The sequence below is a fragment of the Cynocephalus volans genome, chromosome 3 (genome assembly GCF_027409185.1).
Source record: "Cynocephalus volans isolate mCynVol1 chromosome 3, mCynVol1.pri, whole genome shotgun sequence".
NCBI lineage: Eukaryota > Metazoa > Chordata > Mammalia > Dermoptera > Cynocephalidae > Cynocephalus > Cynocephalus volans.
The window spans coordinates 141,391,063-141,463,151 of NC_084462.1; positions in this window are offsets into that span (position 1 = coordinate 141,391,063).

Here is a 72,089-nt window from a genome sequence, read left to right on the forward strand (position 1 = left end):
CTAAAAACTTAACAACAGAGAATGTGGTTAAGTAAATATGGTTTAATCACACATGAGAGACCGTACAACTACCAATACAACACCAAGGGCTGGCTATTAGCTCAGTTAGTTAGAGTGTGGTGCCAATAACACCAATGTCCAGTGTTCGATCCCTGTACCGGCCAGCCACCAAAAAAATAAATAACATCAAAGGTGAATATTATTGATATAAAAAGGTGTTCACAACCTAACAGATGTATAAAAACAGTAGGTGTGGTGTAATGTGTTTTTCTTTAAAAAAATAAAAGAAATTCTGGAAGGACATAAATTGAAATGCTATCTCTGTGGGATGTGGTTATATGTGTTTTAAATTTTCTTTTAGTTTATCTGTTTTCTAATTTTCTACAATAGCCAGGCATAATTTTTTTGTTATAATATTTTAAATTTAAAAACTAAAAAACCCCCAAAATGAACATCAGTTGTTTCTGTCCTGTGTACTTGGTGAGCAACTGCCTCAGTACAACTCACGCTGGCTGATGCTTGGTCATGTTAAGGTGTCTGTCATTAGCAGGAAGAGGAACAGCCCTGAGCTGGAAGGTCTTAGGGGGATGATGAACAACCACTTGTTCTGCTCTCTAGGATATGAAATGAGGCGTTGCAAGCCTGTAGGAGTTACTCAAAGCCTTGTTTGCAAAGGATTGGAACCTTGCCACATACATCTGTATCAGGCAGGTTTTTTTTTTTTTTTTTTTTTTTTTTTAATTTTACAGTTTTTTTTAATCTTGAAAAAAAAATCATTATTCTTCTACAACTGCCCGAGGCTGGTCTATATTGGTTTAAAGAGTCAAACAGCACGCATTTTGGTTGTTCAGTATCATCTGTTACAAAAGGATTTCTAAGATCTGCATTGTGAAGCCAGCAGAGAAAAATAAAGTCTGTGGCAAGTCAGGAACAGAGGAGAGATTTCAGGAACTCAGGCAAGAGAAGTAGGTAGGAAGGCGCTGTTCCAGAGACTCCTGAAACTGCCAAAGGCCAATAGTTCAACACGTTTTCGAAAGTAAAAACTTACCCAATCTGGGATCAAAAGAATTTATTTTCCAATCAGCAAAGATTTCCTGAGCACGGGTCATGTGCCAAGCACTGTGCTGGATTTTATAGAGTAATTAGATTATACTTGTGACCTCCACCCAGGGAGGGAGAAGGGTGGATTTAGTATGTGCTTAAGGGCTCGGAAAATAGCAAATGTCTTGGGATTAGACAAAGGTGGCATTGGGCTTTGGCCTTAGTAAGAGCAGGGTTTTTCTGCCTCTATGTCATATGATTTTGAGAAAGTTACTAAACTTCTTTAAACCTCAGAAGGAGGACAATAATGACATTTACTTAACTTGTGAAATATCTGGGGGGAACAAATGAGAATTAGTAAGTGCAGATTGTATTTTAATAGCACTTGATATGTGCTCAACAAATATTAGCTATAATTATCATTATTTTATCATACATTTTACTTTTGGGGGCCGTGATCGGTCTCATGAGATCTCTGCATCAACGAAGCAGCAAATCCCATGTCAGAGGCCCCCTGGCTGACAGCCGTTAGCCAGAAGGCACCTATTTCTGCTGCTTCTTGCTGTCTCTTCTGTCCACCACGTTTCCGAAGTAGCCAATGAGAGCTTCTCTCCCAAAGGGCAAAGCCAAGATCACGGTTTTGTTTTGGGCACAGAACTGAAAACGATGTTGGTTGTGAAATATCAGAGAAGTTATTTAGGTTTAACATGTAATGTTTGAGCAGGGAGGAAGTGGTCATGACCCTTGGGGAGGCAAGATGGAGAGGTATCAGTGGGCACTTAAGGACCGTATAATTTTAAAAATGTACTTCCTTTCCATTGTTCTTCGTAAAGCTCCCACAGCATGAGGCATGAAAGCAATTTGCTCGCTGGTGAATGAGAACGTTCCCTGAAGAACATTTGGGTTCCAGCTCACATGAAACTTTTAAAAGATATGTATTTATTATTTAAGTAGGATGGCGAATATAGGTCCTCTGTTTTTGCAACAGGCATAATGAAGGACATCATGACATTGAGGTGCTCTAAAATCAGCTGAGATGGTTCCCTTGGCTTTCCTTCAGGAAATGGAATTAAATGATTCTGCTTGCATTCCTTTGTTTCTGCCTGAGAAGCATATGTGTATTCAGACAAATTGAGAAATGCCACCTGTGAGTGATCCTTTAGCAAGCTAGCCACCACAAGGTGAAAAGGTACCTCATTTGTGATTTAAATGGGTGGCAGAGGGGTAAGATGAGAGAGAACAGCCCCACGATCAGCATTTCAGCCTCAGAATGAAGACCGAGTGCCAGGGTGTGAGAAGACAGCTGTGGCCCTTCTCCCTTCATAAGCCCAATGGCAGAGTATCTCTGCCCAGAGCATTTTTGCACCCTGTAGGAACATATCGTGCCTCACACACATGCTTTACATGGCAATGTCCAGAAGAAAGAACATTTAAAATGTTGTCCCTAAGGTGTATCATAATTCTTGAAGTTAAATGTTAACCAGTCCAGTTAAGTTAAAGAATGCTTAAGTTTATGTCAAAGAACCAAGTTAAGGAAGCCTGGTGGAGCAGTATTTTACCACAGTGGAAAGTGCTGGGTTTGTGTAGGCGTTTTTATAGAACTGCCCGTACAGCCTTTATTGGCTGTCACTTAAAAGAGATAGTGTGAATGATCTTCTCTCAGCCTGACCAGCTTCATTGTCATTTTAGCAATTGGATATGGGATGAATGCAGGGACCAGTTGCCACAGCAACAGCATCTTCAGTAAAGGTGATGAGAGAAATCATTTCGCTCTGAATGCTAATAGGTTGTCACTTTCGTCTTAAACCAGCTGTTTCCCACTGTTTTCCTGATTGCCATGAAGCCATAGAGATTATTTACAGATTAAGGGATGCTACTTGACCTGATCATCTCTGTCCTAATTTATGCTGGATCTTTCCGGAGAAGGAAAAAAAAAAATTTGAATTCGAATGTGAAGGGAGTGTTTTCAGAAATTTCAAGTTTGTGACTTTTACTCCGGAGAAGATTTTTCTGTAGTACCTAGAAGGTCATTCTTTAAGCAGAACCATCTAGTGTTGAAACCAATCCTGCCATTGTCTGTAAATTTCCTGCCTCGTAGAAGCAGGTCCTGGTTGCCTGTGCTGAGCTCGGGGCTGGATGTGAGAGGTGGTTCTTTTACTGAAAGGCAGTTTGAGGTTGTGAAGGAGATCATCCAAAAACAAAATCTGCACATGAACCTATTTTTAAATCTTGGAAGTCACTTAGAACAAAGGATTTTAGTTTTTTTCATCATTTGCTCCAAAACACAAGATTAACGACCTTATTCACTGACGGAAGTAAAGGATTATGCAAGTTTCTCTCACGTATGACTTGTTGTTGGGTAAATTGTGATTGTGTGATGGGAAAGGATTTAATTGCCACATGGGTCACCCTTTCATTCCCTAGAGAGTACAAATTACTATGGGAAAAGCATGAGATGAATTCTACACAACACCCAATTTCCTGGATTAATTCAGGTTGAGCTGCAGGTCTGCCACACACTGGCGTGACTTTGACTAAGTTTTATAACCTCTTTAAGCCTCAGTTTCCTTATGGGAAAAATAGGTAAAACAACAGTCCTACATTAAAGGGGGTTGATAAAATTAACTGAGATAATGCATAGGAATTGCTTAGCACAGTGCCTAGCATATGATGGGTACAAAAAAACTTATCCATTATTATTATTACTATTTTCTTGACATGAAAGACCTTTGGTGGCTTAACTTTGGATAAAAATACTTTCTAAAACACAGAATTTGAAGAGATGCTTGCTTATGGTATCTATCCCAAATAGCAAGGCCTAGCAGACTAAAGCAGTGCCTGATCAGCCCGTTTGCTCTGACCCATGAGCGGCTTACAATGGCCTAGATTGATGCAAATAGGTTTTTAAAAGTAAAATTTGCCCTTTAATACTAAGAATCCACTAAAAATTATATTGAAAAAGCTTTAATGATGTGGGAAAATCTCCATGATATACTGTTAAGTAAAAAAAAAAAAAAAAAAAGTAGACTGTAGGACAGTAAAATATGATTCCATTTTAGGATGTTATAGAAGAAAAAAATATATACACACACATGAATGTATGCTCACTGGAAGAATATTCTTGAAAATATTAAGAGTAGATATCTCTGGATATTGTGATCATGCATGATTTTATTTTTTATTTTCATCTTTTATTTACTGCATTTTTCACAGTGAATATACACTGCATTGGTAGTACAAAAAAATAGTCACTTTAAAGATAATACTGGAACTGACCCTGAAATGTGAATCAACCAGAAGCATCTTGTCTTTCCTATTATTAATCCATGCCTGTGACCAGAAAGCAGAAACAGAAATCCCTGTGGGGCTCGCACGCTAGTCCAGTGCCTTATTAGAGTCACCTCTTATTTTCTGGCAATGCTGAAATTAGTCGCTCCTGCTCTTGGGCTCAGGGTCTAGGAAGACCTTATCACAGGTGTCACCTGGTCATCCTGAGGCCTTTCTCAAATGTGTCCTTTTTGGATAGGGCACTGGATGAATTCATACTTGTTGACATCTACACTGACGCAGTCGAATCATGGCTCTTCCTGACTGCTTGCGGTGGCTTTGATTGACCAGCTCTGAGCCCAGGGGACTGTTGCCCTGCATCTGCAGCCAATGAGAATGGAGCCGCTAAGGCAGATGGAAAGGGTCTCCTTTCCTCTCACCCCTGGGGTCTATGCGATTTTCTGTAGAGACCGGATGAGCTCCTTTAAAGGGAAGTAATGCTATTATATTGGGGCACACTTGAACATAACAAGAAGTTATCTTTCCAAAGTGGCACTTTGGGCTCCCTGTGGTGAAATCCAATTACTTTCTACTGGTGACCTACATCTCACTCACCATGGAGTGCCATGAGACTGGAGCCTGGAGCACAGAGGAAATATCTGTGTTGCCTTTGTGAAGGTGAGCAAACCTGGATTTAAGAACTCAGAAGTCTGCTAATGAGACTGAACTATTGGTATTATTGTTTTAGAGAAAATAACCTGCCTCTCTGACTCCAATACAAATGTTTTCCCATGATTGCCAATTACTGCCATTCTTTATCATTTCTTGTATTGAGAAAATATAATCTTAGAAATGGAATTTAATGAGTAGACCCAGTGGAATAGTACTGTTAATTTTAAAATTTAAGAGAAAAATCTATTTACATAGAAAATCTTTTTTTGGTAGTAGACATTTTAGAGGGACACGTATAAAACAGTTCATTCTTCTTCTGAGATTAGAAAATACATTATCCTGTAGTCTTCAATGCCTTATATGTTACACGCAGTAACTAACTAAGAGAAAAGTAGCTCTTGCCCAGGAGAGCTGCAGCTGATGCTTTGGTGAACTGCCACTTGCTTGCTGCTTTGGGAACACCTTAAGATGATGAAATGTGACTTGTCTATCACTGGGTTGGCAACATTGTCAGGACCCTACTGAAAACTGTGGTATTGGGAAGTGGCAGAGTGAAAACTGGACTTTAAGAAATTATTCTGATGAGTATGTGCTACTGGAAGTCCTGGAGATAAGACGAAGTTAGGGACTTAGTAAAGAGCTTTCTGGAGAGATGGAAGGGAGGATGGAGTGAGAGATGACAGAGAAGTTAATGGGGTGTATTCAATAGACTCTAGCAGCAAATTGGCTGTAGAATTGGATCATTGAGAGGTTTATGACTGGGTGAAGAGTATTAATAACAGAAAAGAAAAGACTCGGAGGAAGAGCTGATTTGGTTGGGGGGTAAGGAGAGGACAGTTTCACATCTGGCTGCTAATTTGTCATCATATTGAGACAACCAGCCAGAGATCACTGGCAAGCAAATTAAAAAGGCAGGTCTAATACCATCAGAGATACTGGCTGCAAAAAAAAGAATTAGGCATCATTCATGTGGCAAAGGTTCAACAATGGAAAGGTATAAAAATATCATGTGAATGAGTTTAGAAAATTAAAAGAACTGAAGAGAAAACTTTTGGGGTGGGAGATAGAAGAAGCACTGATAAAACGCCTCTGACTTTTGGCTACTGATATTATTCCACTAGTCTCATAGGTTTAAAACCTAGTTTTTTAAAAATTGTACAGAATTTTCATATTCAATTGTTCAAGTTCCATTGATTGTCGCTGGAATGTATGAGTATTTCTGCATTTTTTTCTGTTCATCCTTAACACCATCTCCAGAATTCTCAATCTAAAACAGCTCGTATGATGTCACTATCTCAATATCTTTCAGTAATTATTTTTAGACTACGAGGTACAATCCAAACTATTAGCATCCTTTAAGACCCCAGCCTACACAATTTGGTCCTGGTTCACATCTCCAATGATATTTTTGACTATCACCAAACTCCTTACATCCCAAACAGATTTTGCTTTTGTGCCGTTGCTTGTGCTGTGCTATCTGCCTGTATGCCATCTCCCTAACCATTTACCACTGCTGACCTGCTCTTCTTTCTTCAAGACTCAGGGCAATGACACTCCTTTAGGCAGCTTTCCTGGACATCCATTTCTGTCCTGTGATGAAGGTAATTTCCCCCCTCCTATGTTTCCATTTCATTCATTCCACTTGGATATAATGAATGTATAATAGTGTCCTCTCCAAGACTGTGAAAAACTTGAAAGAAAGAACCATGTTTCTGGTGTCCTTGGTATCTGTCAAACTGCCTGATTTATAATCAGGGTTCAAGAAATGCTTCGTATATTAAAAAAAAATAGAACAAGCTGTCAGAAATATAGGAGGAAAACCAGGTTAATGTCAGAGTTGCCAAGGAATAGGGATTTAAAAAGTGGCAGTGGGCTATGGGATCAAATGAATTCCAAGGAGGGAAGTGTCTTGAGTGATGATGGCCTCCACTTTCCTGCCACTCACTCCCCCCTTAACCTCCTGCAGCCTGGGTTTTGTTTCTCCATCTTTACTATAGCTGCTGTCTGGAAGGTCGCCATTGATATCCTAACCACAAAATCCAATGGATTCCCCTTCCTCTTTACCTTCTCTTCAGCATGTCCATGCTGACCATTAAACGTGTGGCCATGTCTAAGGTGGAGCAAAGTGAAGAGGTGGTAAGGGTTCCTGGAATTGAAGAGGTTGATTAATGGTTGGTCAGGGTGTTACACAGGTCATATTCCTGGACGATGAGGATGATAGCAAACGTTTGAGTTGGGGAAGCACGTTACCACCAGTAGTAACGTCATTGAAGAAGGTGAGGAAGGGCACTGGCTGTAAGCATGTGGGGGTAACGAGGATTGGTGATGCATGGGTGGTGAAGGTGAGGAGGGGGGCTGTCCAGTGATGGAGAGGGAGCTGTGGGAAGCACGGCGTGTTCATCCGAGGAAATGGCCTGACTGGAGGGAGTCAGGTTTCAGCTATGGGGAGGAGCAAAGGGCAACACGGATTATGGACATAGCATAATAGGAATTTCACAGGGCAACCTGAAAGGGTTAGTGGGGAAAAGGGCAGGGAGGAAAAGCACTTGGAGTAGAGACTGGATGGAGACAACGTTATGGGAGGACAAACCAAGGGGTGGTATTTTCTCCTAAAGTGGAAGGGAGAGTTCAGTGGCCCCTGGATAGAGAATTTTATGGGCCTGTTTAAAGAAATGGTGATTGCTTACCTTCCTTTGACTATTATTTCATAAAAGCTTAGACATTTGAGAATAATCTCAGAACACAGGAGAGTTCTTTAAATTTTATATACTTTATAATTTATATTTTAAAAGTTATTATATTTATCAAAAAGTCACTACATTGGCCTTATTTTTTTTTCACTTCTCCAAATAATACTGAAACATTTGTTGATTTACTACCATTTACCAGCAGTGTGACCTTAGGACAGTTATTTAATTACTCTGTGATGTGGTTTCCTCTTCTATACAATGGGCATACTAATGTTATCTATTATGCAGGTTGTCATGAGTATTAAATGAATTAATATTATGTAGAGTACTTGGAAGAGTTCTTGGCACATAGTGAACCAGCATTTCAGGCAAATGGGTGACATAATTAAGATAAGGGAAGCAGGGAACTCGGTTATAGATTGAAATCATGTGTTAGTGATAAGAAATGGAAATTTGAGAGGCGGAATTTTTCTACTGAAGGACATTTTACAACAAAGCATCTCTAGGTAACCACTGAAATGTTGCCAACATGCCTCCATATGGGATTGGCTAGGCACAATGGGCTCTTGGACCATTAATTAATTAAGTGAAAAATCAAGGCTTCCTCTTTTCCCTACTACAAGTGGCTCTCTGTCCTCTGTAGGCCTTCGCTGTTTCCTCCTCCAAGACACCTACTGCATCCTGCCTTGAATTATAACTTCGATGAAAACATTGACTTCCACCTATACAAGCTTTGTGAGCCCCACAGCACCTAACCCAGTGCTTCTTACTCATTGTTAAATGAATGAGTGAAATACCACCTAAGGCCAATACAGCCCTCAGCCCTTCTAATGTTTCCATTTCTTTACTGGGTGTTCCAACACCAATTAATATACTTTAAGAGTAGAGGCTTATTTGATTTTGCATTTAGCAAAATAAATAAATAAATAAATAATAAAGTTTAACTTTACCCATTTTATCTGACATTAATGGGTAATGCTAAATTTTCAGATAATTGAAGATTACTATTCTTTAAGTACTAAGACTTTTATTATTTTAGCTATTATATCTATATCGATATCCTATACGTATATTTTATTAAATGTATGTATGTCCTTGGCTACTTAGAGTACCTAAAAGAGAATTTATCTTGATAAACTGATAACTCAAGATCATTGTTATCAATACCAATGATTTCCCTTAAGGTCTGTTGAAGTATGCGAAATTGCCCCTATGCTAGATGAGTACTTTGGTCTGATTTTCGTAAGAAGGAAAGAAAATTAAGATTGTTGAGTTGAGAAAATGCCGTTAGTCTAGCTGTTATTAGTGCTTGCTGTAACACACGTGTCTTCTCTAGAAGCTTTTTGTCCTTCCAGTATGCTATATCTAACTACAAGGGAGGCTGAGAAATGTAGCCTTTATTCTGGGTATCTGTGTGTACCCATAAACATTGGGGAATTTATTCGTCATTTATTCATTTGACAAACTTTTACTTAGGACCTGCAATATATGTTGGACACTCTTTTAGGTGCCTGGGATATATCAGCAATCAAAGCAGTATAAGATTCTTGCCCTCATAAAGCTTACATTTTTAGCAGGAAGAGACAAACAGTAAATAAGCATAAAAAATGAGCAAATTATGTAGTATGATAGAAAGTGATAAGAGCTATAGAAAAAAGCAGAACAGGAAAGGGGGGTTGGGAGTGCAAGGACGGGCATAGGATACAGCATTAAACAGGTGGTCAAGGGAAGCTTCATGGACAAGGTGAGATTTGAGCCGGAACCTTGAAGGAGCTGAGGGAGGGAGTTAGCCATGCAGATATCTGGGAGAAGAGCACTGGGCAAAGGGAATATCCAGTGCAAGGGCCCGGAAGCAGGAGCATAACAGGAAGGTTTAAGGAACAGCAAGGGGGCCAGTTTGGCAGAGAAGGGTGAGGAAGGGAGTAAGTTTCAGACGAGGTCAGAGAGGCCAGGGGGCCAAATCACGTAAAGCCTTAGGTCATTGTTGGAACTTTGACTTTAACTTTGAGTGAAACAGGGAGCCACAGAAGGTCTTTGAGAGAGGAGAGAAATGACCCAACTATGGATTTTAAAGGAGCACTTTGGCTGATGTGTTAAAACAGACAAAAGTAGAAGAGGAGAGGCACATTATATTAGTGCAGTAATCTAGGTGAGGAAAAGTAGTTTCTCAGACGAGATAGGTAGCAGTGGGGGGAAGATGTAAGTATTCTGGGTATATTTTGAAGGTGGATTCAATAGAATTTGCTGACAGACAGGGACGTGGAACATGAAAGAATGAGGAGTCAAGAGTGACTGCTAGGTTTGGGGCCTGAACAGTTGGAAGGAATAGAGTTGTCTGAGTGGAGTTGAAAAAGGGGCTAAAATCCAAAATTTGGCTTTGAACATTCAAGTCAGAGATGTGTGTTCGAGAGCCAAGTGGAGATGTTGAGGGGACCATTGGATATGTGGACCCAGATGGAGGTCTGTGCCAGAGAGAGAAATCTGGGAGTTGTCAGCTACAGATAGTGTTTCAGGCCATGAGACTGGACAAGAGATCCCCGAGGGCTGAGTGCAGATAGAGTGGAGAGGACTGAGGTCTGAGCTCTGGCGTGCCCTTACACGAGGATGGGAGGGAGACGTGAAAGGATCTGCCAAGGACACTAAGGAGGGGTGACCACTCACTGTATGCTGGTTAGAAGTGAGTAAGTTCAACAGACCTCAAGAGGCCCGCCTATGGTTAAATTAGTAGTATTAGTCGTAGTAACAACAGTAATAATAAAAATACCAATAAAATTAATAGTAACAAATATTTATTGAGCGTTTTTTACTGGGTGCTTTGTATTTGCACCTCCATTAACAGGCAAGGAAACTGAAGCATGGAGAGGTTATGGGACTTGCCCAAGGTCCTGGTGTGCTGGGTCACACATCTAATTTGGCTGCTTAATGGGGGGTGGCCCTCAATTGTACTCTGAAGAAGGGAGGTTACTGGGTGTGACTCTCAATTAGATGAGGTACTTCTGTACAAATTTTTCCTATTTTTTCTATTCACTCAAGCGATAGATCCACATGCTGAGTGATTAGTGTTTATGTCCAAGAGACTCTGTAGGAGACTTTTTTACTTGTCAGTTGTCCCCAGTTAGGACATATTCAACTCATTCCTACGATGATCTCTTTATGGATGATCTTAATGCATTTGAAACAGCTGATAAATGTTCTTTCATTTGGTGGCAGTTACTAATATTCACCCTAATAATTCCCTTTTGTACTTATCCCTTCCCAGCTATCCCTTGGCAATGCCTATGAAAATACTACTTGAGTATGATTACCATTTTTATTATCATCTCTAACTCCAAAGTAGCAGTTCCTCAGAAGTGGACCCTGGGAGTTTCTGGAGTTTTTAACACATTTCTCATACTTCTACCTTTCCTTGGCCATTTTCATTTAGAAGGTGGCAGGGCCATCCCGACATTTGGAGCCTTAGTGGTTTGATGGAGGACAAAATACGATGCACAAATGAAGAGATTTTTGGAGTGAAAAAATGAAAATTCATTTAAAATGTTATACTGATAGAGTAGAGTTTGCCTTTTAAATTGTTCTGCAGAAATAGGCTTCTCATCTGTCCTAATGTATGATTAAAGGCCATAAGGAAAAATTTAGCATGTGCTATATTAAAAATGGCAAGTTCCACTCACATCTGCTAACAGCTGAAAGGCAGATTCTCGTGGCAACATCTCTGAATTACAAACAATACCATAATAACACTTGTAATTTGCAATATCATCAGCTAAAATAAGAGACAATTATTGCAAATCGTATTGCTAATATTTTGAGAAACAGGTCTAATATTGCTAAATCAAATTCCTATGAATTCCACAGGGCGCTAAGCACATTAGAAGATTACACTGCTCTGAGAATGTCCTCATTAAGGCTGCTGGCTACTGCATTTTTATTGCTCCCCTGGGAGGTTTGTTGAGTTAATGCTGCCAGAAAGAAGTCATGTTTTCCTAGCCTCCCTGTTATACTGACCTTCCAAATAGGTCTGTGGCTTACGTTATGACCGTTTGTGTTTGCCACCTCCATAGAAAGTGAAGGCAATTAGAAGTCAGCATGAAGTATGGTATAGCTACAGGAAAGTGTAAATATCAAAATAACCTTACACAAAAAGGAATGCTATAGTAGGTTCAGGATGAAAGCAACACAAAAAGGAATGCTATAGTAGGTTCGGGATGAAAGCACTGAAGGACAGGAAAGTCAGTAGTATTAATGTTTTAGATTGATAGAGTTTGTGTTTTCATCATTACCATCACTATTATTTACCATAATTATTGCTATAAACGGCTTTTGAGCAGTTACTGTGAGCTAGGCACCGGGAAAATGCTTCATATGCATTATTTAATTATCCTTATAAAACCTTATTAAGCTAGGTGCTATTATCAACCTCGTTTTACAGGTAAGAAAACTGAGGTTCCCAGTTTACAGACTATGTTTATAGTCCCGTGGCTAAGAAGAGGCTGAGCTTGGATTTGAACTTGGATCTACGTAGAACCATTGCTCATACTGCCAACTTTATAGAAAAGTTATACATCTTGGAGGGGAGGGGATATTTAGGATACTTATAAAATCTTTGCTCGTTGGCTTTTATCTAGCAGTTTGTAAGAGTTACTAAATAAGGAAGAGAGTTTAAAAGTATTAGAAGATGACAAAATTTTTGTAATAATTGTATCTATTTGGTTTAGGGAATATTTTTTCTAATAAAAAACAATATTTTTCTCATTAAAAAATTACAGATAATTATTATTCACCAATAAACAGAGAACCAGAGATTTAAATTGCTCAAGGCTATCCAACTAGTAAGTAATGCAGCCAAGATCTAAGCCCCCATCTACATAATTCCAAATCCCCTGGACTCTTTTGGCTACCTCCTACGAATTCCATTGTGTGTGTGTGTGTGTGTGTGTGTGTGTGTGTGTGTGTGTGTGTGTGTGTGTGTGTCTATGTGTGTGGGTGCATGCATTATTTGTGTCTCTGAGAACAGTGAATAATATACGTTTTCTAGGAATATCCTACTAGTCTTGTAAAAATTTTGCTATAAAAAATTCTTGGATTTGGAATAAGCTTCAAAGGTTACCTTTTGGGCCAGCAATTCATTTGATGCTTGAGTGTGTCCTACATCAAGTGAGTCTCCAGTTTTTTAATTTTTGAATATTTCAAATGTTGGAAAATTCATTGCCAAATCGGTCCTCTCATATTCTGACATATTTTACTAAAGAGCTTCCAGCTTCCCTCTTTTTTCGTGGTTCCAAACCTTTAAAATGCACAGAACATGTCTCATGAATCTTTCACAGGGAGACCATAATATAATGTAAATATTTAAAGGTGGCTACTGTGGTCCACCTTGATCTTCTCTAGTCTTCAGGGTTTCCCATATTCTTCAAGCATTCTTCATGAGACATACATTCAGGTTTTTATCAAACTTTCTTGAAATAATTTTGGCTATATCTTTAAAGCTTAATGCTTCAGATTAATCACTTTTCTCTAAGTGAGATCTTGCCAGAATAGACCAATAGAGCATGTCTATAACTTCGTTTTTCTGGATACCACATTAGCATCTTCTAAACTTTTTCTTATATGATGCTACTAAGTCATACTGCCTCTAGCCTATGAATATACAGTTGCTTTTTGGACCTAGGTACCAAACCTCCACATTTATCTTTATTTAACTGTATCAGGTTATATTTTCCTTTCAATTCTGTCATTTAAAATATTTATCAACCCTCCTATGTCAGCATTCAGTGAAGGAGACAGGAGACTCTCTAGGTATTTTCAGCAGGAAGGGATTTCACACATATAATTAGGTTCTTAGAAAATCATTGGAAGAACTGAAAGAATGGATTTTAAGATGGGCCTTCAGAAATAACTCTAAGAACAATACAGAACTGACCCATCGGAGGAGCTACTACCTCCAAGGCTACCTCTGTTGTTACATGTTTGAGAACACAGAGTCCTAGCTATGACCTAGAAGTGAAGATGCTGCCGCAACTAGTGCCATTGCACCTCCTGATCCGTAGAAAGTTGTAGAAGAGACGCAGGAGCACTACTGCAGAAAACCCCTGCATCTTCACAACCTCACTTGGTATAGAAACAGTAAAAAGGGACAGAAAAAAGGGATCTGCCTCACTTCCACATCCCAAATTCCACATGAGGGCTCTTAATAGGTGGAATGCAATTTTGTATCCAGAATCCTTGTTACAAAAGGTTTATTTAAAAAAATTTTTTTAAGCTCTTCATCATCTTCAACAAGAAGGAACTTGAAACGGAGACTGAGAAGCCCAACATGTAATATCTATCACATTTCCCAAATGAATGTGATTTACAAATTCGATATCACATTGCTTCAGGTAAATGAATATATTGTGTACATGGTGTGTGTGTGTACGAGAGAGAGAGAGAGAGAGAGAGAGAGAGAGAGAGAATATAAACTGAGAAGAACCCAAGACTTTGATAAAAATTTTGGCAGGAGCCTTTTGGCACGGCACTAGGATTTTTTCTCTAAATTAATACCCATGGGTGTCCATGGGCATAAAGACGTTGAATTTGTTCAGCTGAGTCTGGTTACCTTGATGAGCATCGTACTTGCCTTGCACTCAAAGAGCTTTCAACAGGAGCTGCACAAACTTGAGGAGAATTTCTTGGCATCGTTGGCTCCTCCTGCTCTAGACTTGAGAGCCTACTGGGCAGGATGTTGAAGACACCTCTGGATGTTGAGTAACCTTTGTGTGCTCTCACTACACCTGTGTGCCACAGGACCAGTGGTATTGCACAACTCCAGGAGGCACTAGTCACACTACATTATGTGTTGTGTTCCAGAAGGCAACTTTCACCCAGAATACTTCCATAAATGTAAATTGTGTTTCTTGAAGTTGTGCAACCTGGAGGCGGAGTAAGCCGTTTGCTAATGTAGGCTTATGGTTGAGCTTTGTCAGTTTCACACTATCCAAAAAACTAGAGCTGTGTACGTCAGGTACATTGGTCTATCACATTTCCTTTTCCTCCCAATTTAGTGGCCCTGTCACAAAAGAAATAGGAATGTTAATCTGATAAGGCTCTTGCTGGGTTCCAATCATTTCTGCTTCCTCTTTTAGTTACTTACAACCACCCTGTAACAATATGTTTATTGCCCCCAGATTAATGTCAAGATCTACAAGATCTCACTCTAAGAACCTCATTCTCTACTTTTGAAAACCAGGTCTACATTGGTTTATCACCAGTTTTTGTCCATTTCCTCCTCTCCACTGTTGGCATCTCACTCATACCCCCTCAGCTCTCACCATTCCTGACATGCCTGAAGAGTCTACCACAAGCACCTAAGACCTCCCATCTGAGGGTTTTCTTTTGAATCAAGTGCTGGGAAAGGTTGGACCAGTGGAAAGTAAGTGATCCAGGAGGAACTTTCAGCCAATGACTGATAGAGTTGGAGGTAATGTCTCAGCATCCTTATGCCTTGGATGGGACCATTCTGAGACATTTTTTACACTGTCTTACAGTGTTCCCTGGCAGGATGGAGCCCCAGTTGCCTGCAGAGCTCACCTGCTTAGTAACTCGTACTGTATTGTCTTCTTTCTCCTTTCTGTCTCTCTTCCTCACTTCCTCACTCATGCTTTCTGGCATCACCTCCCAACTAAACCACTTGTACTCAAATTCTGTTCTTTGCATCTACTTCTGGGGAATCTGCCTTTGGACATTCTGTACTTCAAAAGTCACCAACAATAATTAGATGATTATTCCTAATTATCCAAAATCCCTGGGAAATATTCATTGGAGTTGAGGAATCCCCTTCAATACCGCATCTGCCAAAGTCTTCTTTTCTCTATCTGTATCATCCTTTTCCATCTGAAGATCATCCTTCTCCAAGATGAAAGAGAAGTAAGGTAGATGTCCATCAGTTTCTCCTTTTAACATCCCCTGTAACCATTTTAGTTGTCTTAGGTGTCTTTTGTTCCTTGCTTTCTGATTTACTGTTTGGTTTCTTTGTTTGTTGGTTCCTTAGGTTGTAGATAGTGTTTTTGTTAGCTTGTTTTCTCTTCATGAATGCCATTTTTATTATACTAGTGAGTTTAGATTTTTCTTGGGTTTTTATGGCAGTGGTAGTTATTTTTCAGAAACCAAACCCAGTACTCCCTTGAGGATTTCTTGTAAGGGTGGTCGTGTGGTAGTGAACTCCCGCAGTTTTTGTTTGTCTGAGAAATATACTATTTGCCCCTCATTTCGGAAGGATAGCCTTGCAGGGTAGAGTATTCTTGGCTGGCAATCTTTGTCTTTTAGTATTTTGAAAATATCATCCCATTCCCTTCTAGCTTTTAGGGTTTGTGATGAAAAGTCTGATGTTAACCTGATTGGGGCTCCCTTAAAGGTGATTTGACGCTTCTCTCTTGCAGCTTTTAAGATTCTCTATTTGTCTCTGAGTTTTGCCAATTTGACTATGACATGTCTTGGAGAAGGTCTTTTTGGGTTGAATATATTTGGAGATCGTTGAGCTTCCTGGATCTGAAGATCTGTGATTTTTCCTATACCTGGGAAGTTTTCTGCCACTATTTTGTTGAATATGTTTTCAATGCAATCTCCATTTTCCTCCTCTTCTGGAATACCCATGACTCGGATATTTGATCGCTTAAGGTTGTCTGATATCTCTCTCAGATTTTCTTCAATGTCCTTGATTCTTTTTTCTTTCTTTTTGTCTGCTTGTGTTATTTCAAACAGCCCATCTTCAAGTTCGGAGGTTCTCTCTTCAACTTCGACAAGCCTGCTGGTTAAACTCTCCGTTGTGTTTTTTATTTCGCTGAATAACGTCTTCAGTTCAGCAAGTTCTGCTACATTTTTTTTCAGGACATTGATTTCCTTGTACATTTCCTCTTTCATATCCTGTATACTTTTCCTCATTTCATCATGATGTCTAGCTGAGTTTTCTTGTATCTCATTCAGTTTCCTTAGAATTATCACTCGAAATTCCTTGTCAGTTATTTCAAGGGCTTCTTGTTCTATAGAATCTAGAGTTTGAGATTTATTAACTTTTGGTGGTGTACTTTCTTGATTTTTTGTATTTCTGGTATCTTTTTTTTTTGGTATTTATTCATTGTGGCAGGGGGTTTCACAGTCCACCGGTTTGAGACTAATGACTAACTAGGATGTTGCTGTGGTTGCCAATTTCGTATGGCTCCCTCCGTGACTGCTCAGTTGGCCTCTAGTGCCTTGTGTGTGTGGTTGCCTCAGGTCTTGGGCTTCTCCGGGGAGCCACCTTTCTGGTCAGCTTGGACTCTGCTGGGCTGGTGGATCACGTACCACAGGGTGTGTGATCTCTGTTGAGCTTTCACTTCCTGTGCAGGACTTCTCCCCATTCCGTGTGCTCTGGCCCAGGCTGTTAGATCGTGCAGTGGCGACCCCACCGGGTGCATGGTTTCTGTCGAGTCTCCGCCTCCCTGGCCGCACGTCTCCCCCCTCTGTGCACACTGTGCTGGGCTGGGGCGTGTCTTCTGCACCCCTCGTCTATCAGCTGGGCCTTCAAGACCCTGCTCTGCACCGCCTCGCCCAGGAAGTCTACCAGGTTTCTGCTAGGCACGGACGACTGGTCTCTCTGGGTGCCTTTGTAGCACTATGTAGATCTTTCTCGGGTTTTGTTCACCTTTGTATCCCCCCGGTATAAACTGAGTCTAGCACCCACCTGCAGCCTGCTCTCCAGCAGGTTCAAGTGGACCTGGGAACTCTCCTACCACACTATTCCCAACCAGAAATTGGTTAGGCTTTTTTCCAAACTGGTGGCCGCAGGGATGGTATCTGCCTCCCAGTAACAGGAAGTTTACCGGGGGCCAGAGTCCAGGGTGTGGTGGAGTGACAGTCGGCCCGCCTGTACTTCCTTGCCCTCCCAACACTGGCCGGGGACGCCCCACGCCACCAACCCACCAGAGAACCGCGGAGGGAGTGGGATGGGAGGCCGGCCCGCAGGCTCCAGAAAGCCCTGTGCTGGGCCAAGCAAGTGGGAAGGCTCAGTGATGGCCGAGCCGGGTGGAGCTGCCCGGATCTGGGAAAATGGAGGCAGCACTGGGGCGGTGAGTGGCCTGGTGGTGCAGGCGGGAGCCGGGTGGGCATCCGCCCCCCGAATAGAACTGGGCCAAGGGTCACTCACAGGGTTGTGCCAGGTCGGGTGTTCACTCTCTATCTCTGGTTTGTCGCCTTCCCCGTTCTCGGCCGCTGCCGCCTCAGGCTGTTCAGTCGCGGTGCGGCTCGGGCGTTCCCAGGAGTCTTCTTTAATGCCAGCCTGAAACCTCGAATCCTGAATAGGGCAGCTGGCCGCCTTCAGCGCGGCCCCCTGTAACCATTTTACAGCTGACCTCTCAAGGCGAGTTTGTTGTTTCATTCTTTGTGTTTTGGTATAACAAAATTTTCCATATATCATCTTCAGTGTTTTCCTTAAGTTTCGATTCAGTTAATTCTGAATTTAACCTACTTTTTTGACACTGTTTGTACACGTCTGTGCCTTCCTCTCGTAATTGCTTTTGGTCACATACCCCTCTTACTATCTTTATTTTTTTTAACATGAGTTTACCAGGAAGTTGCCTGTGGTTTAAAAAAGAAGGAAAGGTCTAGAGACTAGTTTTTGAGAATTGGTGATCATTGTACTCTGATGCCAGTTTATTGCTTTAGAGGTAAAGAACTGAAGATTGCTCCAAAAAGTGTGCTCCTGCTGCTTCCTCTCCCCTCCATCAGCCCCAACTAATGGCTAGAGTTGTACGGACTAATCCTACTTGGTCAGAGAAAGGTAGGTGGTTCAAGGATCCCCTCAATCCTGTGAGAAGAATGTGGAAGAATATTATTACAGAGTTTTACATAGAGTTTCAACATCCTTTAGATAGCATTCGTACTCACTTCTGCCCATCAATTAAAGTTCTCCAGCTGAGTCAGATCATCTGCTGCTGCATTCTAAGTACTAATTTTCACACCATTTTAGTGCTTTTTGTCTCCTGCTGGGGTCCTTCTTGTTCTGCACTGCAACTATATTTGGTTTGCTTGTCTCATCCTTGGGTTATGAGATCCTTGAGCTTGGTCACAGTTGTGTGCCCACTGCCCAGTGAAGGGTCAGGGCCATGCTGGGTACCGAGTGCACATTTGTTGGAAAAAGCAGAGTATGCTTGGCACATGCTAACTGGGCAAGGTAGGTCTTTCTGCAGGGTAGGTGACTGGCCGCGGGAAGCAGAATTTTCCATGTAAAACTCTTTAGCCTGCTACTGGTTATTGGGAAACCAACTCTGGCTGGCTTCTTGCCAAACATTGTAATCCTCTGGATATTAAATTTTGTGAATACAACATCTCCTTTGTGACGGTAATTAAATAATACATGTCTGACTGAATATAAATTATACAGGTATTTTGATTTTTTAACAAATGTTAGGAGCACTTTCAATTTCAAAATATTTTTGATGTTCATGATACATTTGTTGTTAGTCAATAGATGTTTCTATTCTTCTTGTCTGTTTCTATTTGTGAACCAGGACTTGAGTAATGGTACTGGTCATATAGGATCTGGTTTCTGTCTTTCTGCTAAGGCAGGGGTGTGAGTAGCAGAGTGGAAATCACATACTATTATCAAAAAGAGGCAATAGTCTTTATTTAAATTCAGTGAGAAAATCTGTGGTCCAAGTATTTGGGTCAAAACTCTTCTGCTTGGAGAAAATATACACTTCTCCTTTAGAGTTCTTTAATGGAATATGAGCTAACGGTGAAAGTGGAATTGAGGGTTTTATTAGCATAACCAGGATCTTCTGTTGTCCGGATCATACCCCTCCCCCATCTGCTTAAACACCATTGCATATTAAACCTGTCACATTTAATGAGATTCTACTCTTCTCTACTGGTATTTCAGGAAATTAGAGTTGGCACTTTCACCTAATAAAGCTCAGAAACCTTCATCCTTACTGAATGACACCTGCCTTTGGGAAGAGCTGAAAGAGTTGTGGACTTAGAAAAGGGCAGGTCATCCAGGGTTTTCCAGACACACTTGGGCACACTAGTACTCTAAGAATGGTACTTTAGCAGAAAACTCTTTGTTGTTGTTGTTGTTTTTTGCTGTTGGGTTATCTATAATACCTGGGTGGCAAGGAAGAAGTCTTTGGCTTTGCTTTTAGTTTCCATCCTCTGTAGATTTTTTGAATTTTGTCTCTATGTCTCCCCAGACCTGACCGCAAGAGAAGTCTCTCATTCAGATTCTTTGTTGTCTGGTTCAGTGGTTTGATGTAAGGGTGGTCTCACTCCACATGGTCAACCACAGTATGCTTCATCCATTGAAGATTTGTACTGTGATTTTCAGAGTAGCCAATCTTTGAATTTTTACTTCATTTATATATGTGCGAGTTCCAAGAGTGCAATTATATCCAAATATATTTTTGAAGCTTTGATTTATGTTTAGATTGTACCAAGAGACAGAAGGCTAGATAATACAGTAAATAAAAAGTGCTAATCTTTTGGTAGCCAATGGAGTTTGAAGACAGCAGAACTACTGATTAAGTTAAAGTCCAAAGGCAAATATCAAGGACACATGACCCAGTGTCGATTTTAACAATAAAACTTTTATGTAGTGTCTATTATGTGCCAAGCAGTGACGTACTTTATATATATTATATTTAATTTTTACTACAGCTTTATGCACTCATTTATTTCATGGCCAATTAACTTAGTGGGGGCATTGATGTTACCATCAAATTCGATCGCCACTTTTACTGGCATCTTCTTACTAGCCATTTATCATGAAGTGGGATCACAGCAATGACTTTTTGGCACAAGTTGGCTAGAATTAGAACCATACTTCTTGTAATTCATTTTCTCTGACTCAGACAAGGAAGGAAGACTGACTTTAATAGGACTTCTGAACTAATTACTTAGGGGAAAGCTGTGATTTCAAAACCACAAAAGAAGAGAAAAGAAATTCTTATAAAAATATGCTTCAACATGGCCTCAGGTCATATGGTGTAAACATTTGTAGGGTCGTTGTTTTGTTTTGCAGCCCAAGTTCCATGCTATAATCAGAAATATGTGGCACATTTTGAACAAAGGAAATATGTACCCAACAAAGTATAGAAGCTGAACTGCCAATCAGACAAACCCTGGAAATATGTAATCACTTACCAGGCAGAACACAACTACATATGTTCCCAATGTAGAAGGCACTCTGGGCATGTATGTGTCCACATTTACAAGAGGTTAGTTTCACAGTCGATGCAGTATCAAAAATGGGAGAAAATGATATGCAAATTATAGCCTTTCAATGAAGGAATGCATGGTCTTAATTTTTTATTGTGGTCATTAAAAGTGAATAAAAATAAACCTCTAATAGAAACTTTTTATTTCAAAGGTGTAGTTTTGACAACTATCCAAAGGCCAGATCCCAGGGATTCTGAAGGTGTTTTATTTCTTTCTAAACCTTAAGTAGCCACCCACCTTTCCTGAGATTCCATTCCTCCAGACAGCTTGGAGTTGTTTGAAGACAATATATTCCATTCAATATCGACATCCTTCAAAATGCACCTTTACTTTACAACACATGTAGAAGCATATTTGCAACCTAATAAGCAAGTTGATAACTTGTTAGGTGGAAATGCAATTCCCGAGAAAAAGAAAGCAGCACTGAATTCTTCCTTTTCTCAGACAAACACCACAAAGAAAACCTTTGAACAAACCCAACAGTGGGTAGGAGTCTAGGATTGATAGAAATGAAGCTTCCTGTCTTTATTTTTCATGTCTCTCATGTTTTGACCTTTCTGATGTCCTGCCTCCTCTTCTTGCCTCCCAGCTCTAGTTGCTGGCACCCATTTCATGGAATCGTGATGTGTCAGTTCAAAATAAACTTGGAGCAAAGGGTCCTCTTTTGATCCTTTTCCCAATCCCCACACTGTGCTGTCTCCTCTATGTCATTCCTGGCAGCTGGTCATGAAGCCTCTGGACAAATACCCAGGTGAGGGTGAAACACAACTGCAATTCCCAACTTGAACAACTTTGTTTGCAGGGTCTCCCCTTTGCTCAACCAATTTTTCTCCCCCCTCTCCCACCCCAACTGAAAATCCATTTCAAAATATTTGTTGATCCTAAGTCACATTCCTGGAGCTAATTGTACTTACACAAAATAGTTGGTCCTCCAAATATTTAGAGCCAGCTCTTGTGCCCCCTCTGTTTTTTGTTTACTTACTTGCTTTGTTCTGCCCTAGGCTGAACTCTCCATTTCCGTGGACTTTGCTCATGTGATATATACTCTAGCTCTTTATGTCCTGGCTCTTTGGGAGTGCTTTGCTATCTTACCAGGCTGTTGATCTCTGGCTTTGCTCCCCAGCTTAGGGCTGTGCACCTCCTCATACCTTCCCCTGTGGCCACACCTTATCTTTGTCTCAGGTTGACTTTATATTTCAGTAACCCTCTTAGGTTCCAGCTTCTCTTCCTACAAACTCATTTTGAGCTCCTTTGAGGATCCAGGTGTTGACTTGCCATCTCTCTGCCATTCTCTTCTTTTTGTGCATCAGCCCAGGCTGTCAGGTTTAATTTTTGTTTCTATTTCTAATCTTGAAGCAGTGGTCACTGTGCCTTATGTATGTTTATCCATGTCCATAAAATTGCTGAACAGGACTGAGTTAAGCACAGAATCCAAAAAAAGCATTGGCTAAGAGGGCAGACTCAGGAGTTTGACAAATTTGGGGTGGAATTCTGGCTCTGCCCCTGTGTGACCATGGCCAAATTACTTAAACTCTCTAAGCTTTGATTTCCTCATCTGTAAAATATTGGCACTAGTTTCTCCTTCATAAAGGGATTGTATGGATTAAATAAGATCAAGTATCTGGCACAACATCTATCTGGCCTACAATACGGACTCATAAAATGTTAGCTGCTATTAGTATTTCAATACTGTTAAAGACCTTTTCATAAGTTAATGTAGATGCAATTGCTCTAATAACCACCTTCTCTGGCCCCTATTATATTGATAGGAGCAAAGAGCAAGCTCTCCTGGGGCTCCAGGGATGATGGAGAAATAAGTGGAGGTTGAGAGCAGAGGGTCTGAAGCCCTAGCACAGCGTTTCAGTGACCAAGTGACCTGGGCAAGGTGCTTAACCTCACAGTGTCTTGGCATCCTCATTTGTAAAGTGGAAATGACAACAGCACTGACTTTGTAAGTGGTTGTGAGGATTAATAAGTAGACTAGTGCCTGACACATTAGAAATACTACATAAATGTTTATTATTGTTGTTGTGGTAAAGTCCTCAGTGTGTTCACATTTCAAGATTCCTACCAACTGCTTATGTTCTGGAGAATTCAATGCTGGAGTGCTAAGGTTTTATACAAGCTAGATCTTCAAGCAGCCTACATTTTGGAAAAGAGGTGGGGAGAGATGAGGATCAACTGAAGATAACTTTTAGCCTCAATATAGATAATATGATACCTGGGGATAATATTACAGTGCTGTTATTACAACAACAATAATTGCTATCAACTGTTTGTTGTCTATTGACCCAGAATCAAAATAAGAATGTAGGATAATGTGAGACTATATACAGCTTTCTTTTTTTAAAAAAAATATTTTTTCTATATTTCCCAAATTTTCTATAATGAACATATATTCATTTTATAATTAGTTAAAAAGTTTTTTAAAAAATAAAGGAAGCAGGCAAGAAAGCAAACCTGGGGTCCCAGGCAAGGGGTCAAGGGCAGCCGCCTCCACCTAGAAGCAGGCAAGAAAGTATGCCCAGGGTCTAGGCAGGAGCTGAGGGCAGCCCCCCTCTGCCTGGAAGCAAACAAGAGCGCATGCCTGGGATCTAAGGCAGGAGCCAAGTGCAGCATTCCCCGCCTGGAAGCAGGCAAGAGAGCATGCTGAAAACACCACTTCTGTGTGGGTGGCCCAGCACAGCCACCACCACATCCATGGCTGCTGCAAAAGTGGCTCAATGCCACAGCAGTAGCCACAGCCACCATGCAGGCAGCCTGCCAGACACTCAACTGTATTGACACGAGGAGAGTCACCAGCAGAGACTGGAAAAAGAAGAAAACATCTCTCTCCTCAAAGCCTACTCCAGAGTAATAGAAGAAGCAACTGCTCTACCAGATGACCAGACATCAATGTAGGGATACTAGAAATACAAAAACCCAAGAAAATATGACACTACCAAAATAATACAATAATTCTCAGATACCAGACCGTATAGAACAGGAAACCTTGAAATAACTGAAAAGGAATTCTGAGCAATAATCTTAAGGAAACTCGCTGAGACAGGAGAAGACTCAGTTAGACAACATAATGAAATGAGAAGGGAAATACAGGATATGAAGGAGAAAATTTACAGAGATTACTACCTTAAAGAGGAATGTAGCACGACTCATGGAACTGAAAGATTCACTCAACAAAATAAAAAAACAACCAATAGCTTAAGCAGCAGCCTAGAACAAGCAGAAGAAAGAATTTCTGATCTTGAAGATAGTCTTTTTGAAATAACGCAGGGAGACAAAAAAAAAATGAAGAAAATCTAAGAGAGCTAGCAGTTAACCTTAAGTGCACAAACATTTGAATCGTGGGTTGTTCCAGAAGGGGAGGAGAAAGGAAAAGGCATGGAAAACCTATTCAGTGAAATAATAATGGAAAACTTCCCAGGTATAGGGAGAGACATGGACCTTCAGATCCAGGAGGCTCAAAGATCCCCAAACAGATTCAACCCAAAAAGATCCTCTCTAAGATGCATTACAGTCAAACTGGCAAAGCTCAAAGACAGAGAGAATCTTAAAAGAAGCAAGAGAAAAGCATTAAGTCACCTATAAGGCAGCCCCTATCAGATTAACAGCAGATTTCTCAACAGAAGCTCTATAGGCCAGAAGAAAATGGGATGATATATTCAAAATATAAAAGAAAAAACTGCCAGCCGATAATACTATACCCAGCCAGGCTATCCTTCAGAAAGGAGGGAAAAACAGTGTATTTTCCAGACAAAAAAAAAACAGTAAGAGTTCACTACCACACAACCAGCCATACAAGAAATCCTCAGGGAAGTTCTGCATCTGGAATATGAGAAATGATAAACATACCACAAATATACAAGAAAGAACAAAACCCAATGGTAGAACAAAAATGCAAATGAGAAAGAGAAAGAAACTAAATCTTACCACCACAAAAACACATAATGACAATGTAATAATGCCTATACTTTATTTCTGATTTTAGTAATTTTGGTCTTCTCTCTTTTTTCTTGGTCAGTCTAGATGAAGGTTTGAAAATTTTGTTGATTTTTTTAAAGAATCAACTTTTCTGTTGTAATCTTTGTTATTTTCCGCTTATATTTGCTTTTGGTTTAGTTTGCTCTTCTTTTTCTGTTTTATTAGGGTAGAAGTTTACATTACTGATTTGAGATTCTTATTTTTAATATAGGTGTTTACAAGTATAAATTTTCCTCTAAGCACTTCATGAGCCCTGCATCCTTTAACTTTTGATATGTTGCACTTTGATTTTTGTCTTAAAGTACTATCTAATTTCTCTGTGATTTCTCTTTTTACCCGCTGTTTATTTCAGAGAGGGTTGTTTAATTTCCACACATTTGTGAGTTTTCCATATTTCCTTCTGTTATTGTGGTCAGAGAACATATTTTCTATGATCTTAGTCTTTTTAAATGTATTGAGACTTGTTTTGTGGCCAAAAATAAATAAACGAATGAATGAATAAACAAATAAATAAATTTGATTATGCCCCTCCTAGCTTCCCAAAACTATGTTTCTCCTGTGCATATGGAATAGAATGCAATTTCTTTAGTCTGGAAACATTCAAAGCTTTCCAGGACCTGAATGAGACTCCTTTTAAATGTCAAAATAAGGCAAATGATTTTAAAGTCAAAAGTGCCAAAAGGCTTATAATGAAATACAGCAGTTACTGGTTCTAGCACTGTCAACAGTTTTAGTCCTGTTCCCCAAGAAAACCATTTTAATCTTTTTGATTTGTTTATTCTAGCAATTACTTTCATATCTCTAAATAATATGTGTTTACGGATATATCTTGATTTATGTACTTTATGCATTAACTATTGATTCCCTGTTAATGATGGTTGAGTGTTTACTTTTCTTATTTCAACCACCAACTCCCCTTCACTCATTTTTTCAATAGTACTATTTTTGGTAAAAATTAATAAATGATGTCTATTGCTTTGCTTATGGGAAAATAAAATAAAACAAAAATAAAGGAAATATTATAACAACAAGGTCAAGAGTTCTGATTCCCTTATGGACCAGCCACCAAAAATAAATAAATAAATTTTAAAAAATAAAAGAAATAATATAAAATCTAGCCCTACCAATCCTCCCAACCCCCACAACCTCTTCAATGTACTGAATCCCTGCTGTGTGCCTGGCTTGTTTCTTCTCTGTTTTAACAGGGAACCATGTATTCAAAGTTATATGTAAGCTCTCTTAACTTATTTTGGTGTAAGCTAAAAAAATGAGAATGCGACTCTCTTTTATGCCATTTAGAAATGTAAATTGCTTCATTGAGAGCCCCAGTTATCAATAGGTAATTTTCATAAAGTTCTTAACCTTTTGGCAAAGTCTTTCTTGCCATGTAAGTTAACATAAGCACAGGTGCTAGGGATTTGTGGATCAACCTCTTTGGAGGCCAAAATCTGATAACTGATTTTGAAGTTCATCAAAGGTTGGTTCCTAAATCAGAATCAGACTTTCACTCTCATTTGTAGGCATCATCTGTACACAGAATGAAATGATGATAATGGATGAGTCTGTTAGGCAGAATAATGGCCCCCAAAGATGTCGATGCCCAAATCCCCAGAACCTGTGCATTTGTTAGCTTACATGGCAAGAAAGACTTTGCCAAAAGGTTACGAACTTTAAGAAGGGGAGAGCATCCTGGATTACACAGGTGGGCCCAATCTAATGATATGAGTCCTTAAAAGCAGAGAACGTTTCTCAGCTGGAAAGAACCAGAGAGAGGGCAGTGTGAGAAGGACTCTACTGTCACTGACTTTAAAGTTAGAGGAAGGGAGACATAAACCAAAGAATGTGGGCAGCATCTAGGAGTTGGAAAAGGCAAGGAAGCAGATTCCCCCCAGAGTGTCCAGAAAGGAATGCAGCCTTGATGTTATTTTGGTTCTAGTCTAGCGAGACCGTATCCACCTTCTGACCTATATAGCTGTAAGATAATAAATGTGCCTTGTTTAAGCTGCTAAGTTTGTGGTAATTTGTTACCGCAGCAATAGAAAACTAATACCATAAGTAAACACTACAAAAGTCTTGCATTATGCCTATGTATTTTCTCAATGAGATGGAGCTTAAGAAAGCCATGATAACAGTTGCATCTAAAGCCCTCTTATTCATTGTTCAGGACACTAAAATCTGAGAGAGTCAGATCTGAAGTTTATTGACTATGTTACAATAGGCAAGTGGAGAAATGACCTTTATCAGTGAGATTCTTAGGCAGGACATCCAAGAGGAACCAGCACAAACATGAGCAAAGGGACCTGCGAACTCAACCTGTGTTGAGCTTTAAGCAGAGGAAAATGATTTGACAGTGGTGAGGCAGCGATTCAATTTTAAGTCCTGAGTAAAAGTGTTATCCAATCTGCTCTTTGATTCTCACCTACTCTTAGAATGTGAATTACAGCTATGTTATATCATAGGTTTACGTATGCGCACATGTGAAATGAAGCATATTTTAAGGAATACCATCACATTTCTTAACTTTATTATTAGAAAGATACAGATTTGATGTATTTTGCAAGTTAATGGTGTGAATGATTTTCTTCATGAGAAGAAATTGCATAATTGGGTTACACAGAAGTTGTGAATTCATAGCAATGTGATCAGAAAAAGGAAAAGAAAAGATGTGAATAAAAAAGGAGAGGAGATGGGTTGGAGAATGGAACTACAACCAAAATTCTATAAAATGTTTAGCCATAAAAAAGACTACAATAAACTACTAAAAACACAAGTGTCCGGTCTTTCACCATTGACATTTCTTCTAGGTGGAGAGCACGTATTTGAAGATTTACGCTCAAGCTCAATGGAAGGTCAATTTAACTGTGGCTCAAGAGCATAATGTTTGAAAGTTAAGAATCTTTGGGAAGAGTTTCCTTTTTAGTTATTATAAAAATAATACATTGATATGGACATCAAAATTTACATACAGAAGGGGTATAACAAGTCTTCCCCTGTTGCGCTACTATTCCCCCTCCCCACCATCCATCCCTCCAAGTTCAGAGATGACCTCTTCCAACTATTTCCATCTCTTTTTCTTTTGATAGTTAACAGCACAATGCTCAAATAGACATTTACCTTCATTACCTGCCTGTTTTGGATTGAGGAATTTAGTTCACTAAGAGTAATCCTAACCCACCCCTAATTTTATTTTTACTTGTGTTTTTATATCCAGATATTCTATTGGTAACTTTCATAATTTCAAATGATATAATCAAATGTCTGTATCTTGATGTATTACATTTAGTCAGCACTTTAAAATAGATCACATCAGGAAATTAGTGTTCCTATGTGCTTTCTGTCCTCCACTTCTCCCCACGTCCTCTTCTTATTCTTTATTTTGTATTGCACAAGTACATTCTCACCTTCTAACATTATTTTTTGAAGAAAAGGTCCATAAGAGGAATGTATACATCTGAAAGTCTGTATTTTAATTTTATACTCAGAATTTTTCTGCATATAGAATTCTAGATTCAAAATCAAACTCCTGAATTTTGGAGGCCAAGGTTTCTCTTTTTCTAAAATCCAGGGTTGCTGATAAGAAGTAGCATGTCAACTGATTCTCTTTCCTTTATCAGTAATCTGGATTTTGTTTCTCAAAATTTGGAGGATCATCTCTTTGTTCTTGATGTTTTGGAGTTTTGTGAGTCTTTTCTTCTTTTCTTCTGTTCACTATTATATGAACTTTTCAGTCTTTTTTAAATTTTATTTTTTTAAATTTTATTGTTTATTCCTTTTTTATTGAAACAATTGATTGTACATGTTTGTGGGGTACTGAATGGATTATCAGTACTTGTATACAATATGTGATGATCAAATCAGGATAGTTGGCAATTTGTCATTACAAGATGTACTCATTCTTTGTGTCCACTAACCAATTTCTCCCTAACTCCCCTCCCCTTCCTGCCCCCTGAAACCACAGTTCTGTTCTCTCTTTCTGAAAGTTCAATGTATTATTGTGTTTGTCCTTCTTTCCTTCCTTCCTTCCATCTTAGCTCCCACTTATGAATGAGGACAGGTGGTATTTCTGTTTCCGTGCCTGGCTTATTTTGCTTTACATAATTTCCTCCAAGTTCATCCATATTGTTGTTTGAGAAATCTCCATACTGTTTTCCATAATGGCTGTATTAATTTACAGTCCCACCAACAGTGTAGGAGGATTCCCCTTTCTCTGCATGCTCACCAGCATTTGTCATTCTCTCTTTGCTGATAGCCAGTCTAACTGGGGTGAGATGATATCTCAGTGTGGTTTTAATTTGTATTTCCCTGATGATTAGTGATGTTGATCATTTTTTCATGTACCTATTGGCCATTTGTATGTCTTCTTTTGATAAATGTCTATTCAACTCCCTTGACCATTTTTAAAATAAGATTATTTGTTTTTTACTGTGTGCTTGTTTGAGTTCCTTGTATATTCTGGATATTAATTCCTTGTTGAATGCATAGATTGCAGATGTTTTCTCCCATTCTGTAGGTCATCTTTTCACTCTGTTGATGGTTTTCTTTTCTCTGCAGAAGCTTTCTATTTTGATATAATCCCATCTGTTCAGTTTTTCTTTTGTTGCCTGTGCTTTTCGGGTCTTATTCATAAAGTCTTTGCCCAGTCCTACTTCCTGAAGTGTTTCCCCAATGTTTTCTTCTAGGAGCTTTATAGTTTCATGTCTTATTTTTAAGTCTTTTATCCATTTTGAGTTGATTTGATATGTGGCAAGAGGTACAAGTCTAATTTCATTCTTCTACATATGGATATCCAGTTTTTGCAGCACCATTTATTACAGAGGCTGTCCTTTCCCCAATGTATGTTCTTGTTGCCTTTCCCAAAGATTGTTTTGCTGGAAGTATGTGGATTGATTTCTGGGTTCTCTATTCTGTTCCATTGTCCCATGTATCTGTTTTTGCTCCAGTACCACCCTATCTTGATTACTACAGCTTTGTAGTATAATTTGAAGTCAGGTAGTGTAATGCCTTGGCTTTATTTTATTTGCTCAGGATTGTCTTGGCTATTTAGGGTCTTTTGTTATTTCATATAAATGTTAGGATTATTTTTTTCTATTTCTGTGAAGAATGTCATTGGTATCAAGATGAGGATTGAATTGAATCTGTTGATCACTTTGGGTAGTATGAACATTTTCACAATGTTAATTCTTCCAATCCATGAACATGGAATGTCTGTCCATCTTTTTGTGTCCTCTTTAACTTCTTTCAGCAGTGATTTGTAGTTCTCATTGTCAAGATTTTTCATTTCCTTGGATAAATTTATTCCTAAATGTTTAATTTTTTTGGTAGCTATTATAAATGGGTTTGCTTTCTTGGTTTCTTTTTCTGCTAGTTCATGTTGGAGTATAAAAACACAACTGATTTTTATATATTGATTTTGTATCCTGCAACATTACTAAATTTGTTTGTCAGCTCTAGGAGTTTTTTGGTAGTGTCTTTTGGCTTTTCTATATATAGGATCATGTCATCTGCGAACAGGGACAGTATGAATCTGTCTTTTCCAATCTGGATGCCCTTTGTTTCTTTCTCTTCTCTGATTGCTCTGGCTAGTACTTCCAATTCTATATTGAACAGAAGTGTAAGAGTGGCCATCCTTGTCTTGTTCCTGTTCTTAAAGGAAAAGCTTTCATCTTTCCCCTCTTTAGAATGACATTGGTGGTTGACACATAGCACCTGTAAATATTTATGGGGTACAGAGTAATATTTTGATGAATTCATATCCTGTGTGATGATCAAATCAGGCTAATTAACATATCTATCACTGAAAATATTATCATTTCTTTGTGATGAGAACATTTGAACTCCTCTCTTCTAGCCATTTGAAAAATATAATAAATTATTGTTAATTGTAAACACATAGCACTGCTATCCAATACTAGAACTTATTCTCCTTATCTAAATGTATATCTGTATCTGTTAACCAACATCTCCCTATACCCTTCCCCCTACCCTTCACACCCTCTAGTAACCACAATTCTGCTCTCTACTTTTATGAGCTCTGTTTTTTTTAGCTCCCACATGTGGATGAGACATGCAGTATTTATCCTTTTATGCCTGCTTTATTTTACTTAACATAGTGTCTTCCAGGTTCATCCATGTTGCCACAAATGCCATGATTTCATTCTTTCTTATGGCCAAGTAGTATTTCATTGTGCATATATGCCATGTTTTCTTTATCCATTCGTCTATTGATGGATCCTTAGGTTGATTCTATATCTTGGCTATTGTAAATAGTGCTGCAATAAACATGGGGGTACTGGTATCTCTTTGGTATACTGATTTCTTTTCCTTTGAATAAATACCCAATCATGCAATTACTGGATCATGTGGTAGTTCTATTTTTAGTTTTTTCGGAAACCTCCATATTGTTTTTCAAAATGGCTGTATTAATTTATATTCCCACTAACAATGCATTAGAGTTCCCTTGCCTTTGTATCCTCATGCACATTTGTTATGTTTTGTCTTTTTGATAATAGCCACTCTAACTGGAGTGAGATGGCATCTCATTGTGGTTTTGATTTGCATTTCCCTGATGATGAGTGATGTTGAGCATTTTTTTATATATCTGTTAGTCATTTATATTTTTTCTTTTTAGAGGTGTGTATTCAGCTACTTTGCCCCCCCCCCTTTTTTTTGGTACAGGGATACGAACCCTTGACCTTGGTATTATCAGCACCATGCTCTAACCAACTGAGCTAATGGGACAGCCCCTTCCTTTGTCCATTTTTTAAAGATTATTTGCTTTTTTGCTATTGAATTGATTGATTTCCTTGTATATTCTGGATATTAATCTTTTGCCACATGAATGGTTTGCAAATATTTTCTCCCATTCTGCAGGTTGCCTCTTCACTCTGTTAATTGCTTCCTTTGCCTTGCAAAAGCTTTCTAGTTTGTTGTAGTCCTGATTGTCTATTTTCACTTTTGCTGCCTGTGCTTTAAAAGTCTTCTTCATAAAATTTTGCCCAGACCAATGTCTTGAAGCATTTTCTCTATGTTTTCTTTTTGTAGTTTTATAGTTGTAGGTCTTACATTTAAGTATTTAATCCATTTTGAGTTTATTTTTGTATGTGATGAGAGATAGTTACCTAGCTTCATTCTTCTGTATATGGATATCCAGTTTTCTCAGCACCATTTATTGAAGATTGTCCTTTACCCAATATATGTTCTTGGTGCCTTTGTTGAACATAAGTTGGCTTGATAAATTTCTGGACACAAATAACCTACCAAGAAAAAATAGAAAACCCAACAAACCAGTAATGAGTAATGAGATTAAATCAGTAATTTGAAGTCTCCCAACAAAGAAAAGCCCACCAGATTGCTGCACTGCTGAATTCTACCAAAATTTTAAAGAAGAACTAATACCAATTTTTCTCAAGCTATTCCAAAAAGTTGAAGAGTAGGGAAATCTTCCAAATTCATTCTATGAGGCCAGAATTATCCTGATACCAAAACCAGACAAGGAAACAACAAGAAAAGTAAACTATGGGACAATATCCCTGGTAAGTATAGATGCAAAAATTCTTAACAAAATACTAGCAAACCAAATTCAACAGCGTATCAAAAAGGTTATATATCATTATCAAGTGGGACTTATCCCAGAGATACAAGTGTGGTTCAACATACCCAAATCAATAAATGTAATATACTACATCAAAAAAATGAAGGACAAAAACCGTATGATCATCTCAATAGATTCAGAAAAAGCATTTGATAAAATTCAACATCCCTTCATGATAAAAACTCTCAACAAATTAGGTACAGAAGGAACATACTTCAACACAGTAAAGGTCATATTTGGCAACCCCACAGCTAACATCATACCGAATGGGAGAAAGCAGAAAGCTTTTCCTCTAAAAATAGAAACAAAACAATAATACCCACTTTCACCATTCCTATTTAACATAGTACTAGAAATTCTAGCCAGCGCAGTTAGGTACAAGAAAGAAGTAAAAGGCATTCAAATTCGAAAAGAGGAAGGCAAATTGTTCCTGTTTGCAAACAACTCATCTTATACATAGAAATACCTGAAGACTGGTCTTCTGGAAAATCTTTCTTTGATTGTTTCTCTAATCATTTCTTCCCTCCATTTTTATTGTCTTTTTTTTTAAGAACCCTTATCAGAACACTATTTACCATCCTGGTTGATTTCTACTTTCTCCCTTTTTTCTTTAAAAAAATTTTTCCTTGATTTTCACTTTTCTTTCTTTCTTTTAGATTTTGTTCCTTTCCCTCCCCCCTGAATTATCACTGAATCCCCTGGAGTTATTTTTTTCTGATAGCTCCTCTTCTCTTGAACTCTTATTTTTCCCCAAATGTCTAATGGCCCTTTCTTACTTATTTGTATTTTAAATGATTAGGATGGTTAATACAGAGAGATGGTGTAGATTTCTTTCACCTTTGTACGTATCTCTTTCACTGATAGATTGCTTTCCTGAAAGGGAGGATCGATGTGAGCTCTGCGTTTGTGGATGCAGTGTGTATCCAAAGACAGCCTTCTCTTTAGACTATGTGGCAAAGGAAGCTCAGGCAGGTTGGAACCCCAGTACCCAGGTGAAGAGGGGCCTACTCTGAGATACCATCCCTATGCTCGATGCCTGAGCTCTATCTATGCTGACAGCCCTGTCTCCTTAAAGCTCAGTATTCTGACTTCAGATGGTAACCTCTCTGCATGAACGGGGCTGGGGCTTAATCAAAACTAGTTGGTCCTTCCTTACTTAGATTGTCAATTACCCCTATCTCTGGCCTTTTTCACACTTGCGCTTTTCATAGCTGACTTTGACTAGGAGCCCCTGAGAGAGCCTCTCTGAAACGTGGTTCGTGGGTCTACCCCAGCCCTCTCCTTTCCCTCTCTGCCTCCTGTCTATCTCCACTTTGGATTATTCATCAGTTGGTTTCCAACTGTCTTTTGTTTTTCAAAAATTTACCTAGATTTTTTCTTTCTTCATATTTGTACTTTCTTTTATGGGCTGAATTTTGTCCTCCCAAAATTCATATGTTGAAATCCTAATTCCTTGTACTTCAGGATGAGACTGTATTTGGAGATAGAATTTTTGAAGAGGTAATTGAGGTTAAATGAGGTCATTAGGGTGGGCCTTAATCTGATTTGACTGGTGCCATATAAGAAGAAAATATTAGGACATAGACTTGTACAGAGCAAAGACCATGTGAAGACACAGCGAGACGATGGCCATCTGCAAGCCTAAAAGACAGAAATCAACCTGCTGATACCTTGATCTTGGACTTCTAGCCTCCAGAATCGTGAGGAAATAAACTTTTGTTATTTAAGTCACCCGGTCTGTGGTACTTTGTCGTGGTAGCCCTAACAAACTGATACACTTCCAATTCTTGGGGATTTTATAAATGAATTTCTTCTTATACTTTACTATGATTCAATGTGATTTTGGAAGAGGAAGTTAATGCACTTTTTCTGTCTTCTATCTTGAACTGGAAGCCCAGAATGACTTCTGAGCTGCTATTCCTGGCTTATTCTTTTTGGTTGCTACAACAGAATACCATAGACTAGGTGGCTTATAACCAACAGCAATTTCTTATAGTTCTGGAGGCTGGGAAGTTCATAATAAAGGCACTAGCAGATTCAGTGTCTGGTGAGGGGTGCTTCCTGCTTCACAGATGGCTGTCCTTTTGCTGTGTCCTCACATGGCAGAAGGGGTGAGGGAGGATTCTGGAGTCTCCTTAATAAGGGCACAAATCCCACTCATGAAGGCTCTGCCCTAATGACCTAATCACCTCCCAAAGGACCCATCTCCAAATACCATCACATTGGAGGTTCGGTTTTAACATATGAATTTTGGGGGAACACATTCAGTCTATAGCAATCCCTATGGATGCTTGGGAATAGGAAGATAGATCAGGAGGCCTGGGTTGTTGTTTTTTTTTTCGTTCTAATGGATAACTATAGCTATAGCTGTCATTTTTTGAATCTCTACTATGTGCTAGTCCATGTGCTAAGGTCTTTACAAATATCATCTCATGTGATCATCCAAACACCCTAGAAGGAGGGTACTATTATGTGAAGACTGAGCCACAGGGAGGATGAGTCAAATAGGCTGGGCACACTGATACTGAGAAAATTCATCTGAGATGCATTTTCTTGATTAAATTTTTGTAAAACTTTACATTTTGAAATCATCTTCATATCTCATGTTTAGCAAAGAGTCATTTACTGGGAGAAATTATTTACATGGAATTTGAGGCAGCCTGTCATTGACATCATCCCTACTCTAAACTAGTTGCTAACCTCCTGTTTTCTTTAACATTTGGCTAGCCTCACTTGGAACGTAAATCGCACAGATTTTCATAGTGTTGCTTTTGATTGACAGTACTGGCTTAATGGTGGGTACGAGCAGAAGGATAAGGAACCCTCCCTTATCTTTCACTCTAGCGCAGTTCCCACCCTCCAGGGAGATAGAAAGTGCACGAATAACCCCGGGAGGAGAAAGGGCCAGCTTAGTTTCTTTTCAGTCTGCTTCATGGTCCTAACACTACAAAAATAATCAAAACTTTCCCTGCTCTACAGTTCCTTGACTTTCAGTTCCATTGATTTTTGTCTCCATTTAAAAAAAAAAAAATTCTCTGTCCTTTGGACGCATTCTATATCCAGTAATAGTTCCACCTTTGAAGCCTTAAAAGCCAGTTGGAGCTCTTGCCTTCTCTTATTCCACTGAATCTTCTTTTTGACTCATGAAATCCCCTGGCCTAGTGAACTATTGCCTCTCTGACAGAGTTTAGCAGTTTTTTGTGGCTTCCCTTCATTTCTAATCCAGTATTTTACTTAACACAATTCCCATAATTTTCTCATATGCTCCTGCAGTTCTTTCCCATCCTAATTAACCTTCTCTTCTGTAAGTCCACAACATAGTAATATTTATGATTTTCCTTTTGCATTCCTACCCATTAATTTATTTGTTCTTTTAACAGCTATTTATTGAACATCTACTATGCATTAATCACTGGATGTAGAAGTGGTGAGCACAATAGACACAATTTCTACTCTTGAGGAACTTACTTTTGGACAAGAGATGGACAGTGCATGGATCAGCCCAGACCATTGAGAGCTGCTGGAGCAAAGCACACAGCCAAGCAGCTGAGGGCACTGCTTATCTAGAGTTTCCAGTTCCAGTGGGGCCTTCAGCAATGCTCATCTACTTAAATTGTCTTTGGTCTCTTGTTCCGTTTAGCAACTTTTCTGTACTATCCATACACCTTATCTTGCCCCATCACATTTACTATCAGCAGATGATCTTCCCTCACACTTTTCTGATAAAAAGAGGTTATCAATCATGGGCTTCACCAGTTTCACAACCCCTCTCCCTTTGGAGGTCACCATTTATGTCACCATTTGTCACTCTCTCCTTCTCTCTTCCTTCCTGGTCAATGCCAGCCTCTCCACCTAGCTAATTAATATCATTTATTCTGGTCACAGGACCTTTCTTTATCATTTTTCTCTTATATCCATTATCTTCTACTCTCCCCATTAGTTTCTTCCTGCCAGCCTGGAAATATACTTAATTTCTCATGCTCATACTTTAACAATAATGGCTATCATTTATAAAGCATATGCCACATACCACATATATTTTATTCCTCATCTAATTTAGCACTCGCAGCAACCCTGCAAGGTAAATACTACCACTGTTATTTAGCAGAATTGGAAACAGGCTCAGAGAAAATATATACCTTTCCCAAGCTCACATGGCTTTTTAAGTGGTAGAACTCAGGTTCTAATTGAGGTCTGTTTGACTATAAGCCTGCATCTTAATCTCTGCTCTCTGAAAGAACCATCCTCTCAGCCCTTTTTTGATGCTGCCTGATTCCATTTTTTCTTTCATAGGTAAGCTTCTTAAAAATGTGTCTCCACTTCTTACCCTTTTAAATCAGGCTTTTGCCCCACTATTCTGTGGAGCTTGGGTCATCACTAATCTTCCAATTCCTAAATCCAGTGGACACTGTAAACTTCGATCTTACGTGAACTCTATGCACCACATGGAATTGCTGTCCACTTGGAATTCTTGCCTCCCTTGCCTTCCATAATATTGCTCTGTCCTGGTTCTCTTATCTTACAACCATGCTTTCTCAGTCTTCTGCCTCTTGCTATGTATTAACATTTTCTGAGGTTCTTTTCTCAGTCTTCTCTCTCTTCTTCTCCCTCTGTCTCTCTTGATATTCAGGAATCCCTCTCCATGATCCTTATTCCCAAATTTTAGTCCTGAAACTATACCTGTAGCTCTGGCACCATTTAAAACAAAGACTGAAAAATATTCGCTAAAATGAACACGATGGAGGTCCATGTTGACCTCAGCAAGTGCTACTTCAGTGCAGGGGTGGGACAGAGCCACAACGCGCAGGCTGAGGAGTGGGAAGGAATGAGCAAGGGAAAATAACTCAACAAACATGACTGTGGAGGGAGGCTGAAGAGCATGGTCGTCAGACAAGAGGGATGCCTCCTTCATCAGAAGGAAGGAAAAGGATGCATATGAAGTTGCATTGGCTGAGGAGGAGGGAGTACCTGTTTATGGGTTATGGTCATGCTAAGAGAGCATGTGAGTGGGGTATTGCTGCAGATGTCTTTAGAAAATGAAACTTCCCGCAGGGATTCAAGGTGAGACATGGCATTGGGGAGCAGAAAGCACACCAACCCTAGGAATTTGGTGTATGAGAGAATAAACAGCCACCATTTAGGAGAACTACTTGGGACTAGGTAACCCTAGGGAGTGCCAACTCTCGATTAATGCAAAGAAATAGAAGAAGCCCTCCACTGCAAGGGGAGGTTGAGGTTGTAGGGCACAATCTGATAATAAAGTGGGGACTCAGGGAGCACAAGAGAGGTGATCAATTTGGAGACAAGGAAGAACAGAGTATAATGGTGATGATAGTGCCCGGAGAATGGATTAAAGGAGCAAGAGACTAACACTTTGGAGTTGACTGATAAGAACAGGGATGAAAAGCCATGTGTGAGTCTAGTCCTGACAGTCTCCTGTTGGAAGGTGGGCACTGGACCCAAAGGGTGGGTATCATGGCTCCATGAGTTTGGGGTGGTTTCAACCTGGTCTTGGCTCCATGAGCTTGGGGTCGTTTCAACCTGGTCTTGGAGGTTTCAAGGTACAAGGCTTGGAGAATATAGGAACTTGTGGGTACAGGTGTCTTGGAGCATCAGCCTGGTCTTGCTGTGCTCTGGTGAGTGAAGCCTCTCCTCCTGGAGGGGAACTTCTGAGATACGGCCTGTGCCTGCTCACCTTGGTATCTAGCATCTAGCACAGTGTCAAATGTACCCAGGCACTTAAAGATGATAAGATAATTTAGAGAATTAATGATAAAGCATGGATCCAAGCTCCAGTTTGCTAAACCAAAAGTTTCCACTTATAGCATGCCACCTTTCAATCCTCTGTTCTTGGACCTGTAACCAGAGAGCTAAAAGGACATTTCCTCTTAGATTATGTGTTAATAGGACAAAATGTTGATAAAATCTTAGTTTCTCAGGGACTTTGATCAACATAAACATTCAAATCCAACATTTCAGGCCAAATTACATTAATTCGATATAGTTACTAGAAATCTACTCCATTCCATGAAGCAAATGGATTCCCTTCAAAATGTAAAAAATCCCACAAATCTTTAGGATAACTGCTACACTGCAGGATTTGTGACAATGTGCTTGATTAACAGCTGCTACCAATTAGATAGATAACTGTGAAAAAGATAACTCTCTGAGAGCCAGCCCATGCACAGAAGACATGCTTAACAATTTAAGGCCGCAGGAACAGATAGGCATGGTCTAAAAGTATGTTTGAGAGATTTTATTTAGGAGTAAAAGGAATATTGCCTTGGTATCTATTGCCACTCCCATACCATTGCCTGCAGTATATACATTCAACTCTTCATACATCTGTCAAAAGTGAACTGTTGCAAAATAATATTTTCCCATTAATTCAAACTTTGGGCATGCCCTGCTATAAGGAAACATAAATGTAGTGAATCTGAGAATATAAAGCCCCCATGAGGGAGTGATTATTCACATTACCAAAAAGGATATGCTTTTACAAATAGTGACTTCCCCTTGGATATTTAAATATCACTTGATTTATATAATTTAAAAAATTCTAGTTATAAAATTTATCAGGGGACACATTAGTATGAAGCAAAATTTACACGCAGATCACAGTGAAAACTGTATTATTTAATTAACAACCCCACAGTAGTTAAATTTATTGGATCCACTTATAAATTTTTTTTATATCTCTTTCAGGGTCCAAAAAATTTTTGGTTTGTTTAAAATCTTCCAAGTTTAACTGGATAATTCTTAGAAATACCTCCATTTGCCACAGTAGCATCCCGCACTGGAAATGTGATTTAGCCCAGTAGGTAAAGCACCAGTCTGGGAACCATAACTAGATTTGCTCACACTTCATTCAGTAACTGCTCAGTTATTTTTGGCAACCCACTCAGCTTCTCTGCATACAAGTTTCTCTTCTGGAGAAGGGATAATAACTATTTGCCAGTTACTTGATTCATAAGGGTATAAGCATTCATGAGATTACAGTTCTCACAGGCCATTACAGATAGTCATCAGCAGCTTTGTTTTTTTGTTCCTTTAGGTTTTTGGAGTGACAAACTGGGACCCAGACAATTTGGGGGAATGTCTCATGGCTTGGAGGGTGTTGATGAAGACTATCCTTTAAGTTGCCTATCTAAGGAAAGGAGAAATGATTGTAACATTCCAAGAAAACAATGTCGTTATAATAATATTTTTTTAAACCCATGAAAAGTAGTATAAATATACTTGTGTTTCATTTGTGATATTGAACAGCATTACTTCTTGCTCAAGGATAATATCATATGACCTTTTCAACTGAAAGGGTAAGGTGACATATGGTTTTTGATAAATATTATGATTTCTGAGTTTACCTCAATATTCTCCAGTGTTCTAGTTCCCTGACTACCATTGCAGATTTCAAATCCACCTTTAAAAAGTTGCTGAATCTGATTTACTTTAAGTCTACAATGTGTCCTTGTATGTGGCTGAATTGCCCTCTGTGAGATGGAAGACGAGTAGCTTAACCACAGTTCCTTTTAATACTTCCCTTACAAGGCTCAGTAGCCAAGAACCCACATTCTCCTTGTAGTTTAAAAGTCTCAGAAAACTTCAGAAAAGTCAGGAATGAAAATATAGAAGATAAAACCCATCAAACAGCAACAAATCATAATGCTATTCTAAGACCAGCTTCCAACAAGAGGCTCTTTGTTCTTTGCCTAAGTCAATGTTTAATGCTTCCTGAACTTTCCTGGAGGATACTCTGCCATACTGCAGCAGAGAGGTAGATTTGAAATAATAACATGAGATGGAGGCTGTGCTCCTTATCTTGGTCTGAGAGAGTGGGAGAGTTGAGAGAATGTCTTACTGGTCAGCCAACGATTGGTCTCACATGGCTTATTTGCTTCCTGGTCTTTCCTACTGTCAGAAACCAGGCAGCTGCTGGTGACTGGGATGGAGAGGGGGTTAGGGAATGGGCTAAGCCTTCCTTCAGCTGAGTAAATACACACACAGGCCCCAAGGAATGCTCACTCAGTTCTTTGCTTGAGGCTCTAGTGACACAATCCAACCAGTGCAGAGAGACTCTCCTCTTTATCTGTGTGTGCTGGCCACAGGTTGGGACCTCCCTCATAGACTCTCTGGATGCCTCAGGTGGCTGCTCCCCGAAGCATTAGTGAGCATCCCCCTTCAACCTTTTCCCTTATTCCTGTCTGTCTCCATGGCTTAGTCCCTTGGCCTTGTGGCCAATTCTCTTCCTCTGAAGTTTCTTTATCCTTCTCTGGACAGTTTTGGCATGGGTGGTTATTCTCTGCTATGAGGCTCGACAGTGCTAAAGAACCCTCATGAACTAAAGTTGTGATGGAACAGGAAAAAGTAGACTATCTAAGGGAAAATCAGATTGCTTGTATAGAAAGGTTAGGTCTTTTCTACTTATATTCTGTCGCTTATTATGCTAAAAGAGGGATTGGCTCTGGCTCAGACTGAGATTTATAATAAAACTTCCCATTCTATCATAGTTGGGTTGCCCAGGATCTAGGAAAAGGCGAGGAGAGAAAACTTGTATCACTCCTACAATAATAACTTATTTTGTAGAGCACTTTCCAAATTATCAATATCCTCCCTAAATATAATAGATGCCTAATAAGTTGAACTGAATTTAAAACTGCTTTCACATACTTCATTTCCTATTACACTGTAAAAAAAACTCATGAAATTGGCAGGGCTGCTTTTGAATCTTCTCTTATAACCTCAGAAAGGTTGTTATTTCCCCAAAGTTGCATAGCTAGAAAGTGGCAAAGCTGGAATTGGAGCTCATACCTTTTAACTCTGTTCAATGTTCTGTTCAATTTTTGTGATTAACTCCATTTTTTTCCAGGTATTTATTAGTGATGAGCTTCCCTTGTTTTGGGAGTCTGGCAGGGAACTCTCAGGTACCAGAAAGCAAACTAGGTTTTTTTCTCCCTTCAACTCTCCTTCCTTCTTCAAAATTTTCTTCCCCAGGTATCAAGTTGGTGTGTTAAACATTTAGTTTTCATCATTTTGTTTTATTCATTCCACCTTTGTGTTCAGGCCTTCACTTCTCCATACGAGGCCTGTTGTCATGATTCCAAACTGTGCCTTAAGCATGATCTTTCTCAGAAATAAATTTGATTATAAAAATCCATGGCTTTAAATTCTTCAGTGCTCCCTTTCACCTATAGCTGTGTCCCCAGGCCCCTGAAGTGACATTCTTGTGGGAATAGGGGCATCATGCTCAGGTTGTCTAGGTATTTCCTTGAACTTTGTGTTTTAATGTCAATTAATAAAATCTTTTTAAAAATAACAAGTATATTCTAGATCATCTAAGTGACTATCTTATCACTGTCATAAAATTTCATTGTGTGTGGCAGATGCCCTTATGATCTTGTTGGTGCCAAGTAATACACCTTTAAATGTCATGAGTTAATAAAAAATGAACAGAAGTGGACTTAATTTGTAATGATGAGTTTGATCCATGTGAAGGCCAAATGCTTGGCCAAAAGCAAATTGAAAGAAAGTTTTCAAACAACCTATTAGTAGGTCTAGCAGAGAGAAGTCTAGGGAGAATTTAGTTACCACATGTCACATCACAAACTAGGCATGCCTAACTAAATTCCAAACATAAACAACAACAACAGAACCAGAGCCTCCACTCTTTGTAATATTTTTGTCATAGCGAGTGGTGTTTTAGTTTCAGTAAAACATTTAGTAAATAAATAACCTAATATTTATTTGAACTTGATTGGTATTACACATTTCTTCTGGAACTAATTGTTATGGCTTTCAATTCACATAAAATCTATAAGCAAAAAGAGTTTAGTCTAATTTTCTGTTTCTCATGTAAGTTTTCTAATTTTTCAAACGTATTTTCTGTTTCTCTCTACCGAGCTCCTTCTTGTGGGAAAATGATATTTTCCACTCTACCGACTTTAGGTTTTTGGCTGTGCCACTTGATTTGCCAGATAAAATGTGAGTGGAAATGATATGTGCCACTTTGAAGTGGAAGCTTTCAGAGCCACTGCATGTTTGGCTCCTTCCCTGTTTTCCTTCTGGCATGAGCCCAGTAACATCCCAGAATGGGGTTACTCCTTCAGTCTGGATCCTGGGAAGGAAGATTAGATAGAATCAAAGAACCAAAAGCTTCAGTCAGCCACGCAGGACACTTAGCACGAGTGTAAAAAATATATGTGTATGTGTGTATAAATGTAAAATATAGGTGTGTATGTAGGTACATATATGTGCATATACACATGTACATATATATATTTATGTATATGTGTGTGCACATGTACATGTATATATGTGTATATTTATACGTATCTATATCTCATAATTTAATCCTCAGGGTCAGGAATAGTAGTTTTCCTTTAGAAGAGGGTTTGTAAATCACTCCAGAAACTGGCTTACGGAAAACATCCACATTCTTCAGCTTCATAAGTCTTTTTGAGATCTGTGTTAGCCTATCTCTCCGGTGTCATCTCCCTTTACCCTATTTCTCTGTCATTTCCGCTGTTCTTAATCATAGCCTGTTCATTTAAGCATTGCTACCTTTGTTTATCCTTTTTCTTTTGGAGGGAACTTGGAAAAATAGCAACAGTCCCATCAATTCTGTGATAACCAAGATTGGGAGACCCTGCACAAGTCCCAGGGTCATTTAAGCATTGCTACCTTTGTTTATTCTTTTTCTTTTCGAGGGAACTTGGAAAAATAGCAACAGTCCCATCAATTCTGTGATAACCGAGATTGGGAGACCCTGCACAAGTCCCAGGGGAAGGCAGAGCTGGTTTCAGTGGCCATGTCCATGGGTCCACGGTTCATGAGAGTTGCTAACAACTGGTAACCATGATGTGTGTGAGTTTCTCCACCTTCTCTAATCCAGCCTGGCCTCACACAGAGGTGCCAGCAGGTAATGAAGTCCCCAGACAAGTGCACCTGCTTCTGAACAATGGAGAGTTTGACTGTGTTCAATTGCACAAGCCCCTTATAAAATGTCTCTGGGTAAACTCTGTCTTTGAATTCCCATCAACTGCATACATAGGAGGTTGTGAGTTATCACATCTGAAGCCTGCTGCTACGCTTCCAAATTATCCTTTTCTTAGATAGCTCAGGGACTGTGGTTAGGCAAATTAATCCTACGAGAAGTTAAGCAGTTGTAATCTCAAAGAAGAGATTCTATGCCCTAAAGGCCCCAGCAGCCACACACATCAAAATCTCACATTTAATTTATATCAAGCATGGAATTAATAAGTCGGTGGTAATAAAGTGTCAGGGTAAGAAATGGAAAATAGGTATCATAAAATATTTATGTAATAAAAAATAATCTCCTTCACTAATATAACACACATTTTTTTTCTTGATAGGACCTAGTAATAAAAGCATTGAAATCAGCATAAAAAGGGATGACTGTACTCCATGTGATACACGTGAAGACCCAAACGCAGTCCACTTATCAAAAGTACAATATCCTGCAGTAAATGATCTCTGAGAGAGAAGGACGTGTGCTGCTGGATACTTCTCAATTTCCAATGGCAAGTTTAATGTCTATTCAATAAATTATCTTTCTCAGAGCATTTCTGAGAAATTTCATAATGAATGCAGCGGGCAGAAAAATTGAAATGTAATTGGGCAGCATCTTTTAATCATATATGCAGGTTGGAGATGGGAAATATGAACAGGAAAGGTGGCTCCGGGATTTCTTTTCTGTCACTCATGTTAAATGGCTGCCTGTATTGTTTTAGCCGCTGAATAAACCCATCAAGGTTTTATATGAGGGTGAGCTGGTTTCATCTTGGTACGATGAGTTGTAAATGACACCATTGAATATTCAACTGTGAGTTTCCTACCTTTCTGCTGGCTTGGTATGTCATTTCGATCTCAAAAAAAATCTTCTCTCGAGAAGATGTAATAAAATCATCTTTGAGTGGAAGACATGTGATTAGGGAATGCAGGATTTTAAGCCCATTTAATTGAGTGAGCTTGGAGATGCTTGCGTGTGTGTGTGTTACAGTCTTCCACGGTCTTTTGAGACATGACCTAGACTAAAATGTTAAAGGCTATTAACAGTATTTGGCATTCTCAAGTGACCCCTTTTGGTGACACTTTCAAATACTCAGTATGTCTATGTGAAAAACACGCTTGCTTTGTTTGTATGATTTTCCTGTTGTAAATTATCTTAATAGGGTTTTTTGTGATAGGAATATGGAAATAGACATGTTGTGATTCTAAAGCTGTCATCCTCCGTGGTCTAAGTTTTTGGACTGCCTTTTCTGTCAGGAAATTACACTTAAGCCATCTTCATAATTCCTTCAGAGTCTGGGCTGCAGACCACATTATAACAAGATGATTTTGATCCTTTGATAATTAAATGCTTTATTGAATGGTGAGAGAGACAGATCTGCCTTGTATTAAAATCTCTTCTAAGGAGGAAGGAGGTTAATGACACCTTCAGATAGTAATAGGTAGTGTTACTATAAGATAATAAGCTAACTGCTGCAGGCTGGGCCTGGTATCTTTATGCCATGAATATAAAATGCCATTTTATCTTTGTGCCACGAATGAGCAAAGTACATCATGGCTCGAATTTTGCTTTTAGAAAGAAAACAAGTATGTATATTTCTGAGAGCCAATTGTCTTAAATAGTTTTATTTGTGGCTTTTAAGTCCATTTGCCATAGACATTTTGCTGTGAAAATAGTATTTTATAAATGCCTAGATCCAAGCCTGCACCTGTAGACATTTACCTGATTGCTGGGACTAGAACTGGTGCACCTTCTCAGAAGCTGTGGTCTCTCAGAGGTCCTTGGGAGGAGGGTAGTGTGACAGTCAGTTTCTGTGTCAACATGGTAGGCTATAGTCTCCAGTTATTCAGTCAAATATTAATTTAGGTGTTGCTGTGAAAGTATTTGTAAATGTAGTTAATATTTATAATCAGTTGACTTTAAGTAAAGAAGATTACCCTCAGTGATGTGGGTGGGGCCTTATATAATCAGTCGAAGGCCTAAAGATCAAAATCTGAGGTTTCCCAGAGAAGAAATTCTGCCTCAAGACTGCAACCTCAACTCCTGCCTGAGTTTCCAGCTTGCCCTGCAATTTGGACTCGCCAGCCCCCACTCACAATCATGTGAGCCATTTCCTTAAAATAACACTCTTGTGCATGTGTGCATGTGTGTGTGTGTGCACGCGTGTGTGTGTGTGTGCACGCGTGTGTGTGTGTGTGCGTGTGCATGTGTGTCCTATTGGTTCTGTTTCTCTGGAGATCCCTGACTGATACAGGCAGCAAAAGGAAGACAGGTGACTTGCAAATCCCAGAAGGGTTTATTGGGCCTTGATGGAAGCACATATAATGGACATAGCGAAACCTAGCTTCCAGGAGTAAGTTTTGATGACAATTTATACAGAAAGAACCCTCCTCAAGGCAGCATGTTTAACAAGTCCCTCCCGATTCAAACCGTCTCTCCGCACACCTTGCCCATCCCCTTATAAGCAGGGAGCAACATGTTGAGAAATAGCAACATGCTGTCAAATACAACCTTCGCTACCAGTTTGGAAGTGCTGGTCTTCAGTGTTCTCATCCCCTGCAGATATATAAACAGTGGCCATTCAGTATGGTAACACACCATTACATATTAGATGCTTCCAAATTCTTGACACCACAGGTCCTTCTTAGAATCAGTGTTCTCTCCAGCAGTGTTTTTGTCCCATCCCTGCACAGCTAAATGTCTTGAGAAACTTGCCTACGCTTGTAGTCTTCATTTCCACATTTGTGGCTCACTCTGTTATCCCTTGCAATATGGCCTCAGCCCTCACCACTTTATTATTTTTTAAAATTTATTTATTTAAAGTTTACTTATTTATTTTTAATTGAAACATAATCGGTTGTACATATCTGTGGGGTACAGAGTTGAATATCAATACCTGTGTGCAATACGTGATCCTCAAATCAGGATAATCACTGTATTTATCATTATACAATGTAATCATTTTGGGGGGCCCTTTACCAATTTCTTGCTAACACCAGAGGTGGGAAAGGGGGAGGTGGAGGGATGTTAGCCCTCACCACTTTATAGACACTGTTTTCATTAATGTAACCTTTCTGTTGTTAAATCTGAGGTGTCTTTATTTTACTTAATGTCTTATTTTGATCAATCCATTACTGGTGGCCACACCCTTCTGCTGACAATCTCTTCCTTTGTCTTCTGTAACCAATTTTCTCTTGGTTTCCATCTTGTTCATCTACCTGCATTCCTTCAGCCTCCTCCAACCAAAGTGATCTGTTGTGGGTTGAACAGTGTCTCCCCAAAGACATATTGAAATCCTATCCCCTGGTACCTGTGAATGTGACCTCACTTGGGAATTGAGTCTTAGCAGATGTAATCAAGTTAGGATAAGGTAATTAGAGTGTGTCCTAATCCAATATGACTGGCAGCCTTATAAGAAAAGGAATGCACTAGTGAAGATACTCCTATACACAGAGATAAGACGGCCATGTGACGATGGAGGCAGAGCTTGGAGTGATGCATCTTCAAGCCAAGGAACACCAAGGATTGCTGGCAACTACCAGAAGCTGGAAGTGAAAGAAGCAAGGAAGGATTCTCTTCTACAGATTTCAGATGGAGCATGGACCTGCCAACATCTCTATTTCAGGCTTCTGGCCTCCAGAACTGTGACACCATAAATTGGTGTTATTTTAAGTCAACTAGTTTATGGCACTTCGTTACATCAGCCCAGGGAAATTAAGACATGGTCCCACAGGATGCCCTGAAAATGAAAGTACTTTTAGTATGTTTTCTATTGGATATTCCTTCCTCAAGCCAATACCATCTAGGCTCAGGTGTGAGCAATTTCCCTTAGTGGAATCAGGGAAAGCATGCCTACTACAAGCTGACAGGTGCACAGACTGTGGTTTTAACTTGCACTGACTCGTGTTGAAGGTCTGTAGTGTGCAGCCACTCAGGCCCCCCAGAGAGGGGCCTTACCCTGCCTGTGTCCGCACTATTCTATCCATGGATTTGCCCTGAATGGGCACCTCAGTCTGCCTCTTGTTTGCTTATGGTTCCTGGGGATTTGACAATGAGGAAAGGCCAATATGTTCTCAGGAAAGATTCTCACAGATACATCCTACTGCACAGTCTTTCTAGCTCCGTCACTGTCTGCAGTTGAATTTCAACTCCTCCTACATTCGGTAAGAAGCATGTCCTTGGGCACCTCTATCCCCAGTGGAATTGTCTGATGAAGTGGCCTCTGTTAACTACTCAGGAGGCTTCATAGGCTTTGATTACTGCTCATGAGTTTCCCATTTCTTCAAGGAGATTAATGAGGTTTGTCTGGGGGCAAAAATCATAAATTTCCATTTTTTAGTAGCTCCGCTGAGAGGAGTACAAATTGTACGTTCCTTTCACAGCCCATAAAACAATGCTCCTCGTTTACTTCTCTCGTGAGGTAGCAATTCAGACATCATCTGGCCCATCACATCTAAGGGATATTGAGAAAAGCATAATTAAATATAAATATTAATTACCTTTTTAAAGGTACATACTTTAAAACATCTAATTTCTCAGGTTTATAAGGTATGTGATGTTCAATGTGCCTTGAGTAGAAATCAATTTCAGTTGCCAAAGGGTTGATTTTGTAGCCTTAAAATATCTGCATTTATTTACTTTTATATGAACATAATTATAGAGAAAAGAGAGTCTTTTTAGTAAATTCTAACGTATTGAAATTATTTTTTTCTCTCCACAAATCTTCCTTCATTTATTTATTTATTTTTGGCTCTTTCATTTAAAAGTACTTTTATAACTTAAATACTTCTAACAGAATTCACGGTTCGCAGCCAAGTGTTTTAATAAGTTTCCGCCTTAGTTTGATGGCAAATGCATTGGTGTGTGCTCGACTGCCTGTCACATCGCTGACAGTGGCATCCATTTCTCTGAGGAAGCTGGCAATATAAAAAATATGCAATCAGAAGCATTCTAAATGAAATGGCAAATTTAGCTGACGGAACGTGCAGAATACTAATGAGCAGTCTGCTGGGCCTGCTGTGAGCTCGTGCCTTGCAGACTGAGAGTAATGACCTTGCTCAAGACTTAAGCAGAGAGAGTCATTGCAGTTGGCAACAAATAGATGCCTCTGATTAGATTTCAGCCACCTAACCTCTCCTGGGACCTCAATATTAGCTGAACACATGAAAACTGCTACCTCAATTCAGGTCATGTATTTGCTCACTTCTGGGGGTAGGGTACAGGTAGAAGAAATATGGAGGGACAACCTTCAAAAGTCCACAACAGTTCAGCTTCCCAAATACCTTATTCTGTTCACTGACAGATTCTTGAAATTAATTTTAAAAATCAAACACCTATTCACTACTTTTCCTTACTGCTCACAACCTTTAAAAATTAAAAAAAAAAAAAGCACCTCTTAAGAAATATCTGCCTTCTATGAAAAACAAAAAGGACTTCATTAAACTGAAAGAAGGGGATGAGTAAGTGGGGTTGTAAGAGTAAGTAACTCCTTAAAGACCCTTTTGCCCCTATGAGTTTGATTCACAAACACCAAAGCTTTATTATTGACAGTGATTGCATTTGGCTAAGCGCTTTCCTGATTTTCACGCAACAAAACTCAGAAGTTGCTATTATTTGTGTGCCCATTTTATAGATGAGGAAACTGATGTGGGAAGGCTCGGTTTGTTCAAATTCAAAGAGCTAGTGAAGGCAAAATTAGGATTTGCACACAGGACAGTGTGACTCCAGGACCTGAGTTTTAACTGCTATATTTCATTACCTTTCTCATCTTTCAAGTGGATTTTGCTAGCAGAATAATATTACTATTTTCTCTTGGAGATCCAATTTAAGAAAAATGTACAAAAATTAATTTCGACGATGCTGGCATGACCAATCCACTATTTTATGGCTGACGAAGCTATAAACAAGGTGTCAAAATTTGATTTGAATTAAAAAGAAAAAACAACTTTTTAAAGACAGAGTTATTTAGGAAGATCGTACTTTAAATACATTCCCTTGGATATCATCCTGCTGCTGGTTAGGATGTAGCAGAATGTGAAAGACCCTATTGCCACAAAGACAAGAAGAAATCACTGGATAAACAAACAAATCAGTTTTCTTTAAAAGAAAAGGTAGCCAGCCTCCCCAATGGCCCCCAGTGATCTCAACCACTTAATGTTTATGTTTCTCTGTGGTTTCCTCCCACATTGTACTGGGATTGGTCTATGTAACCAAAAGAACATGGCAGAAGTGACAGTATGTCACTTTTGAGGATAGGTTGTAAAAACAATGTGACTTCCATTTTAATTGTTCTCTTGTGGTCTTGTTCTCTTGGCTCATTTACTCTGAGGGAAGTCAGATACCATATTGTGAACATCTCTATGAAGAGACCCATGGCCTAAGGAATTGAGACCTTCTGCCAACAGCCAGCAAGGACTGAGACCCCCTGCTAACAGCCATAGCCCTGGTCAAGCTTTCAGGTTACTGATGCCTGCAGCCTCTGCTGACAGCTTAGCTGAAACCTTGTAAGAGACCTTGAGCCAGAAACACCCAGCTAAACCACACTCAAATTCCTGACCTTCGGAAATTTCATGAGATAGTAAATGTTGTTTTTAGCTGCTAAGTTTTGGGGTTAATGTGTTATGCAGAAATAAATCACTAAGAGAAAGCCATCAAGATCTGTGGACACGTAATCTGAAGAAACTAAACTCCAAAGGCCGAGCTCTTCCTAGGAAAGCAAGAGAAGGAAGACACTTCTATACTTCATCCACTTGTGAAAAACAGGGCAGAGGAAAGAGTAAATCTGTTAGGGAAGGGGAAAAACAGCCAGGCTTTTGACACACCTGTGAGCTGGCATACAGAAACTGAATCTGTTGGAACAACAAATATGAAGGTAATTCTTTTCACCAAGTAATTCTCTCTCATGGGAATTTTGCCGAGTAAATTACAGCTATGAAGTGGTACTAGAAAACAAAAAGATATCCAGGAATTTTGAAGCCTCATGGTTTCATAGTCCCAAGATCTTATATTCTAGGGTCTGGTAGTTTTGAGGCCTATAACTCTTGAAGTGCTTAGTTTCAGGGCCCTATTGGATCATATTACCTCATGGGGAGGAAAACACACACACACACACACACACACACACACACCACAAACTGTACCCCACAAAAATGTATAATCAATACATTTCAATTAAAAATAAATAAAGTGTAAAAAATAAAAATATTTAAGGTAATGGATATGTTAACCACCCTGATTTATCAACATGCTGTATGCATGTATTGAAATATCACATTATACCCCATAAATATGTAAAATTGTGTGTCAATTAAAAAATTAATTAACCCCTCCCAAACATACATGTACATGCCTACACATTTACAAAAATATTTGCTACAGTTTCTAATGTTCTTTTAGATATAATATTTGCTATACAATTAAAAATTTTGAGACATACAAAAGCAGGAAGATGTGACACTCTTAATCAAGAGAAAAATCAGTCAGTGGAAATGAACCCATGAATGACCCAGATGTTGAAATTTGCAGAAAAGGCCTTTAAAACAACTATGACAAATATATTAAAGAATCTAAGATCAAATGGATATAACTAGTGAAGATATGAGGAATTTCAGGAGGTGATCAGAACAAGCAGACAAAAAAAAATCAATGATATGAAATATCTAAATAGCATTATCAACCAACTTTACCTAACGGACATTTATATAGAAAACTACACCCAACAGGAGCAAAATAATGACAACTAAAAATGATTATTACAATCGCATCAAGAGGCATCAGATACTTAGGAGTACATCTAATAAAGCATGTACAAAACTTGTACACTGAAGACCACCAAAAAATGAGAGAAAATAAAGAAGACCTAAGTAAATAGAGCCATATACCATGTTTATGTTTTAGAAAACTCAATATTGTAGAAATATTCATTCTCCCAGAGATCTTTTTAAGAAATTGACAAGCTGGTTCTAATTTATATGAAAATATAAAGTTAAAATTATCTTGAAAGAGAAGCACAAAGTTTGAAAACTTCCACTACCTGATTTTAAAATTAAAACTATAGTAATCGAGACGATGTGGTATTGGCATAACGGCAGACAAATAGATCAATTAAACAGAATAAGATCTAGAAATAGACCCAAACATAAGGCCAACTGATTTTCAACAAAGGTACCAAGGTAATTAATTCATTGGGGGAATGGATAGTCTTTTTTGATAAATGGTGCTGGAAAAATTGAATAACCACATGGAAAAAACAATAATCTCACCTTCTACCTTACACCAACCACAAATTAATTAAAGGTGGGGGATCACAGACCTAAACATAAAATCTAATACTATAAAGCTTCCACATGAAATATGGGACAATATTTTTGTGACCCTTCAAGTAGGCAAATATTTTGGCAGGACAAAAAGCACTAACTATTAAAAAAAAAAGAAAAAAAGAAAGAAACTGATAAAAATAACATCATCGAAACTTAAAATTCTGCACCTCAAAAGATAACATTAATAAAAGGAAAAGATAAGCCACAGACTAGGAGAAAATATTCATAATAGATATATTTGACAAAGGACTTCTATCCAGAATATATAAAAACTTCTCGCTCAATAATAAAAAGACAATCCCCACCTAATGTCAATAGACTTAGACACTTCACAAAAGAAGATACATGTTGGCCAGTAAGCATAGAAAAAGGTGCATAGCATCACTGGTACCATATATAAAGAAATGCAATTAAAACCACAGTAAGATACCACTGCACCCCAATCTAATGGCTAAAATTAAAAAAGACTTGAAATACCAGGTATTCAAGGATGTAGAGGAACTGGAACTTTCATAGTCACTGGTGGAAGTGTAAAATGATACAAACACCTTGAAAAACTGTTCGGTAGTTTCTCGCAAAGTTAAATTTGCACCTACTTTATGACCCATGAGTTCCACTCCTTGGTTTTTTATCCAAGAAAAATGACATATCTTCACAAAACTACTTGTGTAAGAATGTTCATAGCACCTTTATTCATGATAGCCTCATATTGAAACATTTAATTGACTCTGATTGTGGAATATGCCTACTATTGAATACTACAGAAAACTATACACCAGTGAAAGGGAATCAGCTGTTACTACATGTAACATTAATGACATTAATGAATCTTCCAAAACATTATGTTGGTTGGAAGAAGCCGGATGCGATAGAGTGCTTAATCTATGGACAAAATTCCCATCAGTGGCTGCCTGGATGGGGTGACACTGGCTTTAAGGGAGCAAGAGAGAATTTGGGGGGTTATAGAAATGATCCATATTTCGATTGTTGTGGTGACTATAGGGGTAAATACATTTTAAAAACACATCAAAGTGTACACTTCAAGTCTACATTTTATTATATTAAATTATAACTCAATAAAGTTGATTAAAATGTTTCACTCCATTTTGATATTGAAATATTTTGTTACCATTTTCTTTTGTTGCACTTACAGAATTCTCACACTTTTATAGTCACTTTTTTTTTTTTAATGAGGTTTGGGAGTGGATATTCTTAGCTACCTATTTCAAAGACAGAGTGAGATGCAAAATAGTTAATTTTCTCAGTGGTAACTCCAGGATTAGATCTTTTTCTTCCTGATTCCAGTGAAGTTCTTTTTCCACTTGAGCCAATTGTGACCACGACACTGTTATCATATTGCTTAATTAAAAGAATACATAGTAATTTTTATTTGAGATGAGCAAATTACAACTAATTTATCTTACATATAAATAATACACTTTTTAATCTTCTAGTAGGAAAATTCTATGATTCTATAAAACTTCTGTTAATGAAGGAGCCAGAAAATAAGTTTAATTTTGGCCTTGCCAGTGTCTGCTGTGGCATCAGCTTTCATAATATTCTTGTGTGTTTCAGAGGATAATGATGCTACTAATGCTCACCTTCCTCTTCAGAGTGAAGTGAAAAATTACGAATTATTGTTGGCAAGATGGCCCAGAATAATAGAATACTCTGTAAGTGCTAAAAAACAGCAATTAGCAATACTACCATTTCACAAAGTTGGCCGAATGTGCCCTCAGAAACCACGAAGCCCAGCACAATATGTATGTGCTGCTGTCCTTTGCATCTGGGGTCAGAGCTGGACAGTGAGTCAAAGGATGACCTGAAAGGACCATGCTCTTTCTGACATGCCTTCTCTCCTGAGATCAGGCCATCCCTGAGAAAAACTAACTTGAAAATATTTTCAGACTCTGGACTCCTCCACCTTTATAGCAAATGTAGATCAATTGAATAGCTACAGCCTATTGATTATACAGAATAAATCACTGTTGTCCTATCTTAGACAGTGACAGCCTGCTGACCAAAGCCTCGCCTCTGATGGTGATGGCTGTGTCTGCTCGGCCTGTCTCTGCTATTTCGTCAGTTTCCCATCAGTGACCTTGAAGCCACATATAAGGCTCCCCTACCACCTGCTATGACTTGAGCAGAGAGGGATGAAGAAGAATGTGGGACTGACAACCCAATCATCTTTTCTACCTGCCACAGTACCGAAGATTCCATCTATTAGGGCTGCTTTTAGGAGCTGAGAATTCATTTCTTTATAAAGCTATATTCAGGTGTAAATAAATCCGCAGAAAGCAAGTCTGTGAGAAACTGAGACACAAATTATTTTGGATATATAGCATTTCATTATATTGAGTTATCATAATTTAAGCAATTCCTTATTGTTGGATACTTATGCTGTTTTTATTTAAAAAAAAATTTTTTGCTGTTAAATAATGCTGCCTTGAATGAATATGTATATGTTGTTTGGTCAGTGTACAAGAGTTCCCTTTTCTCCACACTCGTGCCAAAATGAGTTATCTTTTGACTTTTTGATAGTAGCCATCCTATCAGGTGGGAGGTGGTGACTCATACTGGTTTTGATTTGCATTTCCCTGATGATTAATAATATTGACAACCTTTTCATATACCTGTTGGCCATTTTTATGTCCTTTTTTGAAAAATGTCTATTTGTCCATTTAAAAGATCAGATTATTTGCTTTTTGCTATTGAGTTGTATGAGTGCTTTTTAAGTTTTGAATATTAATCTATTACCAGATATGTGTTTAGCAAATATTTTTTCCCATTCTGGAGTACTGTTTATTTTATTCATTATTTCATTTGCTATGTAGAAGCTTTTTAGTTTGATGTAGTTCCACTTATTCTTGTTTTTTGTGGCTTGAGCTTTTGGTGTGATATCCAAAAAATCATCACCAAGGCCGATAACCAGGGGATATTGTCTATGTTCTCTTCCAGAAGTTTTATAGATTTTGGTCTTATATTTAGGTCTTTTATCCATTTTGACTTGAATTTTGTGCATGGCATAAGATAGGATCTAATTTCATTCTTTTGCATGTGGAATTTATGTTTTCTCAGCACCTTTTATTGAAGAGACTATCCTTTTCCCATTGTGATCTCTTGGTGTCCTTGTCAAAAATCAGTTGACCACATATGTTTAGATTTATTTTGGGGTTCTCTATTTTTGTTTCAGTGGTATTTGTGTCTGTTTTTATGCCAGTATAATACCATTGGATACTGTAACTTTGTAATATAATTTCAAATCAGGGAGTGTGATGCCTCCAACTTTTTCTTTCTCAGAATTGTTTGGGGTCTTTTACATTTTCATACAAATTTTAGGATTTTTTTTCTATTTCTGTCAAGAATACTATTGGGATTTTGATAGGGACTGCATTGAATCTATATATTGCTTTGGGTAATATGAACATTTTAACAGTATTAATTCTTTCAATCTATTCATGAACATGAGATATCTTTTCATTTATTTGTGTCTTCAAGTTATTTAATCAGTATTTTATAGTTTTCAGTGTACAGATCTTTCACCTTCTTGGTTAAATTTATTTGTAAGTAATATTTTATGCTATCTTAAATGAGATTGTTTTCTTGATTTCTTTTTCAGTTAGGTTGCCCTTTATGTATAAAATGCTACTAATTTTTGTATGTTGATTTTGTATTCTGCAACTTTGCTGAATTCATTTATTAATTCTAATAGTTTTTTTTTTGCATGTGGAATTTTTGAGGTGTTTTACATATAGCATCATGTCATCTACAATTAGAGATGATTTTATTTCTTCCTTTCTGATTTGGATGCCTTTTATTTCTTTTTCTTGTCCAATTGCTCTTGCTAGTACTTCCAGTGCTATGTTGAATAGAAGTGGCAAGAGTGGTCATCCTTGTCTTGTACCAAATCTTAGTGGAAAAGCTTTCAGTTTTTCTCATTGATTATAATGTTAGGCATGTGTTTTTCATAAATGGCTTTTATTATGTTGAGAAATATTCATTCTATACCTAAACTATTGAGAGTTTTTATCAAGAAAGGATGTTAGAATTTGTCAAATGCTTTTTCCATGTCAATTGTGATAAACATGTGGTTTTTGTCTTTTGTTCTGTTAGTGTAATGTATTACATTGATTGATTTGCATATGTAAACCAGCCGTTCATGCCAAAGATAAATATCATTTGGTCATGATATATAATCTTTTTGATATGCTGTTGAATTCAATTTGCTAGTATTTTATTGAGGATTTATGCATCAATGTTCATAAGAGAAATTGGACTATAGTTTTCATTTCTCGTGATGTCTTCATCTGGCTTAGATATCCAAGCGATGCTTGCCTCATATAATGTGTTTAGAATTATTCCCTCTAGCTCTAAGTTTTGGAAGAGTTTAAGAGGCATTGGTTTTAGTTCTTCATTAAATACTTGGTAGTATTCAGCTGTGAAGGCATCTGTACTGGCCTTTTCTTTGTTGGAAGGCTTTTGATTACTTTTAATCTCTTTCTTTGATATAAGTCTGTTCAGGGTTTCTATTTCTTTCTGACTCTATCTTGGTAGGTTGTATTTTTCTAGAAATTTACCCATTTCCTCTAGGTTATCCAATCTGTTTGCATATAATTTTTCAAAATGGTCTCATGCTCTTTTTTATTTCTGAGACGTGTTGTAATTTTTCACTTTAATTTTTGATTTTATATATTTGAGTCTTGTTGCTTTTTTGTTAGACTAGCTAAGGTTTTGTCAATTTGTTCATTTTATCAAAAACCCAACTCTTAGTTTTATTGGCTCTTCCTATGTTTTTTTTGTTCTCTATTTGATTTATTTCTGATCTTATTTTTATTATTTCCTTCCTCATACTAATTTGGAGTTGAATTTGTACTTTCCCCCACCTAGTTACTTGACGCATAGTGTTAGATTACTTATTTGAGATCTTTCTTCTTTTTAATGTAGGCATTTATTACTATAAACTTTCCTCTTATAACTATTTTTGTGGTGTTCCATAGGTTTTGCTGTGTTATGTTTCTATTGTCATTCGTCACAAGATATGTATTAATACCCCATTTGATATCTTATTTGACCTATTGGTTGTTCAGAAGCATGTTGTTTAATTTCCATGTATTTGTGAATTTTCCAAGATTTCTCCTGTTATTGATTTCTACTTTCATACCATTGTGGTCTAAAATGATACTAGATATGATATTAATCTTTTAAAATTTGTTAAGATTTGTTTTGTGGCCTCACATATGTTCTATCCTGGAGAATGCCCCATGTGCACTGGAGAAAAAAGTATATTCTGTTGCTGTTGGATGGAAGGTTTTGTATGTGTCTGTTATGTCCATTTGGTCGAAAGAACAATTCAAGTTCAGTATTTTCTTTTTAATTTCCTATCTGATTGATCTATCCATGCTGAAAATGAGTTATTGAAGACTGGTGCTATTATTGTATTGCTGTCTATTTCTCTTTTCATGTCCACTATTTGCTTTATATATTCAGGTGCTCCAATGTTGGGTGAATTGTTGTGTCCTGTTAAAGAATTGACACCTTTATCATTAAATGATGACCTTCTCTTTATCTTGTGACAGTTTTTGATTGAAGTCTATTTTATCAAATATGAGTACAGCCACCCGTGACCTCTTTTGGTTGAGATTTTCATGGGTTATTTTCTCCTATTCCTTCACTTTCAGCCTATGTATGTCCTTAAAGCTTAAGTAGGTATCTTGCAGGAAGCTACAGTTGGACTTTAAAAAAAAACCCATTTAGACATTTTATGTGTTTTGACTGGAGAATTTAACCTATTTACTTCAAGGTTATGACTGATAGGTAAGAACTTGCTACTGCCATTTTACTATTTGTTTTCTGGTTATTTTGTAGCTCCTTTGTTCCTTCTTCCTCTCTTGTGTACCTTTGTGATTTGATAATTTTCTGTAGTGCTAAGCTTTGATTTCTTTCTCTTCATCCTGTGTATATCTGCAGTAATTTTTGTTTTGTGGTTGCCATGAGTTTTAAATAAAATATCTTATAGTTATAATCCACTAATTTATGATAGCAACTTAACTTGTCACATATGAAAACTCTTGACTTTTACCTCCCCACACAATTTATACTTCTGATGTCACCATTTGTATCTTTTTGTACTGTGTATTCCTTAGCAACTTATTGTAGCTTTAATTATTTTTGCTGTTTTGACTTTTAACCTTTATACCAGAGATAAATATCATTTATAAATTACCATTACAGTATTAGAGTATTCTGGATGTGATTATATATTTATCTATACTGGTGAGTTTTATACTTTCATATGTATTCATGATAGTAATTATCATCCTTTTGTTTCCTCTTGAACAACTCCCTTAAGCATTTCTTGTAAGGCAGGTCTAGTGGTACTGAATTCCCTCAACTTTTTGCTTATCTGGGAAAGACTTTATTTCATTATTTCTGAAGGACAGCTGTACTAAGTATTGTTCTTGCCTAGTAGTTTTTTCTTTCAGCACTTTGAATATGTAAGGGTACTTCAAAAATTTCACAGAAAGATTTGTATTATTTTTAATTCTACTTTTCCTCAAAAGTTTTGTAGTTTTTTTCATGAACTTTCTGAAGTACTCCCATATTATCCCATTCTCTACTGGCCTGCAAGATGTCTACTGAGAAGTCTACTGACAGCATAATGGGGATAGCCTTATATGCTACTTGATGCTTTTCTCTCGCTGCTTTTAAAATTCTCTCTTTGTCTTTGTTTTTTGACAGTTTGATTATAATGTGCCTCAGAGAGGACCTCTTTCAGTTGAAACTATTTGTAGACCTTTGAGCTTCATGGATCAGGATGTTCATATCTCTCCCAAATCTTGGAACATTTTTTAGCAATTATTTTATTAAATAAGCTCTCTGTTTATATCTCCATTTCTTCTTCTTCTTGAACCCCATAATGCAAAAATTTATTTGCTTAATGGTATTCTGTATATCCCATAGGTTATTTCACTCTTTTATTCTTTTTATTTTTTTCCTCTGACTGAGCCATTTCAAAAAACTTATCTTCACACTCACAGAGTATTTCCAATGGTTGATGTAGCCTGCTGTTGAAATTTTCAACTGTATTTTTTTTTTACTGAATTCTTCAGCTCCAGGATTTCTGTTTGGTTCTTTTCTCATGATATCTATCTCTTTGTTGAATTTCTCATTCAAATCATGAATTGTTTTTCTGATTTCATTGAACTGTTTATTTGTATTTATTTATTTTTTTGTATCTTGCTGATATTCTTTAGATCATTATTTTGAATTCTTTTTCTGGAAATTCCTATATTTCCATTTCCTTGGGGTCAGTTACTGGAGGATTATTGTGTTTCTTTGGTGGTGTCATGTTTCCTCGTTTTTTCAAGTTTTTGTGTAGCTGAATAAATTTTTCCATATCTGTTGGTGCAGTCACCTCTTCTGAACTATACAGGGTGACTTTTTTAGAGAAAAGTTTCACCTGCAGGTGGGCCTGAGTTTGCCAGTTGGGCTGGGTGTGATGACTCTGGTTTTGTGTGAGAACAGCACTGTAGGTTTTGTGAAGTTTTTTCTGTTGTGATGAATGTTACTGATGATTGTGAGTGCCTCACTGGTCTAGGCTGCAGGAGTTTGGTGCAGTGACAATGACTGCATAGGTTATTATGGTAATAAAGAAAAAGCTAAATAAGTTACATAAAGCTGAAAGACAAGAAAGAATGCTTTAGAGCACTGAGACCATTAATTATTCTGGCAGAACACCTAAACAAGTGAAGCATTTTCCCTTCACGGTCTGCATTATTCTAGTCCCCTTCAAAGGACCATTTCCAAAACTGACAGCCTCCATCCTGTAGATTCTCTGAACATCCTCGGCCCTTTCACCTGGATCCTCAAGCTTCTTACCAAGGTGACAGTGTGGCAAAATGCCAGCAGTGCCTCCACACAGAAAATGGCACGTATTCACTTATGGTTTAGCCGGCTGCTGTCTCACTGTATAATTAGGAGTTTGGGTTGAAGACAGTACGACCTGGGTTTGAATATTGGCTCCACCACTCACCAGCTCTAAGACCTTGGACAAGTTATTTAACCTTTCTGAGCCTCAGTTCCTGATCTATCAGTTGAGGATAATACACCTACCTCTTTGAGTTTGGGGAAAATTAAATGAGAAAATTTACATAAAGAATTCAATAAGTACAATAAGCAGTCAATAACTATTAACAGTGTCATAGATAGTAAACTTTGGAGATGCAGGCAAGTTTATGGTAACAGCTTTAAGGATTCTCCTTTTCTTGTCTTTCTCACAGTAGGAAGTCTTAGCTGAGGGGATCTTCCTTGTGGGTGGGTCTGACACGGCTCACAAGCAGCCACAGTGGCACTGGGATCCAGGGGAAAGGTGCTTGGAGTGGTTATGGAGTAGGATTCCTGAGTTAAAGGTCTTGTGAAATGACTGTAGCACCTGGGACTTGAGGCACAAGTTTATTCTCTAAGGCATGAGCCAATGCAGTTCTCCTGCTAAGTTGGGGTCTCTTGGTTTGAGGTACACCCCAGAAGCTCAGGCCTAGGGGCTAGGATATAACTGTGCTTCTGACCCTTGGTGCAGGGCACAATACTGACATGACTCTGGGGAATAAGGGGTGCTCTAGAGGCTCAGATCCTAGGTATCTAAGCACAGCTGCAATTTGGGACCTGAGACCAAAAGGGCACAGTGGCCATTTGGGCTTTGGGGGATGAGTTACCAGAGGTGACTCTGGATCTTGAGATGGTGGGGCACAGCAGTAGCCCCGATTTTTGAGGCCAGGTGCAGCAGTACCAAGGATCTGGGAATGGCAAGATATCTCTGTGGCTTGGACTTCTAGGGGCAAGGAGAGCACAGCGATGACTCCACTCCCTGGAGAAAAAGGGCACCTCAGCAGCTTGAACTGCAGGGGGTTAGTACAGTTCCATGTAGGCAGGGCTCTGTGGCTGTCTATCCTGCAGGGAGTGCAGGAACACAGCTCAGCCAAATGTCTGATTCTCTGGGATTCAAGGCACTGTGTCTACTTGGCTCTAGAAAGGGGGGCTACCTAGGTCAGTGGAGCCTCCAGATTCCTGGGGTTGGGGTGCCATGTTAGCTGTAGCACTGAGAGGTACAATTGCTCCAGTCTGCAAGAGGTCTGGGGCACCTGGTAGTAGGGCATCAACATCTGCTTTGGGGTGATAGTCACAACTGCTCTGGTGTGCAAAAGAATTAGATACTTGAGTGGCTGAGTGTTGCCTTGTCTGTGGCAATGAGGACATGAATTGTGTGGTGGTTCAAGGCTCCAGGTCTCCTTTGGGTAGAGCACGGCTTCAGCTGGACACTAAGGGAGAGTGCACCAGTGGCTAAGATGGGAGGGGACAGAGCAGCTCTGTGACAGCTTGGCCTTACAGGATAGGGTGTAGAAGCAGCAGCTCTACTCAGACACTGTGCACTACTGCATGGGCATGTTGCATTGGCTGCTTAGCCTCAGGCATGGAAGGATACCATGGCTACTCACTCTCAGAGCAGGACACACTCTAGCAGTGGCTCCAGTTCTAAAATAGTTCATATCAGTAGCAGTAGAGGCCATGGTGGGGTGTGGTGTGTGTGTGTGTGTGTGTGTGTGTGAGGCACAGCGTCAATATATTCTGTGGGAGCAAGTCAGAATGTGGACGCTGGAGAGCTCTCTCAGCTGGGCTCCAAGACAGTGAGGACTTCAGTAGCAAAGATTGCAGGTATCTGCAATGGAGATGGGGGCTGCTGAGGTCCTCTTGCTTACCTTACCTTTTTCCTGCAGGGAGAAGGCCCTCCTGATTCCTAGCCAATCCCAAGCAGTGGGATGAGTTGGGAAGGTGTTTCCTTCCTTTCCCTATGCAGCCGTCCTGGGTTTCTGTGCTCTAGAGGATTTCTGCTGCTTTCTTGCTTTTCTTCAGTAATCCCCTTCAGTTATTTGGTCAAAATGTAGTTGTTTATTCATTGTGTTTTATTTGTCTTGTTTAATGGGGGAGGAAGAGTTCCAGGAGCTTCCAGTTGACCATTTTGCTGAGACCACTCCTGGGGGGTTCTGTACATAATAATAATAAAATACTCTACAGAAATTTACATTTGTATTAGCATATCTCATAGCACAGTTATATCCTAGCCCCTGGGGCCTGAGCTTCTGGGGTGTACCTCAAACCAAGAGACCCCAACTTAGCAGGAGAACTGCATTGGCTCATGCCTTAGAGAATAAACTTGTGCCTCAAGTCCCAGGTGCTACAGTCATTTCACAAGACCTTTAACTCAGGAATCCTACTCCATAACCACTCCAAGCACCTTTCCCCTGGATCCCAGTGCCACTGTGGCTGCTTGTGAGCCGTGTCAGACCCACCCACAAGGAAGATCCCCTCAGCTAAGACTTCCTACTGTGAGAAAGACAAGAAAAGGAGAATCCTTAAAGCTGTTACCATAAACTTGCCTGCATCTCCAAAGTTTACTATCTATGACACTGTTAATAGTTATTGACTGCTTATTGTACTTATTGAATTCTTTATGTAAATTATCTCATTTAATTTTCCCCAAACCCAAAGAGGTAGGTGTATTATCCTCAACTGATAGATCAGGAACTGAGGCTCAGAAAGGTTAAATAACTTGTCCAAGGTCTTAGAGCTGGTGAGTGGTGGAGCCAATATTCAAACCCAGGTCGTACTGTCTTCAACCCAAACTCCTAATTATACAGTGAGACAGCAGCCGGCTAAACCACAAGTGAATACGTGCCATTTTCTGTGTGGAGGCACTGCTGGCATTTTGCCACACTGTCACCTTGGTAAGAAGCTTGAGGATCCAGGTGAAAGGGCCGAGGATGTTCAGAGAATCTACAGGATGGAGGCTGTCAGTTTTTGGAAATGGTCCTTTGAAGGGGACTAGAATAATGCAGACCGTGAAGGGGAAATGCTTCACTTGTTTAGGTGTTCTGCCAGAATAATTAATGGTCTCAGTGCTCTAAAGCATTCTTTCTTGTCTTTCAGAGACACTTGGGACTCTTCCAACCTCAGTGCCGTGGTGCACACAGAATCGTATGTTATGGGGGTTTAGTGCAGCCAGGTTGGGGCAACCTCATAAAGCATGCTGGAATGAGGGGAAGGATCATTCCCCTGGAGTCATGTACAAGAACTTTCACAGAAGCAATGGTCTCTTTGATTATTTTTTTTCCATAGCTGGTGAAAGGAATTCTATGTTAGAGTTAAGCATGTGATTGAACTGCTATTGAAAATATGTTAAGCCACAGAAAACAACTTGGGTCAGATATGTAGGAGAACTCTGTCTGGTTTCTAAGCTCTTTGTAACAGCTAGTTTATCATTATACTGCATGGGAGTATCTGTGTTTATGGCAGATCTGATATATCTTTGTGTGGCAAATGAAGGGCAGCATGTTAAAAAGGAAAAGCAGTGTGAACCAGGGATGTAAGGAAGAGATTATTCTTGCTCCAAGCAATATACTGAAAGCAGCAAAGAATAAATCCTTCTTTGTAAATACATTTAGAATACTTTAAGCATATTACTGTGTGTCTTGAATTCTCCTGTAGAATCTACTTTTTAACCACCTAAAATGTGTGAGCTCTGCTTGAGGTCTGGACATGGCATAGATTTACTACTGGTGTTTTGAATCATTTCAGTCTCCTTAAATAGTTCCACCATATAAAAGCAGCACTCTGAGTTTGTTAAGGGATCATTGACTTGACACTGTCATGAACTTGGGAAAAAACTAGTTTTCATTGTAAACCTTTCATTTGATTTAAGTATATTTTCCAAAGTCTGCCTATTATTTATTTATTTTATTTAGTGAAACATAATTGATTATACATATTTGTGGGGTACAGAGTTAGTTGAACATCAATACCTGTGTAAAATGTGTGATGATCAAATCAGGATAATTATCATATTCGTCATTACAAAACATAAGCATTCTTTCTGTCCATTAAATACTTAATACTTCAATACTTAATTAAATACTTAAGGTCTGTGTCCTTTCTTAATTTGCCCTAAGTAGCTTAAACTGTGCCCATTTAACTGTTTTGTACCCACTATCTTCCATTCTGTCCAGATAGACCCTTAATATGAACTTCGAGAAACTATTTAATTGGCTTCTCCTGACTAACCACTTTCACAGCCTCCCCAGTTTCCAGTTTTAGTTTTTCCTCGCCCTGCTCTGTGCTTACTCTCTGTGAGTGTGACACTGGAGGCCTGTCTGATGAACAGAGTCCCAGGTCCACATGGAGACACATTTCTAAGCAGTTGTTTTAGTGAGCAGCTCAGTTATTGAGGGCTACCTATGTTCTAGGCGCTGGACTAAAACTTCATGTAGATTATCTCATTTAATCTTCATGGTACGCCTATGACGTTGGTATTGTTAATATCCACAGTGTACAGATAGGAAGGTCAGAAAGTAGAAGTAACATTGCCTAAGGTCACTCATTAGGAGTGTTATTGTTCAACATGGTGCTCCCCATGAGCCAGGACATGAGCCTCGTAAGTCTGACTGCAGAGCCCTGCTCCCTGGGGACAAAATGAGGTGGGGAATCTGGCAGGGGCTTATGGCCCTGAGGCAAATAGGCAATGAAAATCACAGAGATGGCCCTCAGGAGAGCGGCAAAGAGGTTTCCTGAGTCCTGGGCCAATATTCTACTCTGTGACGAAGACTCTGGACCTAGTATGTAGTGATGTGAGTGGGCGTTGCCACCTCCTGGATCTCAGAAGCCAGGGGAGAAATCAACACTCCCCCTGCTCCAAGTACAGAGTAAGGATTCTGGGCACCCAAAACTCTGGCTTCAGAAGTCACCTGACCCTAGCACGTCACTGGCTGTTGACTGTTGGAGTGCTTGTGAAGTGTCTGGTTATTTCACGTGGGGTCGTGAGGTGAGGTGAATCTCATGATATTTAAAGCAGCGGAGTGAGCACTTTGATAGTGATCCATGTCCCCTCAACCTCCATCTCACAAGGGCTTGCTTTTGTTCCTTCCCAGGTTGTGCTCATGGCGTGCTCTCCTCGAGGTGGGGGAGGCCAAGTGCAGACTCTCCGGGAAAGGTGAAAGGGGATCGACAACATTTGAGCTCATTTTCTTTGGGGCACATCTTCCTGAGTTTTCCCCTCACTGTCTGAGTTGTCTCTTGTTAATCTTGGCCACATTTGGTATCATATTATTATTTCCTCATGTCACAAATACGGCTTATGCCAGTGGACTAAACTTCTGTTATTCCAAAGCCGAGTGGTTGTTTTTGTTTCTTGAAAGAAATTTTAGGTGAAATATTTGAACTTGAGTTAAACATATACACTTGCCTTTTTATTTCTCAGTCTTTGTATTTACTTGCCTTTTTCTTTAGTAGTTTACCCAGTTTTCCTCCCCAGTAACTTCCCACATCATTTTTGTAGTTTTTACAGTTAACACAAATATAACGAGGATGATATTTAATCAAAATTGCATTAAATTGATTTGCTGTGGCACTTAAAGCAGAGTGTGTAAGGGAAGCATAAAAGTATATTGAAAATGCACATTTTAGAGGTCAGATTACTGAATCCCATCTTAATGCTAGCATTGCCTCCTCCTGTGTATGGTAGACGCCTTTTTACCATTCTGTGCCTTAGTTTCCCAACTTGCAGAGTAAGACCTTGTTTATTTCTTAGGGATGCTGTGAGAATAACAGTAACATATTTGAAAGAGCTCTGAGCACTTAGCAGGAAAGACATTGTAATCTGTCTCCTATTATCTTGCGTTATAAAGGGGACTAGTATAAGGAATAATTTGGGACCGCAGTGCTATAAAAATAATTACATACATTTATTCAACCTGTTTCTTACTCTTCCTTATATATGCCTGTTCTATTAGTATCTGTCCTGGAGTGGGTAGATAGGGTGAAAACACTCCTAGACTGGTTGGCATGGAAACTAACCCCAGAGCACGCTGGGAGCATGCAGGCAGTCCTTAGACCCAGCTGTGTGGCAGGTGTAGTAATATCCCTTCCCTTAAAAAATCACTGTGGGAATAAGGAATGTCTAATTTGACTAGAACTAGAATAGTAGAAATATAATTGAGCTGTAAATATGCTATTATTCCTTCTCTTAAAAAAAACCCCAAACCAAAAACCAAACCAAAACAAAAAAACAGACTAGGCTACCTTATGGCAAGAGAGATTTTAAATTAGCCTTTCCTGGCATGCCACAATGTGTCTTCTTTAATTGAGTAATAAAGAAAGACTGATTAGGATTTATGTATCTACTGTGATAGATGCTTTTAGTAGTATCTGTTCATCCTATATCAGTACCCGTTCTCTGGAAACTTCCTTTCCCCACAGAGTGATGAATCCCAGGCAGCCATGTTCGTGTTATGACCTACTCCAACTGGATTATAACTGAACTCCAGATTCAAAACGGACAATCAGATTTTCTGTCCCTGGGATTTGGAATTGGAAATGATGAATTTTATTCATTCTGGGCTATTTACTTAAACTATGCCACGCCCAGAAAGTATGCCAAAGATTAATCTGGTGGGTTTTACTGTTAATCGTGTGTGTTCAAATTTGTCTCCTCCACTAACTTGTGAACTTGTCAACATCAAGAATTTAGTTTTCTTCATCTGAATTCTTCTGAACCTAAACGATTGTTATCTTTGACATTTTAAACAATACCTGTGAGAGCTATGAACCATCTTGGGAGTTTAATTTTTCCTTCTGGAAAATTGGTGGCTCCAGCTTACACATAAAAATTGCAAGTGTTGTGAAGAAATGGGGTTTAAGTGAGGGTGGTGTTTAGTGATTATATTAGTCAGGATCCTGGCAGGAAACAGTTGGCACAGTTATTGCATAATTTGAGAGTTTAATAAAGGGACTATTTACAAAGAACATAGTGTAGGGAAACCACAAGGGATAGTGTAATACTCTGCAGCTACTGGGTTTCTGTTACCACTTCTATGCCTAAATGGGGAAGGGCATGGAGTGGTTCTGGAAACCAGGGAAACACAAGAAAGTGAGTTTAGGAGACAGGGAGAGCATGACAGCTCTTTGGGGATAGGACCACCCAGTAGGAGCATGAAGCCAGCCCCTCGTAGCTCCATAGGCAGAGAACTGGGAGAATAAATACATCACCCATCTCGCTCCCTCACATCCTCCTCTCCATTAATCTCCTGTTGTTCCCCTCTGGTCGAACTCAACTGGGAGGTAGCGGACAAGAACCTACTGATGCAGCCCATGCAATTCATCCTCCTGGGTAATAAAGCAGAGTGGAGAAGGGCGTGGAGTGGACAGAAGGAGCAAATGGAGATCTGCAGCTCGGTGACCTCCCTTCTACTTTGTCTAAATCAGGCTCTCATTTCCTCCTACCTAGACACTAGCCAGTACCTCTGACCATGTCTGAACATGTAACTCCCCAGCTGTCTCTGTCCTCATCTGGGACTAATTTTCCACCACCCTCACTCTTGCACCCTGGACCCCAAATACAATGACCTACTTGCAGTTGTTCTCCATGCCTCTTTATATTTGTAAGTTCTGTATCCTCTGCCAGAAATGCCTTTTATAGCCTTTGACCACCTGTCAAATTTCTATTCAGCTTTCATAACGTTCACTTTTTTCTGTAGTTTTCTGGTCCCATCCCAGTAGTTAGCTCTTTCTTTATTGTCCTCCCAGATCACCTTCCACCTTCCTATGTTCACTCATGTTGCAGGGCACTGTTAACACTGGTTTATGTCTCTGCCTCTTCTGTGGGTCCTCGAAGTTCCCTGTGTCTGTTGCACTCCATTTGGTGTCTTTAGCACGTAACAGAGTGCCTGGCACAGAGCTGATGCTCAGTAAATGCTTGACAAATGAACAGTTTCCCTGCTTTCAATCCTGCCCATCTCCCAGCTGCCTTCCACATTTGCACATGCCCTCCAGATTAATCTTTCAAAACACAATCTCATTGTGATCCTTTCATTCCTAGATCTCTCCAGTGGCTTCCCCCTGAGAGCAGAATGATGTGCAAGCTGTCCAACCTGTCCGTAAAGCCCGTCACCAAAGGGCCTCCCTTCCTACTTCCCTCGTTCCCATTCCAAGTCCTGCGGAACCGCCCCGTGTACTTTCCCATGTTTTGTCACATTTGCATCTGTTCAACCTTCTGCCTGGAATGCTCCCTCCACTTCCCAACACTCTCCAGCAACTCTTGCCCCCCCATCCCTGCTCTTCTCATCAGTATGTTGGCAAAGTCCTATTTTTTAAAGACCTAGCTTACATAGATTGTGTCTGCCAAAATTTCTTTGAAAGCTCTTCCTTACAACTCAACGAATTTGGCTACTTTTTTTTTTGTTTTAACCTCTGTGCAATTCCTTTCACATTGTGTTAAAACGATTTGCTAACTTATGTGTTGCTATTGTCTCTCTTATTTCCAGAATCTAGCACAAAGCCTAGCATGTAGCATATGACAAATAATTGTATCTTGAATAAATTTACTGACAAATATAAATAAACTAATCAAATCTAAGTCCTGTGGCCCCCCCGGACTACGCAGAGAACAACTGTCTACCTTCTTCTCTAGTCATTTCCATACAACGCATAAGGTCCTGTTTGTCTGGGGCACACAGGAAGACCAAGCCATATGGGACACAGCCAATGAGATATATGTAGCCAATAATGTAGAAAACTTCAGGGCAGTGCCTTTCTTCATTCCTTTTTCTTTTCTGCTGGCTCTACTGTGGAGATGCGGGCTGCAGCTTGAACAGCCATCTAGCAGTATGAGTTAGAAGTCACATGCTGCTAAGAAAGAAAGACCACAATAATATGGTGAACTTTCAAAAGGAGAGAATAGATCTACAATTACTAGAGGTGGGAAAAGGGAGAGAGAGGGGGTTGGGGAGAAATTGGATAAGGGGCACAAAGAATAATTATGATTTGTTATAATGAATATGTTAATAATATGTTAATATTTGTTATAATGAATATGTTTGATAATCATATATCATACACAAATAATGATAATCAACACTTTATCCCCAAAGTATGTGTAATCAATTATGCTTCAATAAAAAATAAATATATAAATAAATAATTTTAAAAATAATAAAGTAAAAAAAAATAAGCTGAATCCTGAACTAGGAAAAAAAAATAAGTCACATGCTGAAAGTGGTGGAACAATAATCTGGGGGAGCCTAGATCTCCAGATGATCAGCTCTAGATGGCCTATGCAGATTTTTAAATGAGAGAGAAATAGAATTCTGTGTTGTTTAAGCCATTGTTAGTTTGATTTCTGTCATTTGCAACCAAGCCCAATCCTAATATACCTACTAAATCATTTCTACTGGCTGAATCAAAGTCGAATGTCATGAAGAAAATTGGCAAATCATGCCTTACTTCTCTCTGTTTACTCTTCTTGCTTCAGTTTTCTGTCATGACTTTTCGAATCAGCTTTCAGAGAGACATTAAAGAGCCTAATTTAGATAAGCAAGGACATCACTCTTTGCTAACAGTCTTAATTTCAGAATTCTATCTTACTGTAACACCTGATTTTCAGTTGACAGTATCTATAACTTAGCATCACAGAAATACTCAGAGGTAGGTCTGTGCTGCCAAAGAGTGTTTTATTTTAGTCCTAGTGGAAGATGCTGCCTTCATTGCCAGGGTTGGGACCAATTTATATTTGCCCATTTATCTCAGTGATATTTGGCACTCTTTTAAATCAGTTGCCCACACCTCCGTCTCCAGCACTTCTTGATCTGACCCTTATGACATAGGCAGCCAGTGCCTTTTAGATTCTTGTTGCTGCTTTTCAGTATTATTATTATTATTTTTTCTTTTTGGTCTTGGTTTACTTCTCAATAGACAGAGGATGGGCAGCAATTCAGGAAAAGAGGATCATTATCCACCCCATCTGGCAGAGTTCAGCTTACTTTGTGAATTGGGATTTTTGTATTAGAGAAGTTAAAGAGGTTTTTGATTAGATGGATTTTTCTGGGAGTTTTCCATGAGGAGTCAGCAGCCTATGGTTATCTTCTGCATCTATTAAAAGATGGAGTTGAAAAACCAATGTGTATGTAATCTCTTTTCAGGTTTCCATGGTGACAGTGGCAGCAATTCAGTGAGTAGATTTTCCATTCTTCCTTCAAGACTTTCCGGCCGTAAAATTGTTTCAGAGAAAAACAACAACAACAACAACCATAGTCTTCGTTTTAAAACATAACATATGCATTTAGATTGATTCTGATGAGAAAGTTGTTAGGTTGTTAGGTCAGGAATATTCTCAGGACATGAGTCCAGTAGTAAGTAACTAACAAGCTGTGTGACTTTGGCAAAGATAATTATCCTCTGTAAGCCTCAAATTCCTCATCTATAAAATAAGAACAAAAGAAGCATCTGCACAACAGGGTTGTGGGAAGACTAAATAAAAAGATATATATGAACTGTTTAGCACAATCCATGGCTCATAGTAACTATTAGTAATTGTCCTGAACATTTAGCCAGTTAAGATACCATGTTAGGTTGTAAGCCCTCAATATGAACATAACAGATGTATTAGTCCGTTTCTGTTGCTTATAACAAAATACCTAGAACTGGGTAATTTGTAAGAAAATGAAACTTATTGCTTACAGTTTCTGAGGCTGGGAAATCCAAAGTCCAGGAAACACATCTGGTGAAGTGGTGAGGGTCTTCTTTGGTGGTGGCTTTACAGTGACTCAGGTTATCACATGGTGAATGTGGTGGAGTAGAGAGAGAAACTCTCATGTGCTCTCCTTTTAAAGCCCTCAGAACCACGCCTATCAGCACCATTATTAATCCATTCACTACAGCATGGTCCTTACAATCTAATCACCTCTTCATGGCACCTCTGAACTGCCATAATAGGATTTCTCTCCCTCTTGATGTCACAGTGGGGATTAAGCTCCAATGACTTTGGGGGCCCATTCAATCCACTGCAACAGATATGGTCTTTTTAATATCAGCAAGATCTATGGACATGTTCCTTCTACCAATCCTGATATTAGCAATTTGTGTTTTCTCTCTTTTTCTTACTAGGAGTTTATTTTTGTCTTTATATTAAAAGTGCATCCTTTGTAAACAAGATGTATTTGAGTTTTGCAGGTTCTTTTTTTTCTTATACAGAAAGAAAAGCTCCATTTTTTTTGGAGTGTTTACATTTAATATAATTATTGATATGGCTGGGTATAACTGTATTTGTTTGCTGTTTGTTCTCTATTCCTTATTTCCTGCTTTATTTTGGCATAATAAAATATTGTTTAGGAGAGGATTCTGGGAAGACTGTGGAGTAGGAAGCACCAGGAATCTCTGTTCTCACCCAGACAACAATTGGATTGGTAGAATATATCTGATGTAACTATATTGGAACTCTGGATTCTATTGAAGGCTTGCAACTTCCAGGAAAAGGCTTGGAAAATAAAGTGAGGTTAATTTCATTCAATTTGAACTCTTAGTAGCAGCTGTCCATCCCAAGGTGCAGATGGAGAGTGGGCGGGGGAGAGTGTCATTGTTGCTGAACCTCCCCATATTGTTGCAAGCCCCTTCCTTCTGGCTGAAGTGACTTTCAAAGGATTTAAAGGGCTAGTGCCCTGTACCCACTCATATCTCTTTTTTTCTCCTTCTGGGAGCCAGACATTGAAGACTGGGCCATTCAAAAGCAACTGCACTTATAGGAAAAATTAGAAATTGACCCTACATGCCCAGGGAAAGGCAAAGGCTCAGAAAAGACCTGAGAAGACCTTAAGTTTATATGTCAGGCTGATCTTTGGCACAGAGACAGAATATAATAATCAAGAAAACAAGAACAATAACTAAAATAGCTAACTTTGGATAAGGGGGAAAATCGGATTTCCAAAGTTATCACATGTAGAGCTAGGGCTGAGTCTGGAGCTCACAGACCCCTCAAGCCCGTTGTCCAGACTGGGTCACAAACCCTTCACATGCAGATCTATGACCTAGGTAACCAGAAAAAAGGTCCTTGGAGCCTTGATTGAAGAAAGAGTAGTCTTTATTCAGCACACACACATCTAAGAGCTAAGCAGTCCAAAGAGAAACTCAGAAACTCAACTGCTACTGGCAAAGTCCAAAGAAAAACTCAGCAGCTGCCAGCAAAGTAAACATGCTCTATTTTTAGATGTGAGCTCTCTGCTGCCCAGCCACTGCTTTACAAACTCAAAAATACACAATAATAGCAACACAACAAAAAAGATACATGGGTGCGCATGTGCACTAACTCCACCCACAACTTGTTTACAAAGAATGTGCTGCACCACCCCCATCTGGACCTGAGGTGAGGGAGCCTGTCTAAACTGCCCTGTTTTCCCCACACCACATTA